We start from the raw sequence: 72089 nt of genomic DNA, 5'->3' as shown, positions 1-72089 counted from the left end.
TCTTCACGATCACACGGCCATCACTGGCACAGATGCAGAACCGGCTTTCATCAGAAAAAACAACACATCTCTACTCCGCCTTCCAATATGTCCGTGAACTAACCTACACTACTGGCCATTAAAATTGCTACACCACGATGATGACGTGCTACAGACACGAAATTTAACCGACAGGAAGACGATGCTGTGATATGCAAATGATTAGCTTTTCAGAGCATTCACACAAGGTTGGCGCCGGTGGTGACACCTACAACATGCTGACATGAGGAACGTTCACAACCGGTTTCTCATACACAAACAGCAGTTGACCGGCGTTGCCTGGTGAAACGTTGTTGTGATGCCTCGTGCAAGGAGGAGAAATGCGTACCATCACGTTTCCGAATTTGATAAAAGTCGGATTGTAGCCTATCGCGATTGCGGTTTATCATATCGCGACATTGCTGCTCGCGTTCGTCGAGATCCAGTGATTGTTAGCAGAATATGGAATCGGTGGGTTCAGGAGGATAATACGGAACGCCGTACTGGATCCCAACGGCCTAGCAGTCGAGATGACAGGTATCTTATCCGCATGACTGTAATGGATCGTGCAGCCACGTCTCAATCCCTGAGTCAACAGATGGGGCCTTTTGCAAGACAACAACCATCTGCACGAACAGTTCGACGACGTTTGCAGCAGCATGGACTATCAGCTAGGAGACCATGGCTGCGGTTACCCTTGACGCCGCATCACTGACAGGAGCGCCTGCGATGGTGTACTCAACGACGAACCTGGGTGCACGAATGGCAAAACGTCATCTTTTCGGATGAGTCCAGGTTCTGTTTATAGCATCATGATGGTCGAATCCGTGTTTGGCGACATCGCGGTGAACGCACATTGGAAGCGTGTATTTGTCATCGCCATACTGGCGTATCACCCGGCGTGATGGTATGGGGTGCCATTGGTTACACGTCTCGGTCACCTCTTGTTCGCATTGACGGCACTTTGAACAGTGGACGTTACATTTCAGATGTGTTACGACTCGTGGCTCTACCCTTCATTCGATCCCTGCGAAACCCAACATTTCAGCAGGATAATGCACGACCGCATGTTGCAGGCTCTGTGCGGGCCTTTCTGGATACAGAAAATGTTCGACTGCTGCCCTGGCCAGAACATTCTCCAGACCTCTCACCAATTGAAAACGTCTGGTCAATGGTGGCCGAGCAACTGGCTCTTCACAATACGCCAGTCACTACTCTTGATGAACATTGGTATCGTGTTGAAGGTGCATGGGCAGCTGTAATTGTACACGCCATCCAAGCTTCGTTTGACTCAATGCCCAGGAGTATCATCGCCGATATTACGGCCAGTGGTGGTTGCTCTGGGTACTGATTTCTCAGGATCTATGCACCCAAATTGCGTGAAAATGTAATCACATGTGAGTTCTAGTATAATATATTTGTCCAATGAATACCCGTTTATCGTCTACATTTCTTCTTGGTGAAGCAATTTTAGTGGCCAGTAGTGTATTTGCAACAGCTCGCTGAGTCACTGTGGTGCCAACCACTTCTCGAATCGCTGCTGCAGGTGCAGTACCATGCGTCAGAGCCATACACTGAACACGATTCTCTACCTTCTCGGTAGTGTCACGTAGCCGTCCGGGCCGTTCTGGCCCTCGTATACTCTCGTGTCCATCGCTGCCAGCAGTCATGTACAGTGGCTACATTCCTGCCGAGTCTTTCTGCAGTATCGCAGGAGGAACATCCAGCTTCTCGCAGCCCTATTACACGACCTCGTTCAAACTCAGTGAGACGCTGATAAGGGCACGTTTGTCGCCTTAAAGGCATTCTTGACTGACATCAACTTACTACATTCAATCTCAAAGGAAACTCTCACGACCATTAATAGCGTGTATTTAAAGCAAAGCTGATTTGTATCCTCATACTGCCGCTAATAGCGCCACTCTTGTTCGACTGGAGCGAAACTGAATAAACACCATCTCTTAGATATACACTATGTGATCAAAAGTATTCGTACTCTCCCCAAAAACATACAATTTTCATATTAGGTGGATTGTGCTGCCACCTACTGCCAGGTACTCCACATCAGCGACTTCAGTAGTCATGAGACATCGTGAGAAAGCAGAATGGGGCGCTCCGCGGAACTCACGGACTTCGAACGTGATCATTGATTGGGTGGTTAGGTGACTGGGTGCCGTTTATGTCGTACGGTGTCACTTATGACATACATGTGTACGCGAGATTTCCATACTCCTAAACATACCCAGGTTCACTGTTTCCGATGTGATAGTGAAGTGCCGGCCGGTGTGGCCGTGCGGTTCTAGGCGCTACAGTCTGGAACCGAGCGACCGCTGTGGTCGCAGGTTCGAATCCTGCCTCGGGCATGGATGTGTGTGCTGTCCTTAGGTTAGTTAGGTTTAATTAGTTCTAAGTTCTAGGTGACTGATGACCTCAGAAGTTAAGTCGCATAGTGCTCAGAGCCATTTGAACCATTTGATAGTGAAGTGGAAACGTTAAGGGACACGTACAGCACAAAAGCGTATAGGCCGACCTCGTCTGTTGACTGAGAGAGACCACCGACAGTTGAAGCGGGTCGTAATGTGTAATAGGCAGACATCTATCCAGACCGTCACACAGGAATTCCAAGCTGCATCAGGATCCACTGCAAGTACTATGACAGTTAGGTGGGAGTTGAGAAAACATGGATTTCATGGCCGAGCGGCTGCTCGTAAGCCACACATCACGCCGGTAAATGCCAAACGACGCCACGCTTGGTGTAAGGAGCGTAAACATTGGACGATTGAACAGTGGAAAAACGTTGTGTGGAGTGACGAATTGTGGTACACAATGTGGCGATCCGATGGCAGGGTGTGGGTATGGCGAATGCCTGGTGAACATCTGCTACTGTGTGTAGTGCCAACAGTAAAATTCGGAGGCGGTGGTGTTATGGTGTGGTCGTGTTTTTCATGGAGGGGACTTGCACTCCTTGCTATTTTGTGTGGCACTATCACACCACAGTCCTACATTGATGTTTTAAGCACCTTCTAGCATTCCGTTGTTGAAGAGCAATTCGGGGATCGCGACTACATCTTTCAACACGATCGAGCACCTGTTCATAATGCGCGGCCTGTGGCGGAGTGGTTACACGACAATAACATCCCTGGCCTGCGCAAAGTCCTGACCAGAATCCTATAGAACTCCTTTTAATGTCTTGGAACGCCGACTTCGTGCCAGGCCTCACCGACCGACATCGATATCCTTCCTCAGTGCAGCACTCCGTGTAGAATGGGCTGCCATTCTCCAAGAAACCTTCCAGCACCTGATTGAACTTACGCCTGCGAGAGCGGAACCTGTGTTCAAGCCTAAGGGTGGGCCAACACCATACTGAATTCCAACATTAGCGATGGAGGGCGCCACGAAGCTGTAAGTCATTTTCGCCAGGTGTCGGGACACGTTTGATCATATAGTGTAGAAACACGCCTACCAACTTTTGTTTATGTCACTCGACTCCTTCTTTGAGTTGCGATCTTTTTTCTGTCACTGTATAAAACTTTCCAAGGCACTGTATACAAAACATTAATGAGGATTTCCTTGCTTTACAAACATATTTTGTTCTACGAAAACTTAAATAACTTTTGAATTTTTTTTAAAAATATGCCTTATCTTCCCTCTCATTGGACGATCGCTTGCGTAAGCGCCAAACCGAAAGATGCGCCACACTGAGTTTTCCTCTGTCGTGTCAGATTTGTTGCTGAAAGTGTGCGGCGGGCTGCCACTGTATAGGTTCGTTAAAGCATCCTACCCCATCCCACAGCTGCAAATGCTAAACCATATCTTCAAAATTTTCGTAATAATTGCTGTGCGCAAAATCACTTTGTACCTTCAGCAGTTTCTCTGGGGTTTTTATCCGGTGGACATAAATCTCAAGTTCCTCCAGCACATTCGAGAAAAACTTTTTGGGCTCCTTGTACTACCTCCATCTGTTCTCCTATTGTGCTAAGTCCGTTTTTGCTACTTTTACGTGTGCTCCAAATGTTGTCATTTTACTGCGCCCCAGATGTCCGTTATACTGATGCTCCTTGTACTGGATCTCAAAGGTTCACTCACTCTGACCTATAGAACACTCAGCACATTTGATCTTGAACATATCGGAATTATTATATTTTATCGTTTTCTCATGCTGGTTTTATGCCTTAATCTGTCTGCCATTTGACCTTCGCTCTGATTGCCGCAGATACGTTTTCTGGAAAGAATTTGTCAATTCTCTCTGACACATGCGCATTGGACGTCAAAGAGACAAATTTCTTCTTAACTGTAACCTTCTTGCTTTCATCAGTTGAGTTGGTAAACTTTTTTTTATTTTTTAAAATGTAATCGTGACAGTTTGTGTTTTACATTCATTTGCTGTTACTATATGTTTAACAAGTCTTAATTCTCTTTGTTATTCGTCTTCCAATAATGGCAGTCTGAGGCCTCAGTTGCACATTGCATAAAAGTATGCTCTCTTGTGTGAAATGGGTAGCACGAGGTCACTGTTATAATACTATCTGAACAAGTGTCCTTCCTGGAGATTCTTCTTTCCTCTTTACGGCCAAATCTAAAAAGTTAATTCCTCAGTTTTTTCACTCTCTAATGTGAATCGAGGTTTTGGATGCTGCTCATTTCGTATTTCTGTCATTTCCGCTACTTCATTTTTTCCCCCGCTTAAGTAATAAACTTGAGTCATCGATGTACCGTGTGCAATAAATCATCATCTCTTTCATATCGCGTAAAGAGCTGAAAACTATGTTCTCTAAATTGTTCACAGAAATTTTGGTCGAAATGTCTGGTAGGAAATTTCCTAAGGCTAAACCTTCATTTAGTATAAAAACTTTTCGTTAAAAATAAAATTAAAAGCCAACATGAACTATAGCAAACCCAAAAATTCAAGAGCTTCATCCATACTCATTTACATCTTTCTTATCACATTATTCGCAACAATTTCTAAAGTTTCTGAGATAGGTGTATTCGGTTGGGGGGTCGTATGTGTAATGAGGCAAGGACGACATCCTCTGGAACCACTATTTATTCCACTTTGTTCACAAAACAAACACTACTTTAACATTGTAAGCCTAGTGGAACTCATGAGCTGGGTTTAATTTACAGTGCAAGGCTTTATTGAAGAGCTCATTAACTGCATCCCTTCCATTAAAAACAACCAGCTTACATTTTATTATCTTTGTGCAGCTTTATTTTCGCTCTTATTTCATGGTGTTTTTGGATTCTCTCTAATTAATTTAACTTTTTTACTCTGAGTGAACAAAAATTGCACCCCTTCTCGTTTAGCCTTTCATTGTACTTGTAACTTCTTCGTCACATCTTTTTCAAATTTCTTAAACCCATTCTCCTGAAAAAACTGCGTAGTTCTAGTATTTCGTTGACACTGCTGTTTCTGTTCCAAATAGGAGAACAGTATTGGACAACAGGATACACAAGTGCTTATGTTGTAGTTCTCAGGGTGTTTGTATTAGATCCCCAGTTAGTACCAGCCGGTTTGCTTCATTTTCGTAATCTAAATGAAATAATAGTGCACACCCAAGTGTTAAGCAGAGTTCGTATTTGCATTTTCGCTCAATAATTCGACGATCGACCGTGCCCTCTTCTTCAGGTCCTGCGAGTTTATGTGCACCCGCTATCTGACCTCCATTCAGTCTGGTTGAATTCCAGGCAGCATATATATATATATATATATATATATATATATATAAAATAGAATAAAGCGTCTCTCACACGCTCAGTATCACTGATACGCTAAAATTGCGTCAATATATTGCCCAGAAGTGTGAGGCCGAAAACGGCTAATTAATATTGCTCAGTATTTATAGCTGGAAAGCGTCAGCGAACATGTTGGAGGTCAATGACGTTGTATTTGCATAAACAGCGATTGTGTTGTCTGCCTTGAAAATGAAAGAAGAAACTATGCAGAACGGGCGAAACAAGTCTAAAGTCTTGTGAACATTTTAATGAACCAGCGATTCAGTCACGGCGGCATCGATCGTAAACCACATCAACAACTAATTACAAATTAAAACTAGTTAACTGCGTAGTTTATCATATATATGTGTTGATTGGTATGTATTTTTGTGCTGTTAACAACTTGCTAATTAAAGAAAACAGTTATTTACTGATCAATGATTGAAAGTTTACATGATCTTACAAGTTTACATGACCCTACAAGAAAAATGAACATGCAGCTCACTGGGCAGCTAGCCTGGTTTGATTTCTACAGTCTGAGAACTGCTACAAGTAAAATAAAACATTTTTCTTACTGTCACGATATCATTATCTTCAATTTCCTGTGCTTTTGTGGACAACGATGTATCTGGCGTTATGTGATCAATTATGAACTTAATTTCTCCTAAGTAGCACATGGTGCTTCCATATCCATCTTCCACCCCATTAGATGATCTTCTGTCATTTAGTTTTTTTAATTATTTGCGGGAATTCATTCGGAGTGAAGTGAATTTCTTTCGGTCTCGGTAGGAACTGTCGCATATTGCGTAATACGACCCTGGGGTTGGCCAATACAGTGTATTGAGCGAGTGTATATATTTTTAAAGCTGCTCAGACGGTCAATATTATTGAGAAATATTCAGTACTGTGGACGTGTGTTGGCCCTGACACCTAAAGAAGACAGCTGAGTCGGTCGTTGAAATATTGTGTGGAAATGGAAATACAAACTCGGCTGAACTCCCGCAAGTGAGCCATTAATCAATCACACCGAGAAAACCCGAGAGATGAAATCAATATTAAATAATTAAAAATACAATATGCACTGGGAGATTAAAACAGGTACTCTAACATGTTTATAGATACACATATATCTAACACGAGTGCGTGTAATTTATACATGCTCCATTATGTCATACATTTTTCTATTGGTACTAAGTGCGCAAATTGACAGCCCACTGCCTCTCTCATCAAACTTAACAAAGTCGTATCATAAACAAATGACTGAATCAGATGATATTTGTTTTTATAAGAGTGCTGCGGTATTGTTTACAAGTTAGGGCAGCCGACCTAACGTCATCAGAGAAGCGTAACCTGCAATATTTATCCTGTTGGTTGTAGACGATGTATAAAACCAGTAAAACAGAGGAGGCCACACGGGCTGTCAACCTTTAAAACGTAAATGCTGAAGTGTAGACTGTATACGTTCTTACATGTGTGCCAGTCCTGCTCGGTATGCAGGAGAACGTCTGTGTAGAATGGGAAGTGGGGGAGAGGTACTATCAGGTCGTGCCTGGATAGCTTAGGAAGAAATAGAATTGTCCGTGGAAGGCAAGGTTCCGCGTTCGAATCCCTGGAAGTTTCAGCTCTGCCGCTATCTGTTCAGCGAAGATGAAAGGCATGTAGATCGTCTTCACAACAGATCATGGTACGTTCAGTCTGGGAGAGTCACGTGCAGTACATGCTCCTCATAGTATAGGGGGTTTTCTACTCCCAAAATGTGAATGTTTTGTTTATTATCTTACTGCTGGCATAAAAGGTTGCCTCGTCGGTGAAAACGATCACAAAGGCCATCTTCTTCCACACGTCCTTTCACTACCTATTAAAGGTTGACCCAGATGTAAACGCTATGAGTGTAAGGAGAGGATGTTTGATTGTTAGAGGTACAAATAAAAGGGGCGAGTAGAGGAGAATGAAAAAAGCAAATAATTCTAGTAAACAAAGGCCCGGAAATCAATGGTTCTCGTTATACGACGTCTGCACAAGTGTATTTATGCACAAGTTTATCGGCTATCTGGAAGATGTTTCTTATGGTGAAAGGATGTGTATATGGTGCGTGCATGATGGTGCATGGCACTCTTTCACGGCGCTGTTTGAGAATACGTAGCACGAGTCTTCCACAAGGGTATCGATATTGGCTTTCGAATATCACGGCCTACCAGATCCCCCGGGCTGAACCCGTTGGATTTTTGTGTGTGGGGATATTTAGATGCTTTCATGTTTTACAGCCCTGTTGACACTGCCAATGAACTTCTGTAGCGCATTGTCGATGGTTATTAATGGATTCGGAACATGCCTGGGGCCTCGGAACGTGTACGGGCATTGATGAGGAGAACGGTGGCCATGTTGCAATGGGTCGTCTTCAAGCGCTTAGGTTCAGTTTGGACGTATGGGGACTCTGTTGTGAGGTGTTCATGTACTCAGTCGTAATATGTCGTATCGGGAAGCAATTAGTTTCCAAACCAATGTTTATTAAGAGTACTTGTTTGTTCCGTTGTCCTCTACTCGTCCTTTTCCATATGTCAAATGCCCTACATAAACATTTTGCCTTCATTCACGTCGGTAACGCACGTCATAATGTGGGTGACCAATATTTAGTTCCGTGCTGCCTCCTCAAGTCGATTTCTTAGGGATACAGATATAAGTTTTCCTGATCTGCTGCTTCTAACTGTGGAACGCCAACTCACCAACTGCTTTTCCCTTTGCATAAACAACCCGTCTCAACAAATTTGCCGTACCATATACGAATAAAGTTTCGGAAGGAAGGTACTTAATGTAGAGTATAGCTGATGTGCACTGGCGTTCACACCATAAGCAGTGTGTGTGTGTGTGTGTGTGTGTGTGTGTGTGTGTGTGTGTGTGTGTTCTGACTCTGTGGGTGCACAACGGCGAGGTACCAGCGCCGTGGTACGTTTTGAAAGGAACGAATGTGGATAAAATCTCTAACATTGTTACATACAGTGAGGATGACACATAGAAAAAGATACTCATGCAAGCAAGAAAGAAGGTTCAACATAGTATATCAATTTTTTGTGCCCTCCATGAGATGTATAATGATGATAACTCTGTGTCCACATATCACCTGATATTATAGAAAGACCTGAAGATGGTTTAATTTAGCACTAAAATGTCGCTAGTAAAATAACACCTGTAAACACAGCTGAAAGTATCATCGCTTCTATTTGAACGTTCCGGTATTTAGTTCGAAAGCGGCGCTGGACAGTGGCAGCGGACTGATGATGATATGCAAGAGTTGCATCTACATCTGCATCTTCACACATACTCCGCACCGCAAGGCGCGTACTTTGTACCACTACTCATCATTTCCTTTCCTCTTCCACTCACAAACAGAACGAGGGAAAACATACTTCCGAAAGAGCCCCTCTAAGATTCTCCCAAAAAACCGAAGTCGTCCTCTTACCTTTCGTACGACTGCCAATTCGAGTTCGTTCCATTTCAAACCGCTTTGCAACATTATGTTTAAATATTTAATCGACGTCACGGTGTCAAGCGGCATGCTATCAATGCTATTCGTACGGGATTGTTTTCCCTACTCATCTGCGTTAACTTACTTTTTCTACATTTAGAGCAAGCTTTCACTCATTACACCGACTAGAAATTTTGTCTGACTCATTTTGTATCGTCCTACAGGAATTCAATGTTGACAGCTTTCCGTACACCACAGCGCTATCAACAAACAGCCGCAAATTGCTGCTCAGCGTGTCAGATCATTTCTGTATATAGAGAATAACTGCAGCGAAATCACACTTCCTGGCACTTCTCACGATACCCTTGTCTGATCTCATAATAAATGCTATTAAAACTGCATACACAACCAATGAAATTGTATTGACTTGACAATCCCAAAGCCAATGAATACAATCAAAGCGGTAAGACGAGAATGTTGTATATCCCCGACACTAGTCAACATGTACACAGATGATGTGAATAGTTAATGGAAAACAGTAAAGAAAGGAGTATATTTAGATCATAACGATAGCCTAAATTCGCTCTTATATGCAGATGACCTAACAATGAATGTAGAGAACGGATATGTCCCATAACTTGCAGCAGATAGCCTCAGAATACAATTTCAAATTGTCTGTAAGTAAAACGAAAGAGAGCATTTCAGTACTCTTGAATAATAAAACCATTGAGTATGTAAAACATTTTACGCATCAGATACAGTTTATGATCAAAAGTATCCGAACACCCCCTTAGGTGCATTGTGCAGCCACCTACTGCCAGGTACTCCATATCAGCGACTTCAGTAGTCATTAGACATCGTGAAAGAGCAGAATGGGGCGCTCCGCGGAACTCACGGACTTCGAACGTGGTCAGGTGACTGGATGTTACTTGTGTCATGAGTCTTTACACGAAATTTCCACACTCATAAACATCCCTAGGTCCACTGTTTCCGATGTGATAGTGAAGTGGAAACGTGAACGGACATGTTAGCTCAAAAGTGTACAGGCTGACCTCGTCTGTTGACTGACAAAAACCGCTGACAATTGAAGAGGGTCGTAATGTGTAATAGGCAGACCATCACAAGAATTCCAAACTGCATCAGGATCCACTGCGGCACAGTTAGGCGGGAGTTGAGAAAACTTGAACTTGATGTTCGAGCGGCTGCTCATAAGCCCACATCACGCCTCGCTTGGTGTAAGGAGCGTAAACATTGGACGATTGAACAGTGGAGAACGATGTGTGGAGTGACGAATCACGGTACACAATGTGGCGATCCGATGGCAGAGTGTGGGTATGTCGAATGCCCGGTGTAGTGTGTAGTGTCAACAGTAAAATTCGGAGGCGGTGGTGTTATGGTGTGGCCGTGATTTTTATGGAGGGGGCTTGCACTCCCTGTTATTTGGCGTGGCACTATCACAGCACAGGCTTACATTGATGTTTAAAGTACCTTCTTTCTTCCCACTGTTGAAGAGCAATTCAGGTATGGCGATTGCATCTTTCAACACGATCGAGCACCTGTTCATAATGCACGGCCTGTCTCGGAGTGGTTACACGACAATTACATCCCTGTAGTGGACTGGCCTGCGCAGAGTCCTGACCTGAACCCCATGTGCCAGGCCTCACCGACCGACATCGATACCTTTCCTCAGTGCAGCACTACGTGAAGAATGGGCTGCCATTCTCCAAGAAACCTTCTAGCACCTGATTGAACATATGGCTGCGAGAGTGGAAGCTGTGATCAAGGCTAAGGGTGGGCCAACACCATACTGAATTCCAGCATTAGCGATGGAGGACGCCACGAAGTTGGAAGTAATTTTCAGCCAGGTGTCCGGATACTTTTGATCACATAGTGAATGAATACAGCCACGACGTGGACCAAAAATTAAATAAATTTACTTCCGTATCTGGAAAAATTGTAAAAGATTTGCAGGTTATAGCCAGGAAAGAGACTCAATCGAGGTCCTAAGAACTATAGCAGCGCCAACCCTTAAATGTGGAAGTGAAGCAGGGGTGACGTCAAGAGACCAAGAAAGTGGGATACAGACTCAAGAAATGAGGTTCCTAAGAAGAATGGAAGCATGCACAACAGAAGATCGTAAAGGAGACGAGGATGGGAGGAAAGATTTTGGAATATATACTCTAAACGAAAAAAGAAAAGAATTGGAGAGAATGGAAAGAATATGTAGACCATACGAATGAAGAAAGACTCCAGGCAAAAGCACTCAATTATGTTTGCGCTGGAAGAAGAAATGCAGGGAGGCCATACGGGATGTTGAGTACCGTAGCAGGTAACTAATAGATGAAGAAGAAGAAGAAGACAAAACGCTTTCTGCTTACCGCTAGCCCCCATTTTTTCAACGCTTCTTATAACGACCGTCTGACGCTAACTGAGGCAACTACAACAGATGCAGAACGATCCATCGCAGCAGCGATAATTGCCGTATATTTTCCATTCCCTCTAAAAAAAATATTACAAAACCTCAACAGTCATGTAGATCAACCCTACATGAAATAATATCGATCTTCTGCCCATAAGAATAGTAGCTGAACACTTCCACAATTAACTCCCATCCTCTCCTCCAAGAATAACACTGAGATCCGCGTCAGTTCCGTCGCTCTGACATGCCCTGAAACATATGCGAGCAGGACTTGGGCCCCTCCTCTGTGGCGAAAGTTTACCTTCGCTCCCGTCCGCGGCTTCTGGCCACTCTCCCTCCTGCTTCTCAGCCTCCCTCAGCCGCACCCGTCCCCACTACTCGACTCGGCTCCGCAGGGCATTCCCGCAGGACCGCAGTCAATGGCTTGGAACTGTGCGCGCCACGCCACGCGAGACAGCAGAATGAATGTCTGCTGCCGCCTCCGCCTCTGCCGGCTGAGAAAGATCTCCGGCGCTGGAAGACGTTCTGCTGTTCGCGTCTCCCTTCTCAGGGGAATTCCTGCCAGAACGGGCCGTGCCGCACGAGGCGAACTAGGGAGCACTTAACCCTAGCCGTGGGAACCTGCATTACGGAGCGCTTCGTTTGCCTCGTCACAGACCATTACCCAGCACTCGCTTTCTACGGCTTGAAACAACCATTTGGCCACAATTGCGTACTCAGCAAGGCGCTGTGAATATATCTCCAATAGCACGTAATAAATTGCTCAAAAATGTTTTTCACCGCCAGCATATCTACTGGATATGTGTGGATCTACATTACTGGCCATTAAAATTGCTACACCAAGAAGAAATGTAGATGATAAACGGGTATTACAAAAGCAAAACGAGGATAATGGAATGTAGTCGAATTAAGTCGGGTGATGCTGAGGGAATTAGATTAGGAAATGAGACACTTAAAGTAGTAAATGCGTTTTGCTATTTGGGAAGCAAAATAACTGATGATGGTCGAAGTAGAGAGGGTATAAAATGTAGACCGGCAATGGCAAGGAAAGCGTTTCTGAAGAAGAGAAATTTGTTAACATCGAGTATAGATTTAAGTGTCAGGAAGTCATTTCTGCAAGTATTTGTATGGAGTGGAGCCATGTATGGAAGTGAAACATGGACGATAAATAATTTGGACAAGAAGAGAATAGAAGCTTTTGAAATGTGGTGCTACAGAAGAATGCTGAAGATTAGATGGGTAGATCACATAACTAATGAGGAAGTATTGAATAGAATTGGAGAGAAGAGAAGTTTGTGGTACAACTTGACTAGAAGAAGAGATCGGTTGGTAGGACACGTTCTGAGGCATCAAGGGAGCATCAATTTAGTATTGGAGGGCAGCGCAGAGGGTAAAAATCGTAGAGGGAGACCAAGAGATGAATACACTAAGCAGATTCAGAAGGATGTAGGTTGCGGTAGGTACTGGGAGATGAAGCTTGCACAGGATAGAGTAGCATGGAGAGCTGCATCAAACCAGTCTCAGGACTGAAGACCACAACAACAACAAACGGGCATTCATTGGACAAATATATTATACTAGAACTGACATGTGATTACATTTTCACGCAATTTGGGTGCATAGATACTGAGAAATCAGTACCCAGAACAACCACCTATGGCCGTAATAACGGCCTAGATAAGCCTCGGCATTGAGTCAAACAGAGCTTGGATGGCGTGTACAGGTACAGCTGCCCATGCAGCTTCAATACCATACCACAGTTCATCAAGAGTAGTGACTGGCATATTGTGACGAGCCAGTTGCTCGGCCACCATTGACCAGACGTTTTAATTGGTGAGAGATCTGGAGAATGTGCTGGCCAGGGCAGCAGTCTAACATTTTCTGTATCCAGAAAGGCCCGTACAGGACCTGCAACATGCGGTCGTGCATTATGCTTCTGAAATGTAGGGTTTCTCAGGGATCGAATGAAGGGTAGAGCCACGGGTCGTAACACATTTGAAATGTAACGTCCATTGTTCAAAGTGCCGTCAATGCAAACAAGAGGTGACCGAGACGTGTAACCGATGGCACCACATACCATCACGCCGTGTGATACGCCAGTATGGAGATGACAAATACACGCTTCCAATGTGCGTTCACCGCGATGTCGCCAAACACGGATTTGACCATCATGATGCTGCAAACAGAACCTGGATTCGTCCGAAAAAATGACGTTTTTCCATTCGTGCACCCAGGTTCGTCGTTGAGTACACCATCGCAGGCGCTCCTGTCTGCGATGCAGCGTCAAGGGTAACCGCAGCCTTGGCCTCTGAGCTGATAGTCCATGCTGCTGCAAACGTCGTCGAACTGTTCGTGCAGATGGTTGTTGTCTTGCAAACGTCCCCATCTGTTGACTCAGGGATTGAGTCGTGGCTGCACGATCCGTTACAGGCATGCGGATAAGATGCCTGTTATCTCAACTGCTAGTGATACGAGGCCGTTGGGATGTAGCACGGCGTTCCGTATTAGCCTCCTGAACCCACCGATTCCATATTCTGCTAACAGTCATTGGATCTCGACCAACGCGAGCAGCAATGTCGCGATACGATAAACCGCAATCGCGATAGGTGTAGTGGGACGCGAAATTGAAGCGTCACCCACACACCAGTGTCAGCCCAGCTTGCAGGTGAATATAAGTTTAATTTAGTGTTTTGTTTATGTATTTTGTAATAGTTGTAATGTTTGTGAATTATCTAAAGTTTTGTATTTATTTTTGTGTTTCATGTACGGAGAGGGCGGCGCAACGAACGGAGACAGCATTTTCACTGCCGGGACCAGAGAGAAAATTGCTGGCCACTATACGTCGCGGGTCGACAGCCAAAGAGCAATAGAAGATCGTGAAACCGAGTTGTTGCGTCGTGCTTCTAAAAACTGAAACAATAAGAATTTGAAATGTTTCTACAACAATGACGTCATAGAAAATTTAATCATGTTGTAAATGTTCAGTCCTATCTTGTCAAGCCTCATGTTCACGTCTATATGTAGTATATATGAAGATAATAAACTAGTGTATACTACAAAAGTTTGAATACGTGTTCCGAGGAAGAAGTATTACTGATTTATTTGACAAGATTATTACTTTCTGACAACGTTCATCGCGAGTTTGAGTCTTAAAAGTTTATTCAATGCAGTTTTAATATTTATTAAAGCAGATAACTTGCATTAATATAATTTCTGAGAAGAAACAAACGACATCTAAATTGAAAAAAGTTTGCGCAAACCAATTGGGCTGAGTGACGTAATTCTGCGCATACGACTCAAATGATGATGTTTTAATTACAGTTTCGTTCAAGAACCATTCAGAGACAACTTTAAAAAGAATTTAAATAATTTTGAAGTGTTTTGTAACTGACGTAGGTGACGAAGTCTGCACATGGTCATGTGTCAAAAGAAAATCATTTATACAAAACTTACGTCGTTACACTACACCGTGGCGACCTTATAAACAGGACTTGTGTGCAACTAAGGCACACTGGTACGAAACAATTAAAACATCGAGAGTCCTTCGGAAGTCAACGCGAGTCTTCGTGGAGCCTTCACCAGCCAGCGGCGACTTCGCGGGTGTGGGCATCTGATGGAGCGCACCCAAGCAGTACGGTCACGCAGTTATTCCACGAGAATGTGCATCTGTTGGGCAGCAGCTGAACGCTGCAAACCCCGACACTTTTTCTCCCTAAACTAACAGGACCAGTACGTGAGCTGGGGGGCGTTCCTCCGGCTTGTATTAGAGGTGTTGCTGAAGGCTTCGCCTGTCTACGGTGCGGCCGGGCGTGGTTGCAGCCAGTGACTTCTCCGGTGTTCGACTCAGCGTCCTGCCGGTTGCGGAAGCGGGGTCGCAGCATCTCAGCGGCTGCATCGACGGCTGTTACGTCTGCAGCCATAGCACCACACTGATCACCGAGAACTACGAACTACAATATTAGTGTCCGGTGAGTCTGTTTTAAGTTGGAAGTGGAGTGTTGTACATAGGGAGTGTGCTTTTAATAGGATTGTTGATTACAAGTCTGCGTGTGTAACTAGTTAAAATCATACAATAATGTCGGGAAGTGAAATGTCAGACGAAGAGCAATCTGTGTCCGATGGGAGCATAAGATGCCTTTTTAGGGCGATCGCTAAATTAAAACAATCTAACGGGGATTTTTAGCTGAATTAAAACAATCTAACGAAGATCTGTTAGACAAAGTTAAAAATGTAATTAATAAGAGAGATACAGTTAGTGATAGAAATATCTTAGTTTACAAAAAGAAATTTTGGAACGTATTAAATGCCAACATGCCATATATTGTAGTTACAGAGTAACTTGTCCGTACAGAACACTCGGTTCGCTGTCATAAGTAAAGTAAATTTCAATCTGTTAAAACCTTATATCGCAGTTTTTAAGAGTAACCTGATTGGTAACAGTAAAAAGTGCCCTCTACCTATAACAATTATGCATCTGTTATTATTTCACCGTATATATTAATGGCGAATATTCTTTTTAACAAAACAATTTTTAAGGTAATAACATATGAATAATCTTTTTTGAGTGGACCATGAAACGAAAAATGTTTACATTAATTTAAAATTTTCTTTATAAAGAAACATAAATTATAATTAAAATGTAGACATTCTTCCGAAAATGTGCGTTTCCTCTTCTTTGTTTTGATTGGTGGTGGAGTGGATTTCCCTACGACAGAACGTATACAACGCCACGCCGAGTCCTCTTCCGCCGCGCCCAATTCACCTCGCCGCCAGTACGCTGAGGGCCGTTCCGCTGCAGCTGTTTCTTACTGGGGCGTGCTGTTGCATCCAAGAGTAAGCCTAAAACACGTCTTTAAAAATCTCATGATAATTCCTATGCGTAAAATCACTTTGCTCATTAAGTAGTAGGCCTGGGGTTTTTCTTTGGTGAGCGTATATTTCTATCTCTTTGAGCACGTTGAGATAGAGACTTTTTGGAGCTTTATGTAGCACCTCCATTTGTTCAAACAGGGAACATTGCAGTCATAGCAATCGAACAGCATTTGGAACACATGTAAAAGAGAGTAGACATGAAGCGAGTAATATAAATGAACAAATGGAGGTGCCACATAAAGCTCCAAAAAGTCTATCTCAACGTGCTCGAAGAGATAGAAATATACGCTCACCAAAGAAAAACCCCAGGCCTACTACTTAATGAGCAAAGTGATTTTACGCATAGGAATTATTATGAGATTTTTAAAGACGTGTTTTAGGCTTACTCTTGGATGCAACAACACGCCCCAGTAAGAAACAGCTGCAGCGGAACGGCCCTCAGCGTACTGGCGGCGAGGTGAATTGGGCGCGGCGGAAGAGGACTCGGCATGGCGTTGTATACGTTCTGACGTAGGGAAATCCACTCCACCACCAATCAAAACAAAGAAGAGGAAACGCACATTTTCGGAAGAATATCTACATTTTAATTATAATTTATGTTTCTTTATAAAGAAAATTTTAAATTAATGTAAACATTTTTCGTTTCATGGTCCACTCAAAAAAAGATTATTCATATGTTATTACCTTAAAAATTGTTTTATTAAAAAGAATATTCGCCATTAATATATACGGTGAAATAATAACAGATGCACAATTGTTATAGGTAGAGGGCACTTTTTACTGTTACCAATCAGGTTACTCTTAAAAACTGCGATATAAGGTTTTAACAGATTGAAATTTACTTTACTTATGACAGCGAACCGAGTGTTCTGTACGGACAAGTTACTCTGTAACTACAATATATGGTATGTTGGCATTTAATACGTTCCAAAATTTCTTTTTGTAAACTAAGATATTTCTATCACTAACTGTATCTCTCTTATTAATTACATTTTTAACTTTGTCTAACAGATCTGAAGATGGGCAGCTAGCCCGAAACCGGTAATTGAAATAAAGAATAGCGATCGATGACTGAAACCCCATATTTTATTTAATGAACGATTGCGGAATTCCCATTGAGACAATCATGTCTAGTTTTGATAAATCCAACGAAAAATCTAGTGCTAGATTAAAAGACGAACTTAAAGGGGAGCTAACAAAATCTACTGACAGGTTACAGGAACATCTTAACGAAACCAGTCGAGAATTAAATGATAAAATAGAGGCTTCTTAAGTTGAAATGCAGGAAAAACTAGTAGGACTTAGTAATAAGATTGCTGATAATTGTAAAAGGTTAGAAGAATATATCCAGGAATCGCGTGAGGAAAAAGCTCGCATGCGAAATGATATTACTGACTTAACCAAGAGACTAGATAATGTCAATGTCTTAGTTGTAAATGAAATAGAGAAAAATAACGATAAGTTACGAGATGAATTTTCTACGCAAACAGAAGCTGTTCGTAGAGAATTATTAGAATCTATTAAAGAGATTTCTTCAATAGATAATGTAGAATTAGAGACCTTAACTCATCGAGTAGAAAAAGATCATACTGAAATAGAAAACATGAAATTTTTAATTACGGAAATATGCAGTAACCTTGAGACTTCCAAAGATAATAATATTGACAAAGGTACAGAGCGTTCACATCGTGAACACAGTGAAGAATCGATATTAGCTAACCGTGTATCTAGTACAGAAATGCGAATACAGGAAAGTACTAAACGGTTATCGGAAGTAGATAATAATGAAAACATTTCAAGTAGTAGAAGTAATAACGTAATCAGAGACAACAGTCGCATAGTTTTGCTAGCTCGGACGACAACAAAACAAATAAAGAAATCACGGCAAGCAAATCCGATGCAACTCCGTCTCTGCAATCTAAACAAAATCCAACTATGTCTCTCGCAGAATGTTGGGATGATATAACGACAAATTCAAATGTAGCAAGTCTATTTCCTGTATTCAAATCAGGAGGTGAACTTCATCCTATAATCTTTATAAAAGCTTTTGAAACTTCATTATCTCCTAAACGGAATAATGAAAAACGGAACTATTTATAATAGGACATTTAGAAGCAGAAGCTGCGGAATGGGCAGTACTGCATAGAACTGAATTTAGGGACTGGGATGATTTTATTAAGCAGCTTAAACAAAATTATTGGTCAAGAGGAAAACAACAACACTGAACTTTAGAGTTGTTAGACCCTCCTCCTTATTCTAAACGGTGGGGAGGTTATAGGAATTATTTCGAATGGCATTTAAACCGTGCTAAATTAATTGAAGACCAATTATTGCAAGTCATCTAATACGAGTCCTAATCAGTAGGTTACCGTATTATGTAAAGGAAAGAATGATTTGCAAGTCATCTAATACGAGTCCTAATCAGTAGGTTACCGTATTATGTAAAGGAAAGAATGATAGAAGGGGAATGGTCACAACCTTGCGAATTATTAGGATATTTAGAACAGTTAGATATACTTAATAGAGAACGGGAAGACGAGAAATTTAGATTTGGTAGAAATGACAATTCTCGAAATAATAATAATTCAGAACCACGAAAATTTAACAACAACAATTGAAACATTCCCTTAGAAAAATTGTACAAAACTATGCTTAAACTGACACACAATATTTTTTAGCGCAACGCAATCTGACTTTCAGAAATCCCTGCAAAGGAATGGCTCTGACTAACATTAACCTGTACCTTTCACAAATCACTTACCTCACCAAAAATCTTCGTTACTCGAACTACTGCAATACAACGAGCGCCACTACTGCCAGCTAAATAAAAGATTCAAACTACTGAAGGCACTAACTACTGATAGGCATAGTTAGCAAATGAAAGATTTTAATAGAGAACAAACAATGTATTTACCTTAATAATCATAATATATATAGCAGTTCATGCACAAATTTCAAATCTCCGCCATTTCTCTCCCCACATCCACCACTGCTGGCGGCTCACTTCCAACTGCGCAACGCTACGCGCTGTTCACATCCAGCTGCCGCTGCCCAACGCTACAATGGCAGACAACAATGCAAACTAGCCACAGACTTCACACAGCACAGCCAGCGATTTTCATACAGAGAGCGCTACGTGGCAGCGGCGTTACCAATATAAGAACCTAAACACCCTACTTACATAGCCCCCATGCCCCCACAAAAAATTTTACAAATTTTTTTGGACAGTGGCCAATAATGATTTGATAAAATTTTTCATAATTACAATAACAAAGATATCAAATGCACACACTTATTGATACAATGTTGGTCAAAAGCTAAAATTTTCTCACAGTTCATAAAGATATTCCTGATCATTCGTCATAATAGTAATTACAGTTTTTTTTCACAAAGTCTCATTAGTAAAAGAAATTGCACACAGAAGTAGTGGATTTCCATGCAGTCTTGAAGAAGTAGTGTTGTCCTTCCAACGGAAAGACAGTGCTGACTCTTGACATGCAGACAGGTAATGGGCCACAACAGAGCAAACCCACAGCAGAGTCATTCGACATTTTGAAGAATATTGGTAGGTAGATCATCACAGAGTAGACCCACTGTAGTCTTTGTAGAGATTATAGTATTGGTGGGCCACCAGAGGTGCAGACCCACTGCAGTCCTTGTAGAAATAATGGTATTGGTGGGCCATCAAAGATGCAGACCCACTGTAGTCCATGTAGAAATAATGGTATTGGTGGGTCATCAAAGATGCAGACCCACTGTAGTCCTTGTAGAGACAGCCAGCAGCCATCTGTTGCGACTGTGCAGGTGCACATTCACCATCGAAGAGTCTTGCGGAGAATATAGCAAGTCCATAAACCACCACTTGTACACTCACAAAGTTTTTGGAATTGTCCTTAGAACCAGCAATGCTGTTATCCAGTCCCTTGCTGAATTAGCGCCACTACTGCCAGCTAAATAAAAGATTCAAACTACGGAAGGCACTAACTACTAGTAGTACTTGAAAAGAAAATTATATACGCAGTTACTGTTTCTAGTTTCCAGCTGTGTTGCAGCATTGGTTTTATAAAATAAAATAAAATGCATTTGCTAATGTGAACACTTTCTGTCAACAGATCTATTAAATAATTATTTTCTGATCCACATTCTTCGAAAAAGGAGCTCTTGGAATGGAAAGAACAATAAGAAGGGACTAATAACAGTAACTGCATATATAATTTTTTTTCATGTACTTGGTAATTTTTTGTAGAATTAGTTTTTGTGGTGCACCACTTTAATTACATAGCCATTAAGATGTGAATATACATTTCCCTTGTCTGCATTGTTGTCTTTAGTGTAATGTTTTTTTTCTGCTTGAACTATGTCATTTTTAGATATAAGTTATTTCTGCTGCTCTTTGCCAGGCATAGTGTTACTGAATTTGACTTTGTGTTACTCTGCTAAGCCAGTTTATTACTGATTTATTTTTCTTGTTTGCTGCTTATTGCCTTATATTAGTTGTAATATTGTTGCTTACTTGGCCAATTTGATTTTTTTGTCATTGCTGTTCGTGTTAATTGTTTTGTGCTGCTACATTGCCGCGTCCCTTAGTTTAGCATCTGAGCTCAGTAGATTCAAGTTAGCTTAAGAGGGGTACACTATATAAGAAACTAACTATGATGAATTGGAAGAAATGTATTGAGAATATATAAGAACATGGTTTGGTCAAAAAAGTAGTGTACAGTGGAGAAAAACTATTTTTGAAAGAGGATGTGAACAGAATACAGAAAGCAGGCTTAGATAGGACTTTTTGTGAATAATGATGAACAAAGGGAGATCTCCATGCAAGATACTGCAGTAAAACAAACCCTGTCCTTTCCTTTTGTGTCATACCTCTATATGTTTGTGTACCCTTGTGTATTTGTGTTTTTCCTGTCTTTATGTGTTTAGCTGATGAGAGCTATGTTGTAGAATTTTTCTGACAATTTGTTATTTTCTTTGTAAAAAAAAATTAAAAAAGTATTGTGTGTCAGTTCAAGGACAGTCCTGTATAATTTTTCAAAGGGGACGTTTCATATACCCAAAACAATTTGTAAAATTTTTTTGGGGAGCATGGGGGCTATGTAAGTAGGCTGTTTATGTTTTCTTATTGGCAACGTTACGTAGCGCTCTGTATGAAAATCACTGGCTGTGCTGTGTGCAGTCTGTGGCTAGTTTGCATTGTTGTCTGCCATTGTAGTGTTGGGCAGCGGCAGCTGGATGTTAACAGCGCGTAGCGTTGCACAGTTGGAGGTGAGCCGCCAGCAGTGGTGGATGTGGGGAGAGAAATGGCGGAGGTTTGAAATTTGTAAAAATGGATGTCATGAACTGCTGTATATATTATGACTTTTGATGAATATTAAGGTAAATACATTGTTTGTTCTCTATCAAAATCTTTTCTTTGCTAACTATGCCTATCAGTAGTTAGTGCCTTCCGTAGTTTGAATCTTTTATTTAGCTGGCAATAGTGGCGCTCGCTGTATTGCAGTAGTTCGAATAACGAAGATTTTTGGTGAGGTAAGTGATTTGTGAAAGGTATAGGTTAATGTTAGTCAGGGCCATTGTTTTGTAGGGATTATTGAAAGTCAGATTGCGTTGCGCTAAAAACATTGTGTGTCAGATTAAGCACAGTCATGTACAATTGTTCTAAGGGGACGTTTCATATGGCGACCCTGCCCATTTCTCTCCCCACATCCATCACTGCTGGCGGCTCACCTCCAACTGCGCAACGCTACGCGCTGTTCACATCCAGCTGCCGCTGCCCAACGCTACAATGGCAGACAACAATGCAAACTAGCCACAGACTGCACACAGCACAGCCAGCGATTTTCATACAGAGAGCGCTACGTGGCGGCGGCGTTACCAATATAAGAACCTAAACAGCCTACTTACACAATCATAGCCGGTTTTGTTATATAAAACGTCATTTTAAAGATAAAGAGGGCCAACAAAATCGGTGTAATAACTCTAAAATGCGGAAATTACACAACAACGAATTATAGGTGAGCCTTTACTAGCTGCCCTACCTTGTCCACCAGTAAATGAGATCCAACAATGCATTCCAAGCGACAAAATTCGCGAACAGATTGTTAAAAATGCTGAACGGAGAATTAAAAGTTATAATCAACATGCTATAGAACCCTCATTTCAGGTAGGAGACCTTGTATTAGTACGATCTCATCCTAAAAGTTCGAAGATCAATAAGGAATGTAGAAAATTCTTCTTTATCTTTGAAGGTCCATATGTTGTTCATAAGATTGTACATCCCAAAGCGTTACTTCTTATGGAACCTTCATCAGGTGTAATTAAAGGATTATATAGTGTCGATCAAATTAAACCCTTCATTCCTAAATAAGTTAATATTTAGTATATGCTACATACGGACGAGCGTTCATAGTTTATTCATGTGAAGTTTTTCGTGATAGTTATGTGTTATTTTAAAGAAATGACAGGAAGTTTAAACAAGTGTTCTACAATAATCTACTGGTACTTCAAAAAGGGAAAGATAACTAAAAAGGGATTTATATGGAAGAAATTTTTGTTATTAGGTCAGAAGGAATTTTGTATATTTTATATTTACTCGGACAGTAGGAACCAAAGGAGATGGTTAATAATTTTAGGGACCATGGGCGTCCAGAGCTATATGGCTCACGAGAACATAGCAGAGTGCCTTTAATAGAGATTTGTAATAGTGTTAATACACAACACACCAAACGGGGCTCTCTCGCTTGTTTCTCCTGAATAAATTGCCATTACCCAACAAAGTGTCCGAAGGTAAAGAAAGCCGTGCCGAGATTCTAAAGAAAGTTTTGCTTGATTTCTTCTTGACCTCATGCATAAATAAAGCATTATGGAAAAGAAAGACGTAAAGTAAATAGTACTATTAGTTATTGTGAGAATCTTATTAGTAATATATATTTTGGAAAGAATAACTCAAGTAAATGAATAAAACTGAAACTAACCTATGACAATTTGAACGCTCTGTCTTAACGTAACAACGTTAAAGAATGAACTAAATTACTGTTTACTAGCAACTATTAAATGAAAAGGAGTAATCTCCATATATTCAGTTATGAATTACAATAAAAGCATAATTAAAAGTAAATGACAAATAGTCACAACAATATCGTCATAAAAGGATTGAATCTATCTAAGAGCAAGGACATTAGATTACGGAAAATGTGAGAAAAATGTATAATATTAACAGTTAAATATTGTATATAGAAGAAGTTTTATTTTCGGTTGAAACCTGACAAGCTGAGCTTGTGGGTGGGTTGTGTAGTGGGACGCGAAATTGAAGCGTCACCCATACACCAGTGTCAGCCCAGTTTGCAAGTGAATGTAAGTTTAATTTAGTGTTTTGTTTATGTATTTTGTAATATTTGTAATGTCTGTGAATTATCTAAAGTTTTGTATTTATTTTTATGTTTCATGTACGAGGAGGGCGGCGCAACGAACGGAGACAGCATCTTCACTGCCGGGACCAGAGAAAAAATTGCTGGCCACTATACGTCGCGGGTCGACAGCCAAAGAGCAATAGAAGATCGTGAAACCGAGTTGTTGCGTCGTGCTTCTAAAAACTGAAACAATAAGAATTTGAAATGTTTCTACAACAATGACGTCATAGAAAATTTAATCATGTTGTAAATGTTCAGTCCTATCTTGTCAAGGCTCATGTTCACGTCTATATGTAGTATATATGAAGATAATAAACTAGTGTATACTACAAAAGTTTAAATACGTGTTCCGAGGAAGAAGTATTACTGATTTATTTGACAAGATTATTACTTTTTGACAACGTTCATCGCGAGTTTGAGTCTTAAAAATTTATTCAATGCGGTTTTAATATTTATTAAAGCAGATAACTTGCATTAATATAATGTCTGAGAAGAAACAAACGACATCTAAATTGAAAAAAGTTTGCGCAAACCAATTGGGCTGAGTGACGTAATTCTGCGCATACGACTCAAATGATGATGTTTTAATTACAGTTTCGTTCAAGAACCATTCAGAGACAACTTTAAAAAGAATTTAAATAATTTTGAAGTGTTTTGTAACTGACGTAGGTGACGAAGTCTGCACATGGTCATGTGTCAAAAGAAAATCATTTATACAAAACTTACGTCGTTACACTACATAGGCTACAATCCGACCTTTATCAATGTCGGAAACGTGATGGTACGCATTTCTCCTCCTTCCACGAGGCATCACAACAACGTTTCACCAGGGAACGCCGGTCAACTGCTGTTTGTGTATGAGGAATTGGTTGGAAATTTTCCTCATATCAGCGCGTTGCAGGTATCTTCACCGGCGCTAACCTTGTGTGAATGCTCTGAAAAGCTAATCATTTGCATATCACAGCATCCTCTTCCTGTTCGGTTAAATTTCGCGTCTGTAGCACGTCATCTTCATGGTGTAGCAATTTTAATGGCCAGTAGTGTAGTTTCAAGGGGAGCAGCGGAAAAAAACCAAAAGAAATATTTTGAAACTAAAAAAAAAAGACTTTGGTGTTAAATGAAGAGATAATAACGACAACAAAGGTAACCTATTCAAAAGTGCACATCTTATTACATCTGCTGCTGGGTAACATTCAGCACTGTCTTCCTCCACTCCCAGCACTGCATAATACCTGATCAAAAATGCAGAAGTACACACCTACGTAATATGGAATTGACCGCTAGATATTACGAGAGGTGAGCCCACCAGTAAAAAGCGACGCAGGGAAAATTCTAGAAAGAAATTTTCACTCGGCAGGGGAATGTACACTTATACGAAACTTTCTGACACATTAAAATTGTGTGGTGGACCGGGACTCGAACCCGGGAGCTCTGCCTTTCGCAATAAATTGCTCTCTACCAACTGAGCTTCCCAAGCATGACTCAATGCCCTTCCACACAGCTTCTCTTACGCCAGTACCTCACTTGCAGAGTATTCTTTCGTCAGTAGAGAAGCAGTAACAGCTCAGTGACGTCGAATGTGGACCAGTCATTGGATGTCACCCGAGTAACAAGTCCACCAGGAACGTTTCAGTCCTTATAAAGTTAGGTTTAAGTAGTTCTAAGTTCTATGGGACTGATGACTTCAGATGTTTAGTCCCATAGTGCTCAGAGCCATTTGAACCATTTTGACTGTGAAGTGGAAACGCGGAGGGTCAACCACAGTTTAACTGAGACCAGGCAGACTTCATGTATTGTCGAACAGAGACCGCCGAGCATTGCGGTTGGTGGTTGCCAAAAATCTCATGATATCAACTGAAGGAATTACACGTAAGTTCCAAGCGCGACCGGCCGTCTAAGTAGCACAATGACTGTGCCTATGGAGTTAAAAAGAATGGGGTACAATGATCGAGCAGCAACTCAAAAGCCACACATTTCTCCAGTAGCGATAGTGGAGATGGTTTAAAGAGCAGAGCCACTGGGCAGTAGATGACTAGTAACAGGTAATTTGGACTGAAGAAGCACGCTATATCCTGTAGCAATACGATGAAAGGGTTTGGATTTGGCGCATGTATGGAGGCCGTTACCTGTCATCATCTGTAGTGCCAACAGTTAGGTACGGAGGAGGTGGTGTTACGGTATGGAAGCGTTTCTCGCGGTTAGTGTGTGGTCACCTTATAGCTCTTAAGGGGGGTAGGACGTCAAACGGGACGACTTGGAGCAGGAGAGACACCACAGGAATTTTTAATTTCCACTCTCTATACATTTAAAAATAAATTCATAAAACTTTGTCAGAATGAACAGAAAGGATTCAGGATTTACACTTATAGTGGTGGAAGTTCAAAAATGTAAGAAAATAATTTATTTTTTTACATTTGTATTTCACCTTTTTTTCACTTACCATTGGCTGCATTTGTTGCTATAGGTACACTTTTCTTCATGAGTAAGCGAGATTCTTCGATGAATTTTGCACAGCATACAAACCATTCTTACAGGTGTATGAAACTCCAGAATTTTCCAAATCTATTAAAAACTGTGGTAAGAATCGAGATTATTAACTATAAAATTTGAGTTTTTTCTAAACATGAAGTTTAAAATGTAACAGCACACTCATTTTTTCATAAATTAAATGATTTCTAGAGTTTCATACACCTGTAAGTATGGTTTGTATGCTGTGCAAAATTCATCGAAGAATTTCTCTTACTTACGTGAAACAGGGGCGGTGTTCTTGAGGACAATGTTATGGAAATGGGAGAGGAGGTAGATGAAGATGAAATGGGAGATATGATACTGCGTGAAGAGTTTGACAGAGCACTGAAAGACCTAAGTCGAAACAAGGCCCCGAGACTAGACAACATAGACAACATTCCGTTAGAACTACTGACAGTCTTGGGAGATCCAGTCCTGACAAAACTCTACCATCTGGTGAGCAAGATGTATGAGACAGGCGAAATTCTCTCAGACTTCAAGAAGAATATAATAATCCCAATCCCAAAGAAAGCAGGTGTTGACAGATGTGAAAATTACCGAACTATCAGTTTAATAAGTCACAGCTGCAAAATACTAACACGAATTCCTTACAGACAAATGGAAAAAGTGGTAGAAGCCGACCTCGAGGAAGATCAGTTTGGATTCCGTAGAAATGTTGGAACACGTGAGGCAATACTGACCCTACGACTTATCTTAGAAGAAAGATTAAGGAAAGGCAAACCTACGTTTTTAGCATTTGTAGATATAGAGAAAGCTTTTGACAATGTTGACTGCAATACTCTCTTTCAAATTCTGAAGGTGGCAGGGGTAAAACACAGGGAGCGAAAGGCTATTTACAATTTGTACAGAAACCAGATGGCTGTTATAAGAGTTGAGGGGCATGAAAGGGAAGCAGTGGTAGGGAAGGGAGTGATACAGGGTTGTAGCCTCTCCCCGATGTTATTCAATCTGTATACTGAGCAAGCAGTAAAGGAAACAAAAGAAAAATTGGAGGTAGGTATTAAAATCCATGGAGAAAAAATAAAAACTTTGAGGTTCGACGACGACATTGTAATTCTATCAGCGACAGCAAAGGACTTGGAAGAGCAGTTGAACGGAATGGACAGTGTCTTGAAAGGAGGGTATAAGATGAACATCAACAAAAGCAAAACGAGGATAATGGAATGTAGTTGAGTTAAGTCGGGTGATGCTGAGGGAATTAGATTAGGAAATGAGACACTTAAAGTAGTAAAGGCGTTTTGCTATTTGGGGAGCAAAATAACTGATGGTCGAAGTAGAGAGGATATAAAATGTAGGCTGGCAATGGCAAGGAAAGCGTTTCTGAAGAAGAGAAATTTGTTAACATCGAGTATAGATTTAAGAGTCAGGAAGTCATTTCTGAAAGTATTTGTATGGAGTGTAGCCTTGTATGGAAGTGAAACATGGACGATAAGTAGTTTGGACAAGAAGAGAATAGAAGCTTTCGAAATGTGGTGCTACAGAAGAATGCTTAAGATTAGATGGGTAGATCACATAACTGATGAGGAGGTATTGAATAGAATTGGGGAGAAGAGGTGTTTGTGGGACAACTTGACTAGAAGAAGGGATCGGTTTGTAGGACATGTTCTGAGGCATCAAGGGATCACCAATTTAGTATTGGGGGGCAGCGTGGAGGGTAAAAATCGTAGAGGGAGACCAAGAGATGAATACACTAAGGAGATTCAGAAGGACGTAGGCTGCAGTAGGTACTGGGAGATGAAGAAGCTTGCACAGGATAGAGTAGCATGGAGAGCTGCATCAAACCAGTCTCAGGACTGAAGACCACAACAACAACAACGAAGAAACGTGTACCTATAGCAACAAACGCAGCCAATAGAAGTGAAAAAATGATGAACTTTCACAGGTAAAAAAAATTATTTTATTATTTTTTTGAACTTCCACTGCTATGATTGTGAATCCTGAATGCTTCCTGGTTACGCTGATAAAGTTTTATGAATTTATTCGTAAAAGTGTAGATAGTGGAAATTAAAATGTCCAGTGGTGTCTCTCCTGCTCCAAGACGGCCCGTTTGACGTCCTACCCCCCTTAAGAAAAAGCTAAATTCGGATAGATAAGAGCACATTTTACACCACTGTGTACCTCGAAGAGGAGACGACGAGTGGTGGTGTGCAAACGCGTAGTGCACGGAGAATTGCCCGAACATTGGATATACCCGTGAGCACGGCGCGCAAAATTCTTCGAAACATTCTTCTTTACTATCCTTACAAAATTACCCATTTGCTGGAGTTGCTTCCTGTTGACCTGGCAGCAAGAGAGACCTTTGCTTTAGAATTTCTTGCTCGAATGGAAATGGGGAATGATTGGCCGTGGAAGATTTTGTGGACAGACGAACCCCACTTCCATCTGACAGCATATATCAAGACACAGAATTGTCGAATATGGGCAACGGAAAATCCACACTCAAATCAATCAGAACCACTTCATCCTGAAAAGGCCACTGTATGGTGCGGGTTTACATCATTTATCATAGGGCCATATTTTCTCGAAGAGACAGGCGCTTCCGGTCCTGTTACAAGTACCGTCACTGGTAAGCGCTATGAGTGTCTTTTGCGCAACCACGTCATTCCAGCTCTCCAACAGCGTGGATGTGTGGATGGGATCATGTTTATGCAAGATGGCGTACCTCCGAGCATTGCAAATCCAGTTGAGCAGCTGCTGAAGCACCATTTCGGAAATTCTAGAATTATCAGCCGCCATTTCCAGACAGCCTGGCTGTCCCGATCATCTGATCTTAATCCGTTTGACTTCTGGCTGTGGGGCTATCTGAACGTTGTGTTCAGTGTTCCGATTGTAAACTTAGCTTCATTGAAGGCACATTCTGAACGTGACGCCGGAAACACCTAAAATCATTTGTGGAACATACTGTTTCTCGAATTCAACTTGTTGCAGAAAACGGTGACAGCGTACTGAACATGTTTTGCGCCAGTCACGCGGAAATTAATTATCCGATTTGATTCTGATTGACGCTCGTTATGCGGTTTTTGGCCTCAGGACAATTAAAAACCGATGTGAGTAATGCTTTTCGTGCGGTTTTTGGCCTCGGGACAATTAAATACCGATTTTTCCCATCCGATGTGATATGACCCTGCCGTGGTGGATGGGCTTACTTAACTAATAGTACCACACCTGTACACCCATGCACACTGAGTAGACTGTTTGTTTAACTTCAAAAGTACACCTTAGGCATTGTTGTATTATTCATTAGTCATTTGTAGTCGACCACTATTAAATTATGATATTTACAGCGCCATCTATTGCTACATTTTGTAACTATTTATTTTTCTTCTGCCATACGTTTTCCCCCCTTCTGCGATAATATTCCGTTGCAATTTGATGTCATTCTGACCAGTGGTATTATTTCTACAGCGGTTTGAAAGTTTAACTTTAATTATAATCGACAGGGTGGTCAGAAACAGTCTGAGAAGAGTGTAGGTTGGACTAAAGATAATTTTTAAGAAAAAATTTCGGTATGTTGCGCCGTTTTCCAGTTAATTAGCATCTAAGTTAGTCAATCAGAACGTTGGCCCGCAAATTCAGGTCGACAGTGAGACACAATTAGTGCCAGCTGTTCTCGTAGCCTAGATGATAGCGCACGAGAATGCTCAGCCTTTGACTAAGATTCGATCCTTACTACCGTTCCATGTCCAATTTCTCTCTTGTTCGGTTTTCGGAAACCAAAGGAAGACCACGTTTGGCGACACCGTCTCTGGTGCGCCGCATGATTTTATAATTTCAGTGCTAAGTAACTCGGAAACCACGTAACGTATCGAATGTATTTCTTAACAGTTATTTATCACCACAGCTCCCCCTCCCTTTATCAGACTTACTAGCTTCTCATGCTATTTCTGACCGCCGTGTATAATTAAGAGAGCACCACGCTTTCAGCGATGCGGTCTCTAATAGAGGAGTTCGATCCACCTTCGCCAATATACACCTCTAGATACCAGAAGACTCGTCTTCGAAATGTGTTTGCAAGAAGTTACGGACTTCTAGCTAGTTGTACCGCAATTTTGTGAACAAGCTACAAAGTAGTCCGTAGAACGGCTGCAGCTGGAACATGCGGTGTGGCAGGTTGCCGACGTGGACATTGCTAGGCTCATAGAAATCTGCGTAGCAGTGCTGTAAGGAGATATTTCAATAGACTTTTAAAACTGCTTACTTCCTGGCTCTATTTGCTGCCTTAGATAACTAGACAACATGACAAGCGAATAACGCTTAATCATTCATCAAGGTATACCGGAAGTTGTGAGACGGGCTCAGGGTCTTGACGCCGACACAGTCCATTGCGAGTCCCTACAAAAAATGCGTTGCTTGCGAGATGTCAGATTTTGTGGAAAGTAAGAAATTTGCCTGACACTGGTATTGTCACTGAAAATCATCGTTAATAGTAGCCAGCACACGTAAAGGAGTGCTCAATGGTAACAAACACCGAACACCCAGATTGTGGAGTTTCTGTGTACCTTCTTCGCTCGAAGTATGTAGAGTCACATATTTTCCAGATGAAGGACAACAACACGACTAAGAACATTGGAAGATCCTCATTGACTGGTAAGAAAGGAACAGAAGGACATATCAAGAAGTGAAAAACAGCGCATAAACAAATGTTATTCTTTCCTCTTACTAACGGATAAAATTAACATTCACGTTCAAGACCTTTATGAAAACAATTGAGCTCCGACCCTCTTCGTCAATGATGTGTTATAAGTCTCATGACATTGAAGGTAACGTAGTTGGTAACATGTTTGGTTGTTCGACTGAATTTTCTCCTTTTGAGAAGACAGCAGGAGCGACCTGTTTTACTTGCTAAAAACATTTTAAAGCCAAGATCGTAAAATATTTCTTTATTTAAAATATCCGAGTTCGAAAGACTACGCTATACGCCGGTCAACGGGGATTTTCAGTACTTAGAATATGTGCAGGTTATGTAAACAGATGTTGTTCTGTATACTGTGTTTATGTGACGTATATATAAATGGACATGGCCGTTTGCACAAGGTGGCTCATGTTTTTAAATATTTTAGTTATGACAAACATTTTACAATGTGCTGTCTTTTACCCACATGGTAAATTTGGCATGAGGTACAACTTAAAATGAACACGTTTCATACAAAAAGACTTTTTAAGATGTGAAGATGACAGCATAGTGTGTCGAAAACAGTTGTTCTAAATGAATAAATATTTATGTGACCTCGACTTTAGAATGTTTTTTTGGTTATTCATTGTTAAAGATGATTAAATAGACCTTATTGGTTTCACAATCACTATTTATTTATGTCTTATTCCTGTTAATTTCAAAACTTTTTGACATAGCCGACTGGGTCAAGTTGACTGGGGAAACATTAAGGACCTTGTCACACATTGAGCTCTCCCTTTTTAAAAGTAGGTACGGTCGGTAAAACAGCTAGTAAGTTAATAGGTACCCTTGTGTTTAATGAGAACGATTTTTGTGTCTTGAAAAGGACAGATCGTGTTCTTGTTACGGGCCATGCTGAAATTGAAAGTTCTTCAGCTGAGGCTGCAGCACATAAAGGCCAGTCCACAGAAACTCCTGACGAATCGCCTTTCGAACATCAGGTGGAATAAAATGAAGAACCAAGAGCTTCAACATATGCTGCTCCCACTAAGCCAAAACGGTGCTCTTTTAGACGTTATTCCATTTCCTAGAGAAGAGGAGCTGCTCGCCTGCCGTGAAGGCCGAAGGTGTGTCTACCGGCTGCCGTGTCACCCTCTGCCTTGCGGCGTTAAGCCCGTGCGGTGCGGAAGAGCATATTGTCAGCATACAGCACTCTCGGTGGTTTAGCAGACTTTCAAGAGCGTGGAGCCGCAACGGTTCGGTCAATCAGCTCCTCAACTGGCATCACGAGGCTGAGTGCACCCGGTACCAGTTCTCACACCAAGGAAAAATCCGTAGCAGCACCGGGCACTGAACTCGGGTCCTCCGCATGGCAGCCATCTACGTTGACCACTCAGCTACGGCTAACCAAAGAAAGCCATGTGCAAAAAGAGTAAGAAAAGTTACAGCATGCAAAGAACAAACTTTCATATAAAGGCTGATGTTGGTTGATAATAAAACATACAAAGCGGAAAAAGAACTTTAAATACAACTAACAAAACTGCCAAGGAAGGCAGATTACAGTGTTTTGCATGCTATGATTGTACGTTGGCCGGCCAGGAGAAGATTGGATAGGGTTTTACAAACGTTGCACATGGCGGGATGTCGGGTGTCAAACTTTGCTTAATAATCATTTCATTAAATACTATCAGATAAGAAATACATAGCAATGTTTAATTAATTAACGTACTGTCTTATAATTTCTAAGAATAAAAATGTATTCCACTTTTCTTAGTATTGTTTTGTGCATCGGTAAAAGTCATCTTGCTTCAGTTCAGGGGCAGGATGGCCCTTTTCATTATCTTTTAAAATTGCCGAAACAACTCTGATTGTATTAAATAAACATTTACGACAATAAGTCAAAATAATACAAGGCCATATTATTAATACGTGCAGAGAAAAACAAACTGCCTCCAAAAATGAATTTATTAAGTAAGCTTAGCTGATGAAATCGTCAGCTTACCCCGCTCTCCCATATGTTCCTGGTCTCCTCACACAAAGGGCCTATTGGTTCTTGAAACCTCGTACATATATAAGGGGAGTTCAATAAGTAATGCAAGAATTTTTCCTGAGAGCAGGCTGGTTTTATTCTGTATTCCAGTACACCATATTATTCCCCACTCTTTTGCTACAAAACCTTATTTTTCAATGGGACGGCCTTACCCTACTTTATGGGATGACCTGTATGCCCGATGGTACCTCCCTAATGGTGGACGTGAGAGCCAACATCTTGCTGCATCAACAACCTCCTATCATCCAACTACTGCTTCCCGTGGAGTTAATCATCCTTCATTGGGCCAAATAGATGGAGGTACCTATATGCCTGATGGTACCACTCTACTGGTGGATGTTAGAGCCAACATCTTGCTGCATCAACAATCTCCTATCATCCACCTACTGCTTCCCACGGAGTGCATCATCCTTCATTGGGCCAAATAGATGGAGGTACCTATATGCCTGATGGAAGCCACCCTACTGGTGGACGTGAGAGCCAACATCTTGCTGCATCAACAACCTCCTATCATCCAACTACTGCTTCCCGTGGAGTTAATCATCCTTCATTGGGCCAAATAGATGGAGGTACCTATATGCCTGATGGTACCACTCTACTGGTGGATGTTAGAGCCAACATCTTGCTGCATCAACAATCTCCTATCATCCACCTACTGCTTCCCACGGAGTGCATCATCCTTCATTGGGCCAAATAGATGGAGGTACCTATATGCCTGATGGAAGCCACCCTACTGGTGGACGTTAGAGCCAACATCTTGCTGCATCAACAACCTCCTATCATCCAACTACTGCTTCCCGTGGAGTGCATCATCCTTCATTGGGCCAAATAGATGGAGGTACCTATATGCCTGATGGTACCACCCTCCTGGTGGATGTTAGAGCCAACATCTTGCTGCATCAACAATCTCCTATCATCCACCTACTGCTTCCCATGGAGTGCATCGTCCTTCATTGAGCCAAATAGATGGAAGTCAGAAGGCGCGAGATCTGCGCTGTAGGATGGATGAGGTAGAACAGTCCAATGAAGTTTTGTGAGCGCCTCTCGGGTGAGCAGACTTATGAGAGGCCTCGCGTTGTCATGGAGAAGGTGAAATTCATTAGCATATCCGAGGCTAGGAACACACTGAAGTCGCTTCTTCAATTTCCTGAGCGTAGCGCAATAAACTTCAGAGTTGAAAGTTGCGGAAGGACATAAAACAGAACCCCTTCAGAGCTCTAGAACACTGTCGCTATGAATTTACAGGTTGAGGAATCGGCTTTGAACTCTTTCTTCCAAGGAGAGGTGGCGTGGCGCCATTCCATGGAATGCCGTTTTGTTTCCAATTCGAAGTGATGAACCCATGTCTCACCACCTGTGATGAAGTTGGATAAAAAATTGTCGCAATTAGCCGTGTAGCGCGCAGGCAATTCCGCACAGATGGTCCTTCTTTGCTCTTTATGGTCAGTGGGTAGAGCTAATTCAGTTACTTTTCACTACACATCACATGGCGTCATATAACACTCCATTCAGTGAGTGGAAATTCATCAATGTCTTAGCCATTTATCCTGCAGGATCACACTGCATCCACAGCCAAATGTTCAAACATATTTTGGTGGAATGCCAACATCACATCCCTGTCAGATTCAACCGTATCTGAAGTGAGAGTGAATTCCCATGTCAGTGGCGAGAAAGACTGATTGACCCAGTACTGAAACTGGGTAAACACTCCCTTATGAAGGACAGCTATCGCCCAGTTAGTCTCACTAACATTCCCTGCAAGTTTTTCGTGTGTGTGGTGGGCCGGCAGCTGTGTTGGTACCTTGTGTCTCATGGTATCCCTGGGCAGTATTCACCAATGCCATTCTTCCACTGATGATTTGGTCTGTGTGCAGTCTGGTATCTGGTCAGGTCTTGCCCAGCGTGGACACCTTATCACTGTATTCTTCAATTTGCAAAAGGCTTATGACGCTACATGGCATCATCTCATCCTCACTACCCTACATGAGAGGAGGCTCCGAGGTATGCTCTCGATTTTCGTCCAGAATCTCTTGACACACTGTGCTTTCTAGATCAAGTGGTGCTTCTCACAGTAACCCCCATATACAAGATAATGGGCTCCTGCAGGGATCTGTATCGTTTCCCTTTTTCTAGTGGCTGTCAATGGTCTACCTGCAGTGGTGGGGTCTGCAGTGTCATCTTCCCTGTATGCTGATGGTTTCGGCACTGTTACTCATCCACTGTCGTTTTTGCCATATAAAAGATGCATTCCTGGGCTCTCATCCGTGGCTTCTAGTTTTCGGCCACCAAGTCATGTTAGGCGGGGAGGAACCCAGCGGGCACATACCCTTGAGTGCCCCAACTGGCGGTCGAGTGTGTCAGCACCGCTAACAGAGACCACAAGTCGTGCAGCGAGGTGTTTATGATTCGTCGATCACCACGAATGAGGGCGTCTGCACGTTCTAACATTGCAGGAGTCACACCTCTGCGCAGCCAGCCGTCATGCAGGAGATTGAACAGCTTTGCTCTTTGCGATGGTGACAGACGCCGCGTCCAACGACCCATCGTGCTTTAGTTCACTGACACGTCTACGTAGACATTCTGCAAGCGGCTGTGAATATCTGCTATGCTCTGATTTTACAGCAAAAGAAACTCAATGACTGCTCTCTGTTTGGAACGCACCTCCATTACAGACGCCCTTCTGAAGGCTATGTATAGCGCCACCATCCATCGGAAGTTCGTGAAACTATAGAGACTGAAGCGGGAATATTTTACAATGTACCACAACAAATTCCCACATTTTCAGCTGAAATTGGTCCACAAAAATAAATGCGTTGCATTATTTATTGAACAACCCTCGTCTAATAAGACTGCAACACATGATGAGCAATGTGTCTGCTATGCACGGTGTTTTACAACGGCGGGTTTGGTTGAGCGTCTTGTGGCTGACAAGTTGTGAAGGGGCTGAGGGAGGTAGGTAACTGAACCACCTCCGACTCCTCAAACTCCTCTCTGGCTGGACATGGGGGTTGCACCCCTCTACTGTCCTCCACACCTACATATCCTTAATCCGTCCCATCCTCTATTATGCCAGTCCCGCCTGGATATCCTCCCCCCTCCCCCCAAATTGTATAAGTCCCTCCAGATCCTCGAGCACCATGCACTCCACCTCGCTTTCTGTATACGCCTCCCATCGCCCACGCAGATCCTCTACGACCTTATTCCTTTCCCCCATCTGCTCCTATTCCTCGAACATATCCGCATACTCTACACCTCCTGCCGCCTTGATCCCCCTCACCCCCTGATTGCTCCTCTCCTCTCTGTTCCCTGCCCTCTGCCACGCCTTTACTGTTGTGTCTCTCTTACTCTCCATCTCTACACCCTTCATCTCCTTTCCCAAGGTGGCTTCTGTCAATTCCCCCTCCCGGATGGTGCCCTCTCTCCCTCCATTTACCCCTCCTATCAACTCTGATCCTCAACACCTCTCCTTTCCTATCCTTTCCCTGGGCTCCCTCTTCCCACCCCCTTTCTATCCTTTTTTCTCCCCACCTAACCTCTCCTTACCTCCCTTCTCCCCCCTCCCTGAGTCCTTTTGCATTCCTCTCCTCTGCCTTTCCCCACTCCCTGTCACGTCTGCCCAGTGCCCGCTCCCCCTCTTATGGGTCCTCGTCCTCCATCGGCTCCTTTCCCTCCTCCCCCCCCACTTCGTTTTTTCTCTCCTTCCCCCCTTACCTTCCCCCCTCCCCCCCCCCATCTGCCCTCGGCTGTGATACATCATATTTGTGAAAATTTTTTAGTGCGGTGTTCAAGTGAATGTTCAGTGTTGTTCGTCTTTTTAAAGTGTTGCGAACAGAAACCATGCTGTCACTGGGTGTAAATTTTATATCTCTTGCGAACAGAAACCAGACTGTCGCCGCGCTTTTTTTAATTGTACGTCTATTCTTTTACCTGTCTGCTTCTTACGTGTTTTATTAGCATTATCAACCCTTTGTTTTATGTTTTAAGTTCCACGATTTTCCTCCATTTTACCATTTAAGTCACCGATTTTATCGCCTGTCTTTATTATTTATTATCTTCATCTTTTTAAAACAAATTCTGTAGGTTGAAGAGTGGCGTATTAAGCTGCTGCTGCTAGCCCGCCTCCTTCGGAGGGAATCGAAACTCAATAACGGAAAAATAAAAAAAAATAGGTAACAGGTTGCTGCGGAGTATTCGAGTCGCTGCAGCGAACTGCGAAAAGAGGTAGGGAGTGGGGGGGATAGCTGTCCGCAGGTTGCTCTGCGCTCGCTACTTGGAAATTTCATGGCGGCTGGATAAACTGTGCTGCTGCATGCTTATGGGCGCTAAGCAGTTTGGCTAGGCACTGACTGCTCTAAACTAAAGCTTCAGACATTCGTTAAAAACACAAAAACCACATCCAAACAGGCTACAGAAAATCTAAGGACAGATTTGAAATTGCGGTAAAGAAATGAACTCACTAAAGTTACTACCTATTTATAAAGTAAATATCAACAGGTTTATTAACATTTATACGTAAAATTTTCTATAAAATAAAAATAAATCACAGACGTGATATTTTTCTGTACAGCACACAGTTGGGTAGATACTGAAGGCAGCTAATAATAAATGATCATGTTAATACGAGTAGATACAAAAGCTGTTGTAAGTAAATTGTTGAATATCTCAGAAAAGAGTGCCAAAACAAACATATACACTACAGATTGGCATCAGCATGAAGGTTATCCCTATTAACCCAGTTCCAGGGAGCCGTGTCGCTCGCTGTGACCATTCAAGTGGGCCGGCACGCCGGCACGTGGTACGGCTGGCTGAGGCAGGCGGCAAGGCAAGCGTTTTGATGTGCCAGCTGCGTCTTAAAAGATCGACAACCTCATACTCTTAGCTGCTAAGACGTGGTGACATGCTACACCAGCAAATACGATGTTCAGGAAATAAATAAGAAACAACTGTTTTGCAAGAAATTGCATACTAAATTTATTGGGTTTCTGTAGCTTGACATTTTCTTTTCATTACAAGATCGGAAATATCAGGCGTCAAAGTGTTCGCAGCGTTAATGCGGAGGATGGCCTTCATTGTTGCATCCTGAAGAAACGATCGTTCCTTACTTTTTACTCTGCTGCTCACAACAATACGTAGATCCAAACATGTACATGATCTGAGCGCCATTGTTGTGAAGCTTGGGAAATGTTTTTTGCTGTAATGAACGATACCATCGTGACAAATCCAACGTGTTGTAGTGCCTCTCTTTCAACAAAGTTGAATTTTGCAAATCAATAATCTCCAATTGAAGTGACGATGACAATTCATCGGGGGAAACTGAAAAAGGTGAACACCTTATGTTCCATTTTCCAAACTAGTGAGGTCTCGGAATCGTGTTTCAAACGACGTGATGAGCTGCTTTTACTTTGCTTGGTAATCACCGAAAGTAGTACCTTCAGGTAGTTTTAAAGAAGCAAGACGATTGAAGAACGTTAAATGTCCATTACTCATCTGCCTCTCATATAAACGTAACTTTTCCATGAACGCTTTGATCTGGTCGTGCATGTCAACGATTAGCTGCCATGACATATTTAAATTATTCAGATGCATAGTTATGTCAGCTAGGAACGCCAGGTCTGATATCCATTTTATATCGACGCATTTCTTCCCCTTTCATTTTGAGAAAAAGGGATATTTCCTCACGAATGGCAAAGAAAACAGCCAACGAACTGTACTGTGGTAAGGTATATCCCCATACTCCGCTTCCACATCTTTCAGGAATCCTTTGAATTGGCGATGATTCATACCGTGACGCCGCACAAAATTCACACACTTCACGACATCTTTCATTACGCCACCTAGCTCTACTGTTTCAGCACACAGTGCCTCTTGGTGAATAAAACAATGAAGAGTCAAAATGTCTTTCCTGAATTCGTCCCTGAGTTTATTTTTCAAACGAGAAGCAAAACCTTGGTGACGTCCGATCATTTGCGGTGCACCGTCTGTCGCTACAGAATGGAGCTTATCCTACGGCAAATTCATATTGTCCACTGACTCACAAACAGCTTCAAAAATGTCACGTCCTGTTGCGGTGTAATCGAGTGGTACCACATCCAAGAGTTCTTCAGTTACTTGCAGCGCCATGTCGACACCACGCACAAAGACTGCAAGCTGAGCACATTCCGATATGTCGGTGCTTTCGTCAAGCGCTAGCTAACATGCAACAAAGCTCTCCATCTTTTTCCTGAGTTGTGTCTCTAAATCCGCTACGATGTGCAGGATTCGACGAGAAATTGTTTGCTTCGACAGGCAAACCCCTTCAATTGCCTGCACCTCCCTTGGAAACAAACATTCTGCAACTGCTACCATGCACGATTTTACGAGTGGTCCTACCGAAAACGGCTTGCCACTCGTCGCAATGATGTGAGGGACACTGTAGCTTCCTCGAATTGCAGATTCAGTTGTGTTTTCTCCGCTCTCATTCACCTGAAAATTATAAACGCATTACAGAACACGTACTATGTTCCATGTTTTGATACCATCCGTATTACGAAACCGTTTTTAAGCTTACGTCTGCTGGTATGTCGTTCTTAAGCCTGGCTGCTACCAGTTCTCTGCGTCGTACAACGCCTTCTACCTGATCGTAGTACGCTGACCAAAGACGTATATAATGTCGTTGTATATTGTACCTCTTCGCAGAATTAAATACTTTATGACATGCAAGACACTGCGGACCACCATCCCTCTCAATGAATAGAAAGGTGTCCTCCAATAAAGGTAGAGGGCTCCCGCGGCTAGTCATAGCTGTCAATGAAGTCGGATTATTGCGTCAGTTGCGGCTGCATGTGGTCAGGAGGCAGTGATTTCGCTTTCCCCCTCCACGCGGGCTCCGAGCTGCCGCAGTGAGCGCTCCGGAGCGCTCCAGCTCCCTGGAGCTCTGTTGGAACAGCCTGCTCCAAACCATTGGTATCGCAAACAATGTGGAGTTACTCCTACCTTTCCACCCGTTTATCAGTTTAACGTAACAAATGGCGCAAGAAATATGGGGTGCCCCGTCCCTATCTTGATAGGCAAGTTCTGTTTCAAAATAGTGTTTGTAGACTTTCTTTAAGTGGACGAAATTTTCTTCTTGTGCACAGCAAACGCGAACATCTTGCAGGTATGGCATACAGTCAGGCATATTACTACAGGTTCTGTGAAGAGGGATTTTCTAGAAGAGAAATATTTATGTGAAACTATTTATATGAGTTGGAATGTGAAAACAAAGAAATAATACTAAATGTAAATTAATACAAACCACTCATGTAATCTAACAAGAAAGTTACAAACTCAAGAATTCACACGCTCTATGAGTTAGAATCTGTCTAGTCTGCTTCTATGGTTGAAGAAAGTAAGTCGAAGTGGAGAAGTGCTTACCTCGGCTTATTTAACGAACAATATTTTGAGCAGACTGATGATGTCGCTATGAGTAGCTCTTTGGCTCTGAGCACTATGGGACGTAACATCTATGGTCTTCATTCCCCTAGAACTTAGAACTACTTAAACCTAACTAACCTAAGGACAGCACACAACACCCAGCCATCACGAGGCAGAGAAAATCCCTGACCCCACCGGGAATCGAACCCGGGAACCCGGGCAGTAGCTCTTTGTCTCCCATAGCAGCTACCCTTTTTATGGAAGACCTCGAGGCAAAAGAACTTCAGTCAGCGGTGTTGAAATCTAAATATTTCTGCAGAAATGTGGACGACACTTTTGTAGTTTAGCCACAGGGGTGAGAAACGCTTCCTGCATTTCTGGAACACTATAACACCCTCCATCCGAGAATTTGCTTCACCATAGAAATGGGCAAAAATGGAGACCTCCCGTTCTTAGATGTCTTGGTCCGCAGAAAAGAAGATGGTTCCTTGGGTCACAGGGTGTTTCGTAAACCGACTCACGCTGAGCTATATCTGCGAGCTATGAGCTGCCAACACCCATCTCAACGTAGTGTCGTGTTACGGACTCTCGTTCATAGGGCTAGAATATCTGAGATGCATGGAGCTTATCAGCAGAGCTTAGCCGTCTCCGCTTTGTGTTTGTACTAAACGGGTACTCTGACAAAATGATCCGTAATGCATTGGAACCTGCACTCACTGTATCAAATAAAATGTGTCTTCCGTCCCAAGTGCAAACTACGCTGCGTTCTGTTAAACACGACCTAGGTCTATGAAGACCAGGGATATATAAAACCCCGTGCTAGTATAGGAAACCATACGTTGGCCAGATGCGTCGCACTGTTGAGGATAGATGTGCTGAACGTAGACGTCACATCAGACTGGGTCAGCCATGAAAGTCAACTGTGGCTGAACACGGCCTTGACACGGGACACAGCTTGCACTACGGAGAGACAAAAATTCTTTCATCGCTTCCGCACACTGGGACTCCATCATTAAAGAAGCAGTCGAAGTACATATAAGTAACGACCTGAGACACGGGATTTCATTTCAGCAAGGTATGGGAACCAGCAGTGGTGGTACTAAGGCATCGTCGACCGCAGACGAACGAATCTGAGTCAGCACAGACGGAGAATCAGAGTGCGCACAGACGGAGAATCAGAGTGCGCACACACAAACTGTGCGCCAACACACTGCCTGAACACGCACGGCCGCCATTTGCGGCAGCGAGTATCCCGCGTCACGAATGCGAAGACCGTAACCCGTTTGTCCAGCAGGGGGTACTGGGTGTCGCCGTGCTCTATGATTCTTCTACGATGACGTTATAGCCCCACCCCTTGGCGACTGCGCTTTTCTAGCGAGTCAGAGTATATATATTGGCGAGCCACTGCAGCAAAATGTCCATCTTTCCACCGTCTTTCCCACCTACAAATCATTGATCTGCCCCATCCTTTGTTATGCCTGTGTTGCTTGGATTTCTGCCACTCCCAGGTTCTATAAAGCCCTCAAAATCCTCGAACGCCATGCACTCCGCCTCATATTCCGCATCCGACTTCTGTCCCATACCCACACGCGCATCCTCTACGACCTCATCCCCTTCCCCCACCTTCTCCTTTTCCTTGAACACATCTGCACCATCTATATGGTTCGCTGCCTCGATCATCCCCCCCTCCCCCCCGCCCCTGGTGTCTCCCTTCCTCTCCAACCCCAGCCTCTTGTCGCGCCTTTACCATTGTGTCCCACCCTCTCTCCATTTCGACACCCTCCACTTCCTTTCCCAACACAACTTCCAGCATCTACCCCTCCCAGATGATGAACTTCGCCCTGACATCTACCCTTCCTACCGATTCCAACCCCACCTTCCTCCTGTGTGCTCCTCAGGGCTCCCTCTCCTCCCCCTCCCTTCTCCTGAGCGGCTTTCCCCTCCTTACCCCCTCCCTCTCCTGTGCTCCCCTTCAGTTTCTCTGCACTCCCTCCTACCTCGTCTTCCCTCTTCATCTCCTGCCCCACCTGTCTCCTGCCTCTTGGTGCACCCCCTGACGCCCCTACTCTTTTCATGCTGCCTCCTCCCCTGCTGCACCTTGCTCTCCCCTCCTTTTACATCCTCTCAGGCCTCTCCCTCGGCAGGTCCCTCCTGGCAGTTTTTCGTCGTGTGTGCTTCATATCTTCCAGTGGGTTTAAAGTGTCTTGTTCTGGAGTGTTTTTAATACTGTGCCCAACTTTTAACCTGTGTGTGTGACTTCAGTGTCTTTTCTGTGCTCTACGAATCGTCAGCTGTGTGTTTTTTTTTATTTTATGTAGATTTTTTTAATTGTCCCCCCATGAATGTCTCCACGTTGGTGTATTTTTACCTCCATTATCACCCCTTACTGTGTTTTTGTGTCCCCCATTTTTATCGCCTCTCTACGTATAATTTTCTTCTTGTATTAGCTGTCATGTCACTCAGCTGAAGACTGGCGGATTGTGTCGTTGACAGCTCTCCTCCACCCATTTGGGGCGACGGAATGAAATCACAATAAAGGAAAGATAAATAAATAAAACAGCAACACGTCAGTAAGCAGCTGTCTTGTTGAAATATTGTACGGCTTCCACAACATTATCTGATGTGATGCCCATGAACCAATGAACCACAATGAAAGAAATTTTAAATTAGTGAGACAGTTAACGCTAATTCACAAGAAATCAAATAATCAATCAAAACTAATTCTGCAGTTAGTGTTGTTGTTAACTAGTGTCACATCTCTTGTTTACACTTCCTGGGACCACTGTGGACATAATGATCCCATAAGCATGTATGAAATACACATTTCTTCCTTGTTTTTAAAACTATTATTTTCAAAGTATAGCTGTGGCGGGTAGCCGTGCGGTCTAGACGTCTTGTCACGATCCGCGCGGTTCCCCCCGTAGGAGGTTCGAGTCCTCCCTCGGGCATGGATGTGTGTGTTGTCCTTAGCGTAACTTAGTTTAAGTTAGATTAAGTAGTGTGTAAGCCTAGGGCCCGATGACTTCAGCAGTTTGGTCCCATAGTCCGTAGCAAAAATTGCAAAATACATGAAGTTGTTTCTCTGAGTCAAATGTATCCAGCAATATTTTGTTCAGATTTATATTCACAAGAGATGAAAATTTATTCATTGTTTCTCACTGAGAATCACTGGGCTCAGTATGGCGCCAGTCTAAATTACTTGTTTGTTTCTTGAATGTAACATTATGAAAATAGAATGTTACGTTGAACAACTGTTATACGAAACACATGCAGCAATGAAATAACATTTCCCCCCTTTCTGTGCCCATTGTTAGGGTTTCTTCCCTCAGCTGTTGTTGTGCATTACCTCAGTGATTATCACTGTTCTGCCTCAGCCTGTCATAGAATTACATTTTCAGTAGAAAACGTTCGCATAGTCCTGCAATTTCGAATGAAGACGAGGACTTCAGTGAAATATCATCTGATGATGATAGAGGGATTGATTAAATAATTTAATTTATTTCTGAAGACAGTGAATCAGCTGATGACTCCGATGAAGATATTGGAGATTTGGAAAGGATTGTTTCTGAAGTTGATGACATCTCAAATCTGAATTTTTCCAGTAAATATACATTAGCTATAATTTGTTTACGGCAATGGTAATAATAATAATAATAATAATAATAATAAGGCCCGGGAGAAGAATAGGCCTCCGGTATGTTCTGCCAGTCGTAAAAGGCGACGAAAAGAACAAACCACTAATAGGGCTAACCCCCCTTTTAGTGTGATTACTTGGTTCAGGACAGAACTAAAGAAGCCTCGGACAAGTGCCGTCATGGTCGGGGACGACGCTTGAACCCTATGGCCGCCCACAATGGTAAGGGATTTAAATCCGAATAGAGGTGTTTTGCAGGATATGCTTCCTGCAACCACCCTAGAAGGAAAACAAAGACAGAGGATGAGATGGTCAGATGAAGTTAATCGACACCTCATGTTCTGTTATTACCAAGCAACAAACCTAGGAACCAACACAACTGGATACAGATCACAAGTATACACAACATTTATTACCAGATACCCGGAATTAAAATTTTTAACAGAACAACGACTAGCTGATCAGATCCGTGTAATAATAAAAAATATCAGGATACCCCAGTCAGAATTAGAAAACATCAAACAACAAGTACAACAAATACTGGAACAAAATAATGTGCAATCAGAAGAAGAAGAAAATATAGTAATGGACTCAAACATCCCAGAGCAAACAAACAATGACCAACACGCATCAATTAAACAATCAGAGGAAAACGAAATCTTAAGACAGCCACCAGAACAAGCACAAATAGAACACGAAGAGAGACACATGTTAGATATAGAAGAGAAATTTCAGCTGACATATATAGAATACAAAGACACAAATACAGACATTAGACCATTCTTGCATAGACCGCCAAATAACCCACAAGTCGAAACAACAATAAAAACTATCAACACAATCATACACAACAAAATAAATGAAAACACAACTATGGAAGAGTTACAACTACTGGTTTATATAGGAGCACTCACTACACTAAATATACACACTAGGCAGAGATCAGAACAAACCAACACACAGAAGAAACCCACAAAACCAGCATGGCAACACAGGTTACAGATCAGAATAGAAAAACTGAGAAGAGACATCGGACAGTTAACACAATTTATAAGAAATGAAATATCAGACAAAAAACGAAAAAGGTTAGGTAAAAGCTCACAACAAGAAGCAATAGAGCAATTAGATGAAAAAAAGCAGAAATTGCAAGCATTGGCCAAACGACTTAGAAGATACAAAAAAAGTGAAAATAGAAGGAAACAAAACCAAACATTCAACACAAACCAAAAGAGATTTTACCAAACAATGGATAACACACACATTAAAATAGACAATCCACCAAACATAACAGACATGGAACACTTCTGGAGCAGCATATGGTCAAACCCGGTACAACATAACAGGCATGCACGGTGGATACAAGCAGAAACAGACACATACAAGATGATACCACAAATGCCTGAAGTGATAATTTTGCAACATGAAGTCACCCGAGCAATTAACTCTACACACAATTGGAAAGCCCCTGGAAATGATAAAATAGCAAATTACTGGCTAAAGAAGTTCACCTCAACACATTCACATCTAACTAAATTATTTAACAGTTACATTGCAGACCCATACACATTCCCTGATACACTTGCACATGGAATAACCTATCTGAAACCTAAAGATCAAGCAGACACAGCAAACCCAGCTAAATATCGCCGCATAACATGCCTACCAACAATATACAAAATATTAACTTCAGTCATCACACAGAAATTAATGACACATACAACAGAACAAAATTATAAATGAAGAACAAAAAGGCTGCTGCAAAGGAGCACGAGGATGTAAAGAGCAACTGATAATAGATACAGAGGTGACATATCAAGCTAAAACTAAACAAAGGTCCCTACACTACGCATACATTGATTACCAAAAAGCCTTTGATAGTGTACCCCACTCATGGTTACTACAGATTTTGGAAATATACAAAGTAGATCCTAAATTGATACAGTTTCTAAACACAGTAATGAAAAATTGGAAAACCACACTTAATATCCAAACAAATTCAGATAACATCACATCACAGCCAATACAGATTAAGCATGGAATATACCAAGGAGACTCATTAAGTCCTTTCTGGTTCTGTCTTGCTCTGAACCCACTATCCAACATGCTAAATAATACAAATTATGGATACAATATTACTGGAACATACCCACACAAAATCACACATTTGCTATACATGGATGATCTAAAACTACTGGCAGCAACAAATCAACAACTCAACCAATTACTAAAGATAACAGAAGTATTCAGCAATGATATAAATATGGCTTTTGGAACAGACAAATGTAAGAAAAATAGCATAGTCAAGGGCAAACACACTAAACAAGAAGATTACATATTGGATAACCACAGCGACTGCATAGAAGCGATGGAAAAAACAGATGCCTATAAATACCTAGGATACAGACAAAAAATAGGAATAGATAATACAAATATTAAAGAAGAACTAAAAGAAAAATATAAACAAAGACTAACAAAAATACTGAAAACAGAATTGACAGCAAGAAACAAGACAAAAGCTATAAATACTTATGCTATACCAGTATTGACCTACTCATTTGGAGTAGTGAAATGGAGTGACACAGACCTAGAAGCACTCAATACACTTACACGATCACAATGCCACAAATATAGAATACATCACATACATTCAGCAACAGAAAGATTCACATTAAGCAGAAAGGAAGGTGGAAGGGGATTTATAGACATAAAAAACCTACATTATGGACAGGTAGACAATTTAAGAAAATTCTTTCTAGAACGAGCAGAAACTAGCAAAATACACAAAGCAATCACTCATATAAATACATCAGCTACACCATTGCAATTTCATAACCACTTCTACAACCCTTTAGATCACATAACATCAACAGATACAAAGAAAGTAAATTGGAAAAAGAAAACACTACACGGCAAGCACCCGTATCATCTAACACAGCCACACATAGATCAAGACGCATCCAACACATGGCTAAGAAACGGCAATATATACAGTGAGACGGAAGGATTCATGATCGCAATACAGGATCAAACAATAAACACCAGATATTACAGCAAGCATATTATTAAAGATCCCAATACCACAACAGATAAATGCAGACTTTGCAAACAACAAATAGAAACAGTAGATCACATAACAAGCGGATGTACAATACTAGCAAATACAGAATACCCCAGAAGACATGACAATGTAGCAAAAATAATACATCAACAACTTGCCATAAAACATAAACTAATAAAACAACACGTTCCCACATACAAGTACACACCACAAAATGTACTGGAGAATGATGAATACAAATTATACTGGAACAGAACGATTATAACAGATAAAACAACACCACATAACAAACCTGACATCATACTCACCAATAAAAAGAAGAAATTAACACAACTAATTGAAATATCCATACCCAACAACAAATATACAGAAGAAAACAGGAGAAAAAATTGAAAAATACATCCAACTGGCTGAGGAAGTCAAGGACATGTGGCATCAGGATAAAGTCGACATTATCCCAATTATACTATCAACTACAGGAGTCATACCTCACAATATTCACCAGTACATCAATGCAATACAATCTACATCCAAACATATATATACAACTACAAAAATCTGTAATTATTGATACATGTTCAATTACCCGAAAGTTCCTAAATGCAATATAACATATACCATACAGTTACAAGGAAGTCACGCTTGACCGAGGTCCGCGTCACGTTCCATTTTTAACCAGACTTAAGTCTGAGAAAAAAAAGACAATAATAATAATAATAATAATAATAATATGTAAGTAAATATGTGATATAGTAACGACATTGTTTTCAGGTTCATAAATGGAAAAGAGACATGGCAAAAAAAGTCCTGTTAGATTGCATGTGAGGCAGCCAGGAGAAAACATATTGGAGATGGCTCCAGGGCCAAGGTGGCATGGTATAAGGAATGTACAGTATGCAGTCGGCATCTGAAGCCCAACATTTCCCAGAATATTTCGAAGTGGACCTACAAAGAAGGTAACATTACTGTTTTCTTGGCCTGCTTAAACTTCAACAACGTACAAAGGTCACAGTGAGGGAATAGTGAATTCATGGAACGAAAAACAAGACCTTCCTACTTGCAGTAGTCCTGTGGCCTTGAACTGCTTTACAGAAATATCACGCTGTATTCAGTTCTATGATACACAGCAACGTCGACAGAATAGTGGCCCTGTAATTCGGCTGCTGTAAGGGATATACAGGGTGAGTCACTAACTATTGCCACCTACAATAACTCCTAAAGTATGATAGCAGCTGAAAAGTTTGTGGGAGAAATGTTGCATGGGACAACGGAGGCCATAATATGACGTTGGTTTTTTGTTGCTAGGTGGGGTCGCGTCAGAGATATGAAGGACAACTTTTTTTTGTATTGGGATGCTGTAGTTTGGTACTTACACTCCTGGAAATTGAAATAAGAACACCGTGAATTCATTGTCCCAGGAAGGGGAAACTTTATTGACACATTCCTGAGGTCAGATACATCACATGATCACACTGACAGAACCACAGGCACATAGACACAGGCAACAGAGCATGCACAATGTCGGCACTAGTACAGTGTATATCCACCTTTCGCAGCAATGCAGGCTGCTATTCTCCCATGGAGACGATCGTAGAGATGCTGGATGTAGTCCTGTGGAACGGCTTGCCATGACATTTCCACCTGGCGCCTCAGTTGGACCAGCGTTCGTGCTGGACGTGCAGACCGCGTGAGACGACGCTTCATCCAGTCCCAAACATGCTCAATGGGGGACAGATCCGGAGATCTTGCTGGCCAGGGTAGTTGACTTACACCTTCTAGAGCACGTTGGGTGGCACGGGATACATGCGGACGTGCATTGTCCTGTTGGAATAGCAAGTTCCCTTGCCGGTCTAGGAATGGTAGAACGATGGGTTCGATGACGGTTTGGATGTACCGTGCACTATTCAGTGTCCCCTCGACGATCACCAGTGGTGTACGGCCAGTGTAGGAGATCGCTCCCCACACCATGATGCCGGGTGTTGGCCCTGTGTGCCTCGGTCGTATGCAGTCCTGATTGTGGCGCACACCTGCACGGCGCCAAACACGCATACGATCATCATTGGCACCAAGGCAGAAGCGACTCTCATCGCTGGAGACGACACGTCTCCATTCGTCCCTCCATTCACGCCTGTCGCGACACCACTGGAGGCGGGCTGCACGATGTTGGGGCGTGAGCGGAAGACGGCCTAACGGTGTGCGGGACCGTAGCCCAGCTTCATGGAGACGGTTGCGAATGGTCCTCGCCGATACCCCAGGAGCAACAGTGTCCCTAATTTGCTGGGAAGTGGCGGTGCGGTCCCCTACAGCACTGCGTAGGATCCTACGGTCTTGGCGTGCATCCGTGCGTCGCTGCGGTCCGGTCCCAGGTCGACGGGCACGTGCACCTTCCGCCGACCACTGGCGACAACATCGATGTACTGTGGAGACCTCACGCCCCACGTGTTGAGCAATTCGGCGGTACGTCCACCCGGCCTCCCGCATGCCCACTATACGCCCTCGCTCAAAGTCTGTCAACTGCACATACGGTTCACGTCCACGCTGTCGCGGCATGCTACCAGTGTTAAAGACTGCGATGGAGCTCCGTATGCCACGGCAAACTGGCTGACACTGACGGCGGCGGTGCACAAATGCTGCGCAGCTAGCGCCATTCGACGGCCAACACCGCGGTTCCTGGTGTGTCCGCTGTGCCGTGCGTGTGATCATTGCTTGTACAGCCCTCTCGCAGTGTCCGGAGCAAGTATGGTGGGTCTGACACACCGGTGTCAATGTGTTCTTTTTTCCATTTCCAGGAGTGTATTTTCTGATAGCGGCTATCGAGACGAATTCATTGATGTGTAACAGTAAGGTCTTTGAAGGTCAACGAAGGTAAAAAAAGGTGGCACGAACGTCCATTTACAGAAGGTGTTCGAAGTGATGACCATTGGTATCAATGCAGTGCTGCAATCTTCTTATAATGGATTGAGTGGTATCGCTTATTACTTCGGCACTTATCGAAACACATGCTCTGACAATTCTCTCTCGTATATCGTGCAAATAGTAAATATTCGCGAATACGGTGTGTAAGTAGGCTGTTTAGGTTTTTATGTTGATAACGCCACGTAGCGCTCTGTATGAAAGTCACTGACTGCGCTGTGTGCAGTCTGTTACTGGTTGGCGTTGTGGAATATTCGCTATTGTAGTGTTGGGCAGTAGGATGTGAACAACGCGTAGCATTGCGCAGTTGGAGGTGAGCCGTCAGCAATGATGGATGTGGGGAGAGAGATGGCAGAATTTTGAGAGCGGACGATCTGGACGTGTGTCCATCAGAAATAGTACATTTGTAAAACTTTATATCGTGAACTGATATATATATATGATGACTTTTGAATATTATTAAGGTAAATACATTGTTTGTTCTCTATCAAAATCTTTCATTTGCTAACTATGCCTATCAGTAGTTAGTGCCTTCAGTAGTTAGAATCTTTTATTTAGCTGGCAGTATTGGCGCTCGCTGTATAGCAGTAGTTCGAGTAACGAAGAATTTTGTGAGGTAAGTAATTCATGAAAGGTATAGGTTATTGTTAGTCAGGGGCATTCTTTTGTAGGGATTATTGAAAGTCAGATTGCGTTGCGCTAAAAATATTGTGTGTCAGTTTAGTGTTGATAAGAATAAGTAAAGAGAGAAACGTCTGAGTACGTTCAGTTTTGCTCAGCTGTTTGAAAATCAAATAACGTAAGAGGTTTAGCAGCACAGTAATTCATAAATTTTTCTAAGGGGAAATTTCATATGTCGACCCTTAGCCGAGGATACGTCACTGGAATCTTCTGATTTTTTCTTGTAGTTTGTGTAATTAGCGTCGCTATTGTTTATTGCTAGAGCGTAATTGTAGAGAATTTCCTTTGTAATTGTTTTTCATTTTTGAACAGTAAAACAGTTGTGGCGTGCATGTAGATTTGCAACAAGTATTCGCAGCTGCGCTTGCAATTAACTAGATATTATTTTCAGTGCTATGTTAATGTGTTTTCTTATTTTACTCTTCAAATTGTGCTTTTCTGTGTTATCGGGTGAAACATTGTGAAAATTATGGCGTGTGAAAAACGTAATACTAGGCTCCAAAGTAAACTGAGAAATGACGGTGACGACGAGCGTAGCTTATCAGCACCACCGTGTAATGCAATGACGGCCACGGCGTACCAAACTGCGCGCGTGTACAGATGTGCGGCACGCGTGCCGTCCAGGGCTCGGTCTGCCTCGCCACTACTCGGCTTTCCTCGGCCTTTCGCGGCACTGCTCGGCACGGCGCGACATTAGACTAGCTGTGCGATGCGACATCTTTTCATCCGGCATAGGGTGCGTTAGTTGATTCGTAGTGGCAGCCATGTTTATTCCTCGCTATTTGTTAGCGATTCGTAGGAAGTTTTTAAGTACTGTACAGTGGTTGTTGCAATGGAACACGCACTCACAAAGAGGCGGGGTAGTGACACAACGCCACGAGCCTTCAGAGCTGAATGGGAATTGCAATATTTTTTTCGAAGAGATGATGAAAATTCACAATGTCTATTATGCAGTCGCATACTCGCCGGGCACCGCAAATTTGCAATAGAACGGCATTATAACACCTTACACAAAGAACTTAATGACTTAGTTGGGCGGTGGTTTCCTTGCCACCGGATTTGCCCTCTATTTTGCAAGACGACGTAACGACTCTGGTTAAGGTCTTACGGTTTTGTGTCCTGTCCAATTTGTTGCCTCGGATTTTAGGGAGAGGATTTTAATGTGCTGCTGGGTGACTGGCTCACCCAGGCTTTAGGTAAGAGGTCCGCCAGTCACGATTACCTACTTGTTTCACTTCGATTTCTGTTCTCTTTTCCTTGTGTTTCCTTTCCTCTTTTAGTGCGTTTCTTCTCCTCTTGTTTTGCCTCTGTATGTGAGGATTTGGAACTGCGTCAGGTCTGTGTCTTTTAGCCGTTCTCCTTGTTCGGTGTCCGTCTTTGTCCCTTCACTGCATGTGTTCCTGTTTCTATACGTTTGGGCGCTGATGACCACGCTGTTTAGCGCCCGAAAACTTAAAAAAAAAAACAACTTAGTTGGGGCTGATAGAACAAACAAGTTGGTGGAATTAAGAAGACGTAGTGTTATGCAGCGAGACGGACCGAACGTGAATATCCCTTACTAATCTTTGTGTTTCTGATGCTTGTATTCGTACATATTTGTCGTTAGAATTCGAATTTAGAGTTGACTCAATTTTTGTTTCCTTTTTTTTAGACTGCAACCGAACCTGTCTTTAAGAGCAAGCTACAAAATAGCGCTCAAAATTGCAAGAGCGAATAAGCCTTTCAGTGATGGTGATTTCATCAAGGAGTGTATTGTTCAGGTGGCGGAACTCTTGACGCTACGGGAAGTAAAGAAGTTTAGTGAAATTAGTCTTTCCAGACAGACGATAGCGGATGTCTACAGGCAATTAATTAATAGTGCCTGCAAGTTTATTGCATTCTCGATTGCTTTGGACGAGTCGACCGCCATTTCGGACACAGCACAACTAGCGATTTATGTTCCTGGAGTCGACACAAACTTGCACGTGACGGAAGAACTGTTAGATTTAGTACCTATGAAAGACACAACGAGGGTTACCGACTTACTAAAAGCAGTTGAAGAGGCAGTTGAAGCCGTTGACCTGAACTGGAAAATGTTAGTTTCAGTCACCACGGATGGAGCGCCAGCAATTCGAGGGCTCAAAATAGGCTTGTAGCATTGTTGCGTAAAAAACTAGGACGATCGACGTAAGATTTGTACGGAATCATTGTTTTGTACACCAAGCAGCTCTTTGTGCTAAATATGCAAATTTGGAGCACGTGATGAAGTTGGAAGTCACCATAGTAAATTTTTTGAAGTCGCATGGCTTAGTACACCGTCAGTTTCAAGAGTTTCTCATGAAACTGAACGGAGAGTACGGAGATGTTATTTACCACTGCGAAATACGTTGGTTAAGTCGAGGGTCATGCCTCGAGAGATTTTTCAGTTTAAGACTCGCTATTGTTGAGCTCCTGAAGGAAAAAGGAAAGGCAGAGTCAAAATTAGAAGATCCAAAATGGATTGCAGACCTCGCCTATTCAGTTGATCTGACTGCACACTTGAACGCTCTCAATAAGACTTTGCAAGGTGAGAAGGAGCTTATTTGTGATCTGATGAAAAAAGTGGATGCATTTAATAAGAAACTAGCATTGTGGAAGGAACAACTCATGACAAAGAATACCGCCCATTTCCCTACGCTCTAAGTCAGAGAAAACGCAACTTCTGACGAATTCGTTTCTGTGTTGGAGGAACTACAGGCACAAATTTGTAAACGTTTTCAGGACACTGCCAGTCTGACATCTGTTGTTGAACTATTTTCTAAACCCTTTTCCGTTTCAGTTGAAAGTGCCCCAGTGCATTTGCAAATGTAATTGATCGATCTGCAGTGTAATTCTCGTGTAAAGGACAAATTTTTTTACGGAGGTTTTCCTCGGGAAGGTTTCCCCGTCTCCACAATGAGGCTGCAAAAGTTATATCAATGTTTGGATCGACATACGTGTGCGAAAGGTTTTTTCGATTATGAAACTAAATAAGTCACGATTACGTGGCAATCTGAGTGACGAAAATACGAGAAACTGTCTACTTTATCCGTGTGCCGTCAGTTTGTGCCGGATATGAACTTTATTATGTCTAAAGCGAACCGAAAATAATTAAATTAATGGTGATATTAATTTAATTAATAACTATATTTAATAACTACAATTGTTAAGAATTGTAGTTATTGCAAATTCTGTACAGTTGTTCCAGATAATAAAATTTGCTTGTTTCACATGTAGTTGGAATCACTTATTCCACATCATACTGCATACTGTAGACTACTTTTACGTCCGTTTCTATATCTCTGCTTAAATGTTGTAAGAATTTTACGAGTGACGATGTGAGAAGCACGATATTGTTGGTGTAATGCAGTTTTAAACCCAGCGTTATTGTTATTTTCTGTAGGTGTACCAACAGCCAACAAAGATTCAGTATTGCTCAACATGATGTGTTGTACAGAGCTTGATATTATGAAATGTCGTAATATGAAACTAAGCTACATGCTAGCAGGGCGGTATTCTTTACGCGTATGCACTGTCGCCTGCGGCGTGTTCGTAGTTCCGCGCATGCGCACGCAGTCAGCGTGGGGGGACGTGTAGTGGGGGACGTGTGACGTCAGAAATGAGCGATCCGCACGCGTGTGAAAGCTCGGCACGCGTGCATGCACACGTGCCGCGTTCTTGGCCGTCCCAGGTTGTAATGAATTAACAGACATTCAAAGTAGTTCAAAATGGTTCAAATGGCTCTGAGCACTATGAGACTTAACTGCTGAAATCATCAGTCCCCTAGAACTTAGAACTACTTAAACCTAACTAACCTAAGGACATCACACGCATCCATGCCCGAGGCAGGATTCGAAGCTGCGACCGTAGCGGTCGCGCTGTTCCATACTGTAGCGCCTAGAACCGCTCGGCCACCCTGGCCGGCTCAAAGTAGTAATTTCACAATTGTGAATAGGGAAATGAAGTGGGCGGCAAATAATGGTGTAGACAGTGAAACAATTAGTGAACAGGGAAGCATTATCGATCTATCGGTCGGCAACAGCTCGCCTCAGGATTCCGAAATGACAGGACACTACCTTGCAAATACTGTATATTCAGGTTTTGTGTCCTCACAGTTTTCTCAAATAAATCAAGACACATTTTCTGCTTTTCAGAATGCAAATATTGCCGGTTCAAATGCCCTGCCGAATAGCACTGAGGAACATGTTTCAGACTCCAGCGCATTCTTATTACAATTAATGCAACAAATGGGACAAAAGTTTCAAAAGTTAGACACTAAGGAATAAAATCAGAAACAAATTAAAGAAACACTGCAACAAACACGTGAAGATTTAACTACTGAGTTACATAACATCTAATCGAAATGTCAAAAAGTCTGTAATGACGTAAAAACACAAATTTGTGAGTATTTTCAACCTTTTTTTCGCGGCATGAAAATGCATTACAGAATCACGAAGCAGCCATAAAAGAACTGCAAACTATTGTTCATGAAAATCACGAGACCTTGCGGGCTAAAACTGACTCAGTTGCATCTACCGATCTGGTTACGCAACTTGCAAAAACTCAGGAAAACTTAAAGGACACAGTATATACTCTGAAAATTGGTTCAGAAAGACACATGGAGGAAATTAGTTCATTATCAGAAAAAGTAGTCGGACTTTCGGATCAGCTAAATAATTTATCTACGAAGGTAGATGATAATCTGAATGACGCAAGACCGGTAGTCTTTAATGACACAGAAGAGTGCGAAAAAATTAGGAAATTCAAACAAAATGGGAATCAAATTAATACGCAACACAAAAGAGAAATCCGGGAAGTACAAGATCAGTTGGCACAAGTAATACAAGAATTACATATTTTAGAGGAGACTCGCCCTCCAACACGGGAAGAGGGACTTAGAAATACGGAAAAGCCACAAAATAATAACATAGGGCAATTCGGAAATTATGAAAGAAATTGGCAAGGTGCACCGAATTTAAAATGGAACCGCCGACACGATGTAATAATGACCAATCTGCGACTCGTCGACACGATGACTTTGACTATAAGCTGTTCGTTACTACATGTAAATTCAAAACATTTAAGAATTCTGGCAACAAAATTCATCCACATTCATCAATTCTCCTATTGTTTTCCTCCCAACTGGACATTAGAGCATATATTAGAATTTATGTGTGGCTACTTAGACAATGAACCAGCTGTAAGAATGAGGTTGGTCATTCACAATTGTCACAGTGAAGGAGAATTTTATCGTGCCTTACTCTCAGCATATTGGTCTCAAGCTACTCAAGACCGAGTAAAACATAGTATCATAATGATGAAACATTTCGAACAATCTGAATTTTCCAGTATTGTGAAATATTTTGAAGACATGTTGCATAAGAATCAGCGTCTGTCAAACCCATACAGCCCCTCAGAACTCATCCGCATTTGCTTAATCAAATTTCCTGAACATTTACGACATATTATTTTGGCAGGACCTTGCAAAGACGACATTGAAGCTTTTCAGGGACTGTTACAAGATTTGGAAATTGACACTGACAATCGCGGGACGCGAAAACAGGAACACAACAATTACAGGTCACAATTCCGCGATGACAAAAATAATAACTGGACATGACAAGGCTATTCTTACAACGCAAATAGTGACCAAAACAGACACCACCCATATGACAACCACTGGCAGAGTAATAATAATCACAGGGAAAGATCACCTCTCTGTGGTAATGACTATGAAAGAGACAATCAGAGAAACAGACAATATGGGAACCAAAATAATTATTATCAAGGGAGACAGAACAATTTCAGACGCAACGGTCCACCGCGCACTTACAATTTCAGGAGAAATTCTCCACCACATGACCGACAAAAAAGAAACTATGGAAACTACCAACATAACGACAGACCTGAATTTCATCAGAACCGGCGGGATTCAAACAGGCAGGACCCTCTCGGCAAGGTGAATTTATAGAAGTTAGGTCTCCTAATCATAATAACGACGCGTGCCAACAAAGAGACAGACAATGACTCGCACCGCAGGCAGCCACATGCGCCAGCTGGCTCAGAGAAAAATAACATAGACGCTAACCTTGAGAAAAATTTTAGCATTCCTTACCGACGTATACAACATGATAATTGCTTTGAAGTTTAAACTCTGCTCACTACAAAGGGTAAAAGATTGCACCACATTTCATATGTAAAACCGTTTATTGAGAGATAATCTGCTTTTTAACTTAGTCTTTGCCATAAAATTTTTCACCTCACGTTACTAGTACGTTTTGTCAGACTTAGAAACTGTTAACATGCAACAATGCTTGAAGTTAACTATCCAGTCATGAACCAAGATAACTTATTTAAACAGTAATTATGAATGCATTGTTATAGTGAACAGGCGACACAGTGTTGTTATTTGTACATTCTTGCTTGTTAGTTGCAAGATTACGTAACGACTGTATGGCTTACATACTTAGAACATATACTGCTAATGAGATTTTAATGTAACATTTTGGTTTACTTGAAAAGACATTCTTTATTTAAAGTACTTTCTGTGAGATTAAAGATGACTTAGTATTTGGTTTCTTTGACAGCTACATGAGTATATCATGACACTACTAATGTGTGACAATTTACATTGTTGCTTTTGAGGTGTATCTGTTTTATATCTGCACAGTTTTTCTGTATTATTCTTGAAAGTAAAACATGTTTTAGTAGTAACTTTGTGGTATAGCTACAATGAGACAGCCTTTTCGTAACACAACAATACGTTACAGTATAGTACCTTCTTGATCACAGTACTGTACGAAATAACTACAGTATCTATACACATAGCATTTCACTTTTGATTATTACGAGGTAAGTACATTGACTTCTACAGAACTTTGCTTACGGACGACGATAATTACGACACTTGCCACATTTTTTACCCTTAAGTAATGACAGAGATTATCTTGCAACAAGATGCACAGTTTAGCGCTACAGTACACGTATTTGAATGATTAATTTTTGTACTTGAAACATTTATTTTTAAAGATTTTTGAATCACAAAGATACAAAGAAAGTTTTCGGTGATGTATTTCATTCCATACCTGAGGGTATTCTAGCTGACACGGTATTTGCTTGTACAACTTTACACATTGGTACCATATTTCTCTAACACATAATTACACAGATCTCTGATCATTTAACTGAGAGAGACAAACATTTTTTTTAATATGTCAGTGACAAATGTTTATGGAATTACACAGTTGGATAACTTCACACTTATGAAATTGTATTTTGTCTGTACTTTGCGAACTCTTCATATTTTTTTGGGACCATTTGATACTTTCAGAGATTTGAATGATGTATTTGGTATGGATCATGATTTTTAAAGTACATTTGAGGTAGATGACGCTATTGAAATGAGCAGAGAATTTTTTTTAGCTTTTGAACTTATTTCAGAAAGCTACGACGTTTTTGAGATTTAATTGAGGTGTTATGATGTTATTATTATGACGATGACGTATTATGCTGTTGAGGTATGTTTATGTTCAATAAGCTGATAGTATATGAGGAATTTGATTATGCTACATATTTATTATGATGAAATATTGAAGAAGTGTCGACGAATATGTATATGTGTGATAAGGTAAGGAGTAATGAGTAGTGGTTAGGGACTCTGATATGTGAAAAACGATGTTGGAAACCAAGAATCGTACTTTAAGAGTTGTGAAACGTGTATACATGTGTGAATGTATCACAACACTGCTATTCATGAGATTTCGTTTCTACGCATTTATACTGTAATTCTTCGATCTGTGAAAATTTTTTATATGAGACTGTCACTGTAGCGGAAACTGGTGCCGTAAATTTTTGGGTAAGAAAGCTAAGTGACTTTGACGTAATGTGTTGTGGGCGCCCATCTGTGCCAGTCACCTGGAGAAAAAGGCATTAGGTCGAGAAAAAAAGAGGCCATTAAACTTGAAACGTCCCCTTAGAACAATTATTCAAGACTGTGCTTTAATTGACACACAATATTTTTAGCGCAACGCAATCTGACTTTCAAAAATCCCTACAAAAGAATGGCCCTGACTAACATTAACCTATACCTTTCACAAATCACTTACCTCACAAAAATCTTCATTACTCGAACTACTGCAATACAGCGAGCGCCACTACTGCCAGCTAAATAAAAGATTCAAACTACAGAAGTCACTGACTACTGATAGGGATAGTTAGCAAATGAAAGATTTTAATACAGAACAAACACTGTATTTACCTTAATAATCATAATATATATAGCAGTTCAATTTCAAAACTTCCGCCATCTCTCTCCCCACATCCACCACTGCTGGCGGCTCACCTCCAACTGCCCAACGCTACGCACTGTTCACATCCAGCTGCCGCTGCCTAACACTACAATGGCAGACAACAATGCAAACTAGCCACAGACTGCACACAGCACAGCCAGTGATTTTCATACAGAGCGCTACGTAACGTTGCCAATAAGAAACATAAACAGCCTAGCTTACAACCTCACTACTGACATTCCTTTGTAGAAAGCCTCGCAAATATGACATGCTATTGCTTGGAAACATATGATTATACTGTGGAGCTCATACTTTGTGCTACTTACTGGAATGCTTATGAACTGATAGGAAATATTTTTAATGGGAAATATTCTTACAACTGCACATCTGATTGTGACATGTGTCTTCCTACGAGAGTTGAGAGAATTTCTACTGACTTATGAAATGGCACATGGCTATTGAATGATGTTTTTATGCTTTGCTTTGTACATAGTTGCTTATTTCATTTGATATCTGGTTTCCAGCTGTGTTGAAGCATTGGTTTTATAAAAGAAAATTAAATGCATTTGCTAATGTGAACACTTTCTGTCAACAAATCTATTAAATAATAATTTTATGATCCACATTCTTCAAAAAAGGAGCACTTGGAAGGGAAAGAACAAAAAGAAGGGACTAATAACAGTAACTGCATACATAATTTTCTTTTCAAGTATTTGGTAATTTCTTTTTGTAGAATAAGTTGTTGTGGTGTACCACTTTATTGACGTAGACATTAAGATGTGAATAGACATTTACCTTATCTGCATTGTTGTCTTTAGTGTACTATTTTTTTCTGCTTGTGGGTTTGTCATGTTTAGATATAAGTTATTGCATTTGCTGCTGCTGTTTGCCATGCATAGTGCTACTGAATTTTTCATTGTATTAAGCCAGTTTTAATACTGATTTATTTTCTTGATGCTGCACATTGGCTCATATTAGTTGTAATGATGCATTTGCTTTGCTAATTTAGATATACTGCTGCTTGCTTCCCCAATTTGCATTTTTTGTCATTGCTGTTTGTGTTAATTGTATTGCACTGCTGCATTGCCTCATCCCTTAGTATATACATCTGAGCTCAGTAGATTTAAGTGAGCTTAAGAGGGGGTAGACTATACAAGAGAATGAGTTTCAGTGAACTGGAAGAAATGCATTGAGAAGTTATACGAAAAAATTTTTGTAAACAAGGGTACTGTACAATGAAGAATAATTATTTTGAAAGAGGATATGAATAGAATACAGAAATCAGGTATAGGTAGGACTTTTTGGGAATAATGATGAATGAAGGGAGATCTCCAAGAAGTAAAGAAAGTTTTGTTTGGAAAACACTGCAGTAAAACAAGCCCTGTCCTTTTCTTTTGTGTTATTCCGCTATGTGTTTCTGTACCCTTGTGTATTTGTGTTCTTCCTGTCTTTATGTGTTTATCTGCTAAGAGTTATGTTTTAGAATTTTTCTAATAATATGTTATTCACTTTGTAAAGATGTTTAGACATTATTTATTCTGTTTTGTTTTAATGCTCATGTGTGAAATTAAAGTTTCGAAAACTATTCTCATTTTATTTATTTACTTATGGCATAATTCCTGTAACACTGATGTATATGTTAAGTTCGAGTCTCGGTCCGGCACACAGTTCTAGTTTGCCAAGAAGTTTCATATCAGTGAACACTCCACTGCAGAGTGAAAATCTCAGTCTGATGTATATGTTTATTTCTATTCTTTTGTAAAACCTGTATTACTACAAATGTTATCTGTGGTATTATGTTCTTTAATGATGTATTTTGTACCTCTTGTAATTGTATTCTCATGTCGTAAATTTATAATTGTATAGACACCAGTTCTTCAAATTAAGTTTCATTTCACTGCACATGTTTCTGTTGGTCATAGTATATTCACAATATGTGAAAAAAAGGGATTGTTAGTGCTCGCACATGTGTTAATAATTCAGCAAGGGACTGGTTAACAGCATTGCTGGTTCTAAGGACAATTCCAAAAAGTTTGTGAGTGCACAAGTGGTGGTTTATGGACTTGCCATATTGTCCACAAGACTCTTTGATGGTGATTGTGCACCCGCACAGTCGCAACAGATGGCTGCTGGCCGTCTCTACAAGGATTGCAGTGGGTCTTCACCTTTGATGGCCCACCAATACCATACTCTCTACCAGGACTACAGTGGGTCTGCTCTGTGATGACCTACATACCAATATTCTTCAAAACTTCGACTGACTCTGCTGTGGGTTTGCTCTGTTGTGGCCCATTACCTGTCTACATATGAAGAGTCAGCACTGTCTTTCCGTTGGAAGGACAACCCTACTTCTTCAAGACTGCATGGAAATCCACTACTTCCGTGCGCATTTTCTTTTACTGCTCAGACTTTGAGAAAAAAAACCTGTAATTACTGATGTGATGAATGATCAGGACTGCCTTTATGAGAAAATTTTTTGCTTTTGACCAACATTGCATCAATAAGTGTGTGCATTTGATATCTTTGTTATTGTAATTATGAAAAATATTGCAAATCATTATTGGCCACTGTCCAAAAAAATTTATAAAATTTTTTATGGGGAGCATGGGGGCTATGTAAGTAGGCTGTTTAGGTTTTTATGTTGGTAATGCCACGTAGCGCTCTGTATGAAAATCACTGACTGTGCTGTGTGCAGTCTGTGGCTGGTTGGTATTGTTGGAATATTCGCTATATTAGTGTTGGTGCTACAGAAGAATGCTGAAGATTGGATGGGTAGATAACATAACTAATGAGGAGGTATTGAATAGAATTGGGGAGAAGAGGAGCTTGTGGTACAACTTGACTAGATGAAGGAATCGGTTGGTAGGACATGTTCTGAGGTATCGAGGGATCACCAATTTAGTATTGGAGGGCAGCGTGGAGGGTAAAAATCGTAGAGGGAGACCAAGAGATGAATACACTAAGCAGATTCAGAAGGATGTAGGCTGCAGTAGGTACTGGGAGATGAAGAAGCTTGCACAGGATAGAGTAACATGGAGAGCTGCATCAAACCAGTCTCAGGACTGAAGACCACAACAACAACAGTGTTGGGCAGTTGGATGTAAACAGAGCGTAGCGTTGCACAGTTGGTGAGCCGCCAGCAGTGGTGGATGTTGGGAGAGAGATGGCAGAATTTTGAGAGCGGAGGATCTGGACGTGTGTCCATCAGAAATAGTAAATTTGTAGTACTTTATATCATGAACTGATATATATATGATGACTTTTGAATATTATTAAGGTAAATACATTGTTTGTTCTCTATCGAAATCTTTCATTTGCTAACTATGCCTATCAGTAGTTAGTGCCTTCAGTAGTTAGAATCTTTTATTTAGCTGGCAGTATTGGCGCTCGCTGTATAGCAGTAGTTCGAGTAACGAAGATTTTTGTGAGGCAAGTGATTCATGAAAGGTATAGGTTATTGTTAGTCAGGGCCATTCTTTTGTAGGGATTATTGAAAGTCAGATTGCGTTGCGTTAAAATTATTGTGTGTCAGTTTAGTGTTGATCAGAATAAGTAAAGAGAGAAATGTCTGAGTACGTTCAGTTCTGCTCAGCTGTTTGAAAATCAAATAACGTAAGAGGTTTATCAGCACAGCAATTCATTAATTTCTTTAAGGAGAGGTATCGCGCGAATCTGTCTAACATGCCGTTGACATGTAAACACCATTCGACGGTTTCGCGATACAACACTAATAGGAAAGGTAAGACTAGGTAAGACTAGTAAGACTAGTATTGTCGAATCCCTCGGAGAACAAGTCGATTTTCTTCTCATTTACCGAGAACGTCAACGATATTCAGCGAAAGCTCGAGACTTATACGCCGAAAGATATCCTCAACGTACCCACCCTACACGTCTTACATTTAAATATGTGTATGATATCACGCATGGGAAACATATCCGGCAAAGGAAAGTTACTAACGAGGAAACGGAAACTGGTATTCTTGCCAGTGTGGTTCGAGATCTTCGTGTTAGTTCGCGTCAAATCGCAAGGGAATCTGGCATGAGCCAGAGTAGTGTAGTCAGTGTTCTGCATCGCCATAAGTATTATCCTTACCATATCAGTCTCCACCAAGAATTAACTGGTACGGATTGTACGCGTCGCACTGAATTCTGCCGATAGGTTCAGCTTCAGAGAGATGATACATTTATTAATTTGATTTTGTTTACTGACGAGGCTACATTCACGAACCACGGAAGTGTTAATTTGCATAACATGCATTATTGGGCAGCTGAAAATCCATGTTGGCTGCTACAAGTTGCACACCAAAAACTGTGGTCGGCGAATGTATGGTGTGGGATTCTGGAGGACAGAATTATAGTCCCCTACTTCATCGAAGGAAATCTTTATGGTAGGAAGTACACCACATTCATGCAAGAAACATTAGGTCTGTTATTGGAAGAAATACCTTTAGGAACAAGGAACAGAATGTTGTATCAACACGATGGGTGTCCTGTACATTTTTCGCTGATGGCTAGAAATGAGTTGGAGAGACAATCACCAAATTGTTGGATTGGACGCGGAGGAGATGTGTCATGGTTTTCTATTCTTCTAGGGTCCAATCGATACAGTCACGAGTCCAGGACGGGCGCTGTAGACGATGTAGGCGATCGTACGTCCTACACTGATTTCTGCTGTTATTTAATGTAGTGTTGCTTGTCTGTTAGCACTGAAAACTCCACGCAAAGAACGGTGCTCTCTGTCGTGGTGACAGCTAATGAATGAAGTCTGTTATCCTCGGCGCTGTCTTGACACTGTGGATCTCGGTATACTGAATTCCCGAACGATTACGTCCCACGCGTCTAGCTGCAAGTACCATTCCGCGTTAAAAGTCTGTTAATTACCGTCGTGCGGCCTAAATCACGCCGAAACCTTTTCACATGAACCACTTGAGTACAAACGACAGATATGTCAATGCACTGTTATTTTATTACTTTTGTACGCGACATTGCCGCCATCTGTATAATGTGCATATCGCTAACCCATGACTTTTGTCACCTCACATGCTAACAATGTCCGCCCCTGGTAGCTGAGTGGTCAGCGCAACTGAATGTCATACCTAACGGCCCGGGTTCGATTCCCGGCTGGATCGGAGATTTTCTCCGCTGAGGGTCTGGGTGTTGTGTTGTCCTTATCATCATCATTTCATCCCCATCGACGCACAAGTCTCCGAAGTGGCGTCAACTCGAAAGACTTGCGCCAAGCGAACGGTCTACCCGACGGGAGGCCCTAGCTACACGGCATTTATTATACTAACAATCATCACTTCCGAAATATTCCTCTACTGTACGCAGAACACAATGCTATAAAATGTGTTTATATCCTTCAAAATTTATCATCTCTTAAGGAAAATGAGGGGAACACATCCTAGCCATGGATTCTCCCCCCCCCCCGTACCTTACCACCACCTATTCTGTACTTCACTGTTGGCACTATACATGATGACACGTACGTTCTCCATGCATTTATCAAACCCTGAGCCTCCCGTTGGATTTCTGCAGAGTGTAGAATGACTCAATTACAAATCACTCGTTTTCAGTCATTCACGATCCGGTGGTGTCGCGTTTTACACCACCTCAAGCATCACTTAGCACTGATTACAGAAATGTGTGGCCTATGAGGAGCTGCTCGACCGACGTACTCCATTCTTTTTTAACTCCCTACACACAGTCACTGTGCTATCTGGACTGCTCGCAGCACGTTGGAACTCACGATTGATTCCTTACGCTGATTTCGTGGAGATTCTTACAACATCCCTCCGCAATATTCGACGACACCGTCCGTCACTACGTGTGATCTGTGTGGCCGTGGTTTAGCTGTCGTTGTTGCAACGCGTTTCCATTACTGCTTTTCTACTTACAACACAATACACCCTGCGAACCTTTAAACTGGCAGCTCCGACTCTTCTGACATCTCACTGTCAGTTCCATACTTCATAGGGATATTCGGATACTTTAGATCAGACAATGTGAGTAATGCAATATGTAATTATTTATCGACATGGTCATTCGTGATAATGATATATAATTGTTATAATTTTTATCCTTCCCCTCCGTATTTATCGACTTTGACGATGTTTTACTCTGGATTTTAGTCATTTCCACAATCTGTTTGTCTTCTGTAAGCATTGCTAATGAAAATGGACTTCACCTGATACCGGTCCTACAACGAAAGAAATTACTATACAAAGAAACAGCGGCCTTGGTCGGTATTTTCCTTAGCTCCTTTATTGTTTTAAGGTTTGAAGGTTCGGAGTAGCGAGTACATTATACGTAAGTGACTTCCTTCTGTCATTTTCTTCTGGATGCGCACCACAGCCTCGATAAATGTGAAGAAACACATTATTTTATTGGGGTTGTGTTTTAAAATAGTTTATTCCGCACTGCTAGTCTCGGGCACGGCCCGTTTGCAAGTGCATCTAGAGCCACAGATGTGGATATGTCGTCATTGTCTTTTTCTCCTCTTACGTCTAAGTCCGCGTGTCACTGAAGTTAGCGTTTATCCAGAGTTGCTCTTAAAATGGGTACCTGGATTTTTTCCTGGTTTTGCAACAGCACTCCTCGTTTACGAGGGGCGTTTGAAAAGTCCGTGCAAAGTCCGAGAAATGGCACCACCGGCGCGTATCGAGGTCATGTTTAGTTAGTAGCATCTTTGGATAGAACACACGCCAAGTTTCAGCAATATTGGTCTATTTCTTTGTGTTTGGCATTTGTGTGAACCAAGGAAGTTGAGTGATTGTCAAAAAAATGGACGAAAAAGAATTTCGTGTGATGATTATATATTACTTTATCAAAGGCAAAACGCCTGAGGAGACTAAAGAGAAGCTTGATAAACATTACGGTGACTCTGCACCTTCGATTAGAACAGTTTATAAGTGGTTTCAAAATTTTCTGTGTGGCCATATGGGCACAAGTGATGCTGAACCTTCTGGACGCCCTGTGCAGGTTACGACTCCAGAAATCATTGATAAAATCCATGATATGGTGATGGATGACAGAAGAGTTAAGGTGCGTGAGATTGCTAGTGCTATGGGCATCTCAAATGAATAAAAATTTTGACATGAGAAAGCTATCCGCAAGTTGGGTTCCGCGATTGCTCACTCTTGACCAAAAACGAAATCGTGTGAAGTGTTGCAAGGATGGTTTGCGGCTGTTCAGGAGGAATCTGCAAGACTTTAAGCGTCATTTCGTCACTATGTATGAAACATGGATACATTACTATACTCCTGAGACCAAACAGCCACCTAAACAATGGGTTACCAAGGGAGAATCTGCACCAAACAAGGCGAAGACCATTCCTTCCGCCGGAAAGGTTACGGCGACTGTCTTTTGGGATTCGCAAGGGATAATGTTCATCGACTATCTGGAAAAGGGTAAAACTATTACACTTGAATATTATTCATCGTTATTGGACCGTTTGAAAACCGAGCTGCAAGAAAAACGCTGGCGATTGGACCGCAAAATGTCCTTTTCCATCACGACAATGCACCAGCACACACCTCAGCAGCTGTGGTCACAAAATTAATGGAAACAGGATTCCAACTCGTTTCACATCCTCCCTATTTTTCCAGACTTGCCTCCCTCGGACTACTATTTGCTCCCCAATTTGAAGAAATATCTGGCGTGACAAAGATTTTATTCAAACGAGGAGGTGATTGCAGCAACTAATAGCTTTTTTGCAGACTTGGACAACTCCTATTATTCGGAAGGGATCAACGGATTAGAACAGCGTTGGACGAAGTGTGTAAGTCGAAAAGGAGACTGTGTCGAAAAATAAAAAAGGTTTACCCCAAACACGTAAGTAGTTTTTATTATTGCCCGAACTTTTCAAACGCCCCTCGTGTCTGCATGTACTTATCCTGAGAACTGATGACTTTCAGTGATTTTGCCAACTAGTGAAGGCTTAGACATGTTAACACACGCCCAGAACGCGTTGCACCTTCTTGTTGCCAGCGCTTTTGTTGACACGCGGCGCTGCATCCGGCAGCAGACGCAGATCGATGAGCCTGTGATTACTACCGGTGTGTAAATACGTTTGTCAGACGATGCAGCCAGAGGACCGTTAAAGTGAGCCCAGAGTGTCTTCTGGTAACTACGTCTCGCAGGTCTGTAGTTTATCGGCGATGCCACACTAACCGGGAACAGCGTAGGTCGCGGGAAACTGACAGAGTGCGCCCGCTCCGGTGCCCTCGGAAGTTGTGCTGCAGACAGAGAAACCGCTGCCGCGGTCTCATGGCGGCTGCTAGGAGACGAGGCCCACGAGCCGAAACACTTGACGACGGCTGTGGCTCAGACACAAGCCCTAGCAGCTGACCCTTCTGCTTCTTTCCTCTTGACGTACGAAAGACAGTTTGCACGAGCCCCTTCAAATAACACGAAGTAGCTTCTTCCTCTTCTTCTTCTTCCTGTCCTTTAATGTTGACGACCACACGATTCATCTTTACCAGGCAGCTGCTACAGTCAGGACTCAACCTCATCGATATGGACCAGTAGGCAATTAACGAAAGTTAGGTGTGATACTTCGGTCAGTTTTAGTATGAAATATGTTGTTTTTAACGCAGTCAAGTTAGTGACAGTGTTTTTCTTACATGTTAAACTAAATTATGGCACCAATTCCGTGTAAACATGTGACCCTGTCTTTACAGCCGGACGTTGAGCTAACTGAAGTAAATGAGTTGATCAGTATAGATGATGCTGAATGTGCAAGGGAAACAGAATTAACTGACGTCCAACTCATTGTAATTCGAACGACCAATGACAACGACAAAGATGATGACGAGAACGAAGTCAATGACGCTACGGCTCGAGTATCACATACACATGCTAAAAATGCAGTTTATATAGCCCTTCACTACATCGAGCAAAGCTCTGCATCTACCCAAATAGACACTTTGTGCATTAACAAATGATGGTATACGTAGCGACAAAATCAGAGTTGTCGTGTGGTAAGCGTCGGCGAACATTACAGACGTTTTTCGTCCTGCTTACGAACAGAAAATTTAATACCGTCTGGTTTCTCATGTTTTAAACCGTTAAGTGCAAATCAGTTGCACGGCAGTACATGCTGTAAGAACGGATGTTAAACTGTCACTCATAGTAGCAATATCATACCTTACGGTACAAACTTATTTTATAGCACAGGCACCGTTGTACTTTACACTTATTAGTGCGTGAACGTTTTCTTTTCGTTTTGTTACTGTTTTAATATCGAATAATGTTTCAGACAGCATTTCCAGTTGAAATGTGGTTGTGGTGGTATGAGTCAATAAAAGTGTTCCTCTGGTAAACCACATTTTTTCGATTCCGACCATACTCCAGATCCCGTAGGGGACGGGTTAGTGAGGCTCTACTGTAATAGCAGTATCTGGAAAAAGTGTAGCCGTTGGAATAAGGGTAGTTGTGGGAATGAAGGAAAAAATCTTTAAAAAAGAACAGAACGTGAAATAATAATCAAGGATTTATTATACATTCATGTATATACATTTCCACTCATCGTGGTTCGCAATTTCTAACAATCGACCGTAGTATTTACCTTTATCCGTTGTTGCAGAGAAGTTTAATGAGAAGTATGAGCCGGCCGGAGTGGCCGAGCGGTTCTAGGCGCTACAGTCTGGAACCGCTCGACTGCTACGGTCGCAGGTTCGAATCCTGCCTCGGGCATAGATGTGTGTGATGTCCTTAGGTTAGTTAGGTTTAAGTAGTTCTACGTTCTAGGGGACTGATGACCTCAGACGTTAAGTCAGAACCATTTGAACCATTTTTTTGAGAAGTATGAATAAGTAAACAAATGTAAAATATGTAAGTTAGAAGATAAGGTTCGCTTCTAATCTGGTATATCACTAAGGCCATAATAGCCTCTAACTGTATATGGAGATTTTAATTGCACGTCGTACTTTATGTAAGCACGTTAGGCCGCAGTAGCAATAAGTATATCAATTCGAGGCGGCAGTGTCCAATATGTTCGTCATTTCGGAAAGTATATTCGTGTACAAACGTCAACCTGTATGACGGGCAAAAATAATCGACTATCCCAGGGGTTACGGTTATTATCTATGAGAATACTGTATACAAGTTATCCAGTTAATAAGTATTTTAAAACAAATAAAGTGGTATTTGTAATAAGATAATACGAAAAGTGAGTCTCCTATTCGTTCTTAATAAGCTAGCTTTGTAAAATATAGGTATGAAGCCGGGATCCATGATCCCCTTTTGTGTATGATAGTTAAAAGTCTCTTTTATGCTAAAACTTTCCACACAGACTAGATTATAGCAGAAGATAGGTTTTCAATGACAGAAACCGCTTAAAGAACCTTTCTGACGACGCCTCATTCATCCGTGTACGATTAATATGCGAGGAAAAAAAGGGATGTTGACTCGAGAAATAATATACATGATGATACAATGAACCGCAGTGAGGAGTAGTTGGTCTGCACATTGTAATCCTGTCAATGCTTTATTCTTCTTCATTCTGTTCCTCTTTTACCCTTGATCTTTCCTTCTACACTACTGGCCATTAAAATTGCTACACCAAGAAGAAATGCAGGTGATAAACGGGTATTCGTTGGACAAATATATTATACTAGAACTGACACGTGATTACATTTTCACGCAATTTGGGTGCATAGATCCTGAGAAATCAGTACCCAGAGCAACCACCTCTGGCCGTAATAACGGCTTTGACACGCCTGGGAATTGAGTCAAACAGAGCTTGGATGGCGTGTACAGGTACAGCTGCCCATGCAGCTTCAACACGATACCACAATCCATCAAGAGTAGTGACTGGCGTATTGTGCCGAGCCAGTTGCTCGGCCACCATTGACCAGGCGTTTTCAGTTGGTGAGAGATCTGGAGAATGTGCTGGCCAGGGCATTTTCTGTATCCAGAAAGGCCCATACAGGATCTGCAACATGCGGTCGTAGATTATGCTGCTGAAATTCAGGGTTTCGCAGGGATCGAATGAAGGGTAGAGCCACGGGTCGTAACACATCTGAAATGTAACGTCCACTTCAAAGTGCCGTCAATGCGAACAAGAGGTGACCGAGACGTGTAACCAATGGCACCCCATACCATCACGCCGGGTGATACGCCAGTATGGCGATGACGAATACACGCTTCATATGTGCGTTCACCGCTATGTCGCCAAACACGGATGCCACCATCATGATGCTGTAAACAGAACCTGGATTCAATCGGAAAAATGACATTTAGCCATTCGTACACAAGGTTCGTCGTTGAGTACGCCATCGTAGGCGCTTCAGTTTGTGATGCAGCGTCTAGGGTAACCGCAGCCATGGTCTCCGAGCTGATAGTCCGTGCTGCTGCAAACATCGTCGAAACTGTTCGTGCATATGGTTGTTGTCTTGCAAACGTCCCCATCTGTTGACTCAGGGATCGAGACGTGGCTGCACGATACGTTACAGCCATGCGGATAAGATGCCCGTCATCTCGACTGCTAGAGATACGAGGCCGTTGGGATCCAGCACGGCGTTCCGTATTACCCTCCTGAACCCACCGATTCCATATTCTGCTAACAGACATTGGATCTCCATCAACGCGAGCAGCAATGTCGCGATACGATAAACCGCAATTGCGATAGGCGACAATCCGACCTTCATCAAAGTCGGAAATGTGATGGGACACATTTCTCCTCCTTACACGAGGCATCACAACAACGTTTCACCAGGCAACGCCGGTCAACCGCTGTTTGTGTATGAGAAATCGGTTGGAAACTTTCCTCATTTCAGCACGTTGTAGGTGTCGCCACCGGCCCCGACCTAGTGTGAATGCTCTGTAAAGCTAATCATTTGCATATCACAGCATCTTCTTCCTCTCGGTCAAATTTCACGTCTGTAGCACATTATCTTCGTGGTGTAGCAATTTTAATGGCCAGTAGTGTATTAGGATGGAAGGAGTATATAGAGGGTCTATACAGGGGCGATGTACTTGTGGACAATATTATGGAAATGGAAGAGGATGTAGATGAAGATGAAATGGGAGATACGATACTGCGTGATGAGTTTGACAGAGCACTGAAAGACCTGAGTCGAAACAAGGCCCCGGGAGTAGACAACATTCCATTAGAACTACTGATGGCCTTGGGAGAGCCAGTCCTGACAAAACTCTACCATCTGGTGAGCAAGATGTATGAGACAGGGGAAATACCCTCAGACTTCAAGAAGAATATAATAATTCCAATCCCAAAGAAAGCAGGTGTTGACAGATGTGAAAATTACCGAACAATCAGTTTAATAAGTCACAGCTGCAAAATACTAACGCGAATTCTTTACAGACGAATGGAAAAACTGGTAGAAGCCGACCTCGGGGAAGATCAGTTTGGATTCCGTAGAAATATTGAAGCACGTGAGGCAATACTGACGCAACGACTTATCTTAGAAGAAAAATTAAGGAAAGGCAAACCTACGTTTCTAGCATTTGTAGACTTAGAGAAAGCTTTTGACAATGTTGATTGGAATACTCTCTTTCAAATTCTAAAGGTGGCAGGTGTAAAATACAGGGAGCGAAAGGCTATTTACAATTTGTACAGAAACCAGATGGCTGTTATAAGAGTTGAGGGGCATGAAAGGCAAGCAGTGGTAGGGAAGGGAGTGATACAGGGTTGTAGCCTCTCCCCGATGTTATTCAATCTGTATACTGAGCAAGCAGTAAAGGAAACAAAAGAAAAATTGGAGGTAGGTATTAAAATCCATGGAGAAAAAATAATAACTTTGAGGTTCGACGATGACATTGTAATTCTATCAGCGACAGCAAAGGACTTGGAAGAGCAGTTGAACGGAATGGACAGTGTCTTGAAAGGAGGGTGTAAGATGAACATCAACAAAAGCAAAACGAGGATAATGGAATGTAGTTGAATTAAGTCGGGTGATGCTGAGGGAATTAGATTAGGAAATGAGACACTTAAAGTAGTAAAGGAGTTTTGCTATTTGGGGAGCAAAATAACTGATGATGGTCGAAGTAGAGAGGATATAAAATGTAGGCTGGCAAT

This window comes from Schistocerca cancellata, chromosome 8, assembly GCF_023864275.1.
Source record: "Schistocerca cancellata isolate TAMUIC-IGC-003103 chromosome 8, iqSchCanc2.1, whole genome shotgun sequence".
In the NCBI taxonomy this organism is placed as follows: Eukaryota; Metazoa; Arthropoda; class Insecta; order Orthoptera; family Acrididae; genus Schistocerca; species Schistocerca cancellata.
This window is presented reverse-complemented; position numbering follows the sequence as displayed.